At 43.5% G+C, this 65,088-nt stretch overlaps 2 long non-coding RNA genes across 2 annotated transcripts; one reads left to right on the forward strand and one right to left on the reverse strand.

Moving 5' to 3' along the window:
- Nucleotides 1-21,130: 21,130 nt before the first annotated feature.
- On the reverse strand, nucleotides 21,131-60,459 carry LOC118238314. The gene is made up of 3 exons (XR_004768258.1): nucleotides 60,053-60,459; nucleotides 43,935-44,029; nucleotides 21,131-28,323 (listed from the first exon to the last, which is right to left on the reverse strand). It is a non-coding gene; the product is annotated as an uncharacterized LOC118238314 (long non-coding RNA).
- On the forward strand, nucleotides 38,640-56,557 carry LOC103161629. Its single transcript, XR_003482871.2, has 3 exons — nucleotides 38,640-38,707; nucleotides 51,738-51,812; nucleotides 56,101-56,557. It is a non-coding gene; the product is annotated as an uncharacterized LOC103161629 (long non-coding RNA).
- Nucleotides 60,460-65,088: the final 4,629 nt, after the last annotated feature.

Here is a 65,088-nt window from a genome sequence, read left to right on the forward strand (position 1 = left end):
CTTGGTAGCCAGCACCTGAGGAATATTACCCAAGGTTGTTCTCTGGCCTCCACACACATGCACACACGTGTGCATATGCACTCATGTATACACACCATTGTGAACACATAAACATGAACCCAAACACACAATCAGCAAAGAGTTCCAGCCACTGGAGAGAGACATATCTTACCTTCCTCCTTGAATGGTCATTCTGGCTGATCTGGGGGTGGGGGTTGGTGGAAGCAGAAAACATACAACAAGGTGGGGCTCAGGCAAAAGGCAAACCGTGGAGCCCCAGACTCCAGTAGCAGCACCGAAGAAAATGTATGGACAATGGTCAGCTTTTTAAAACTAGGGTTTGTTAATTGATTAAACGCCACTGAGCAGAAAGACCAGATGTTTCACCTAAGCCTATGGCTTCTTGTTGCTGGCCATGAAATTTGGAGAAATTCGGGGCTGGAATGTGACTCAGTTGGTACAGAACTTACTTAACAGGTACAAAGCCTTGGGTTGATTCCTAGTACCAAACAGACCTGGTGTGACGAAACATGCCTGTAATATCAGCACTTGAGAGGTAGCTGCAGAAGGATCAGAAGTCAAAGCCATCGTCAGCTACGCATGGTGTTCAGGGTCAGCCAGGGCTTTCTTCTCAAAAGAAGAAACAGCTGAGAGAAATTCCCAAAACTGAAATGATTCTAAGTGATAACGGATGAACTCCTATCTCCTCTAGGTAATCGGGAGCCAGGAGATGCTGGTAGACATCTTGGGTTTTGTTTTTCTGATGTTGGAAAGTGGGATGGCAGCACCTATAGAAATCAGATGGAGTTACTGAGCACAGTTCTTTGCTTGTATCAGCCCATAGTGAGTACTCCTCTGGAAGGAGCAAATGTCCTCGAGATCAGATGCGGTTTTCTTTTTGACCTAATGCACTATAAAACATAAGATTTTCAATTGTCTCACTAACCATTTTTCTAATACATTTCAATAAGTTGCACTTACTGAGAAAAAAATACATAAATTCTTTCAGAAGATCTATTTTCCTTCCTACCTTCAGTTTTCCCTTTCTTTCTTCTGTCTCTTCCATCCTTCAATTCCTTCTTGTTTTCTCCTTTCTCTTTTTCTCTCTTTTTCTTTCTTTCCTTCATTTTGTTTAGACAAGGTTTCATGTAACCCAAGCTGGCCTCAAACGTATAATGTGACCAAAGATGGTCTTGAACTCTTGGTCCTGCTGCCTCCAAGTGTTGCGATTACAGGCAAGCACTACCTCTTCTTGCAGTCATGGAAACTGCTCCTCCTCCTTTTTCTCTTCCTCCTCTTCTTTTTCTTCTTCTTTACCTTATCTCCAGCTTCCATAATTAATCTCAGTGGATTTTATTATTACATTTCTACAGAAAGTCTTAAAATGTTTCAAAGTATTGCCTCATTACCTCACAGTATGCCAGATGACATGAGCTAAGGGGCAAGAGTGAACCTATAAGTACCTGCCATGGATGAGTTAGCATTCTGGGTCTTCCAAAGATATTCGCAAAGCTAGTCCCTCAGCAGAAAGAAAATGACTGCCCTGTTTGTGTAATCCCAGCAGAACTCTGGGGTCAGGGTTAAAAATTCCCATGTACTTGGTGCTTAGGAAATGAAGCCAAAACAAACTGTCAGGGCAGAAGCTGATTGGCAGCAGGGGAGTGTCCAGGTTCTCATCCAGTGACAGATGACTTCCACATTGGGACGATGAGAATGAACATTTAAGGTAAAACTCTCTTTCCTGAGTTTAGACAATGTTCAAGCTTCTATATAAAGCTTCCATTTGGTGAATCTCCTGGCTTGTTTACTGGAAGACCCAAATCATACATAATCTTTGTAATTTCTGGTCTAGCACAGTTGTCACAGAATCACACTTAATGCCTTAGGGAGAAAAAATGAGTTTTCCCTCAAGGCAAGCAATGTGGAAGCTTGTTTCACCTCTGCTTGAATATTAATTTCTTATTCCATTTCCCTAAACAAAAGCAAAGACTATCTATAAGACTTCTAGGGAAATAGGAAATGAAATATGGGTTGACACTCACCAACTTGCAGGTACATGCTTGCATTATTTCTGAGCACACCTAACAAAGAGATGGACAATATCCAACTGCTGATAACCAAAGAGCTTGCTGTTCTAAGAGAAGGTGGCAGTATAATGTGTTTCTCGGGCTAACTATCTCCTCTCGAAGTGACTGTCATTTCGATTCCTGCCTAGCAAAGGGATTTTTATGGAAGGTTAATGCCTCCTATAACATTTATCCTGGATGGCGGGGCTCTTCACATAATTTTCTGGGCTTTATTTCTGCAGTGTTATACAACGGTGTCTTCCCTTTAATAACTTGCCTGTATAGAGCCAGTGCATATCAAGATGGTTGTTAGTCCTCAGTTCAAGCCCTGGCTTAGTGGAATTCCCAATCTCCAGGGAAAGGAGGCTGGGCTGAAGCCATGAAGGCAGGCCCAACACAAGCTTGGGTACCCCTACCTGGGACTGGGCTGGGGAAGGTTACCCAGGGCACAGGGTTCTGCTAAATGGAAGCTGCCTAGGGAGTAAAGGCAGTGGCCTAAACCAAGCATGATGTCGACTGCTTTTTTTGAAGGATCTTCAGGGGAAGAAGAAGTCTTTTCAAATTCTTCTCCATTTGCATTTGAACTAATTTGCCTCTCTAGAATTTTCCTAATTTTCTGTCACCATTTTGACATTTACCATGGCATTTGAATGCAACATTTTCTTCCAAGCTAGTTACCTAGCCACCTTTCATCCAATTGTTAGCAAACATGCTGATGGCTATGACAGACTGTATTTTCCAAAAATGGCTCCAGGCAGTATTTCTAGTCCCACACACCCTTCTGGAGCCTTTCTGCTTCCCATCAAGGGACTGAGTCCAGGGCTCAGAAGGTAGCTCAGCTGGTAAAGTGCCACATACAAGCACAAAGACCTGAGTTTGGATCCCCAGCAACCATGGGAAAAGCCTGGCCTCACAGAGCACTCCTATAATCTAGTGCTGGGGAGGTGAAGCTGAGTAGCTCCGGGGATTTGCAGGGCCAACCAGTCTAACTGAATTGGTTATCTCCAGGTTTGTCTAGGGCCAACCAGTCTAGCTGAGCTGGCGAGCTCCAAGTTTGGTGAGAGATCTTGGCTCAGAAAACAAAGTAAGACTGAAGATATTGCTCAGCAGCTAAGAGTACTTGCTGTGTTTCCAGAGGACCTGGGTTTGGTTCTAAGCACCATGTCAGGTGGCTTACAACCAACCCGTAGTTCCAGCTCCAGGGGATTCATTGCCCTCTTCTGGCATTCATCAGCACTTGAATATGCACACTTATGCATGCATGCATGCACATACACATACAAGCAAATTTTTATTGTAATTAATAAATAAATATGGCAGTCTCTTAGAAAATTAGGAATTGACCTACCTCAAGACCCAGCCATACCACTACTGGGCACATACCCAAAGGATGGTCTATCATACTACAAGAACACTTGCTCACCTATGTTCACAAAAGCTCTGTTCAGAGTAGTCAGAAACTGGAAACAACCTACATGGCCCTCAACTGAAGAATGGATAAAGTGTGTACATTTACACAATGGAGTATTCCTCAGTTGTTAAAAACAATGACATCAGGAAATTTGCTGGCAAATGGATGGAACTGGAAAAAATCATCCTGAGTGAGGTAACCCAGACCCAGAAAGACAAATGTGGTATATTTACTCATTTAGAAGAGGATATTAACAGTAATGTAAAAGATAACCAGGCTACAATCCACAGACCTAGAGAAACTAAGTAACAAGGAGGGGGACTTAAGGGGGATACATGAATCTCACTGTGAAGGGGAAATAGAATAGACATCAAAGATGGATAGGAAGAGAATTCTGATGGACAGGAAGCGAGATCTGGGTAGGGATGGAACAGAAGGGATCATGTGGGGAGAGGAGGGAGTGAGAGAGTACTGGGAGGGACAACTGGAATGGAGGAGCATCTCCAGTTCAATGGAAACTGAGGAATCTATGAGGGTGGTGACCCTAGCTAAGACTCCTTGCAATGGGAGATACTGAGCCTAAGCAGGCTATCTCCTGCAACCAGGCAAGACTTCTGGTGGAGGGATTGGATACCAACCCAGCCACAAAACCTTGGACTTGCAATTTTTCCTACCCTACCAGATATGCTGGGGTAAAGGTGAGGCAGAAATTGTGGCAGTGTCCAACCAATGACTGGCCCAGCTTGAAACCCATACCATGAGAGGGAGCTCACCCCTGAGAGCTAGGACCCAGAGGCAGAATAGCCCAGAGACCTAGGATAGAACCAAACACAACTAGCAAATAAATAAGCAAATAAATAGTTGATAAAATGATTCCTAATGACATTCTGTTGTACTCATAGATTGTTGCCTAGCCCAACTGTTATCAGAGAGGCTTCACCCAGCAACTAATGGAAAGTAGATGCAAATACCCAGAGCCAAACATTAGGCAAAGCTCAGGGAATCCTGTGGAAAAAGGGAGCCATTGGGGACAAGGGAGCCACAAGAAAACACACAGAACCAACTAATATGGGCTCATAGGGGCTCACAGAGACTGGATCAGCAACCAGGGAGCCTACTTGGGAATGACCTAGGCACTCTGAATATACTACAGCTGTGTAACTTGGTCTTCTTGTGGGACTCCTAACAGTGGGAGCAGAGGCTGTCTCTGACTCTATTGCCTGCCTTTGGGGCCCCTTTTCTCCTACTGGATTGCCTCTTCCAGCCTCAGTGGAAGAGGAGGTGCTTAGTCTCGCTGCAACTTGATATGCCATGGCTGGTTGATATTCATGGGAGGCTTGCCCTTTTCTGAAGAGAAATGGAGGAGAAGGAAAAATGGATGGGGGGGTGGGTGCTTGGAGGAGAGGAGTGAGGGGTAACACTGATCAGGATGCAAAAACAAAAATAGACAAACAAAAGCCAAAAATAAATTGGTAACTAACAATAGATCTGTGGCCTCCACACATATGTGTATGTGCACCTATGCACATGATACCTATACAAACAAGACCAAGTCTATTTTACCTCCCCTTTGTGCTGGCACCTTTTTGAATATGATGTATACAATAAGTGGTGCATTATTGTGGGGGGGCAAAAAAACATAAGCAACTGACTCTTGCCTAGTGTTAGCCTATAGAAGCCAGCCCCCAGGCTGAAAGAGCTGAAGTCATTCCATATGGATAGACTATACCCAGAGGCCACATGAAGGGTTCTAGGGTATCCAAACAACAGCCAACCTCAAACAGAAGTGGTACCATTTGAAACATCAGATCCCTCGACTTCTCAACCTCTGAGTCTTCCAGCTGAGGACCTGGGTGACACAACACAAATGAACAGCCTCACTCTTTGCTGAGCATCACAGGGCATCCCTTTATGTCATTCTTAGAGCAGTCAGTATTACTACAGCAACAGCACAGTGGTATGTATTAGCATCTCCTGCTAAAGTAGCTCTTGCTCACTAGCCAAGCGTCCTCAGGTACACTCCAGCTGGTCCATAGAGTCAGTCCCCAGCTGCCTGCTGTTCAGCAGCAGCATCGGCATGATAGAAAGGAGGGGGGTGTGACATCTCCAGACCCAGGCTAAGTTAAGGCATTTTCAACCTTGGCTAAGTTAAGGAAACCTTCTGAGCTTTGCTATTCCATCAATAAAACAAAGAAACATGGCATGGGAAGTTGTTATACAAAGTAGAGTTTTGATCACCCTATCTGTCACTATTGGGAATCCTTTACATGGTGTGTGTCCTTCAGGAAGTCTCACCCAGCCCAGAACGTCTCCCTCTCTGCGCTCATAGTCATTCCTTTACACTCTACCTAACATTACAGCCAAGAGCACTATTATTACTTCTGTAACAGGACACGTTAGCTGGGCCATTGCCTAAGGCTCAGACACTGCTGGCCATTGTTAAGAGCCATCCACTCCCCATCTAGCCTGGTGCTCTTGGGTTACAGGTTCCCACACATCTCCCACAAATTCACATAGGAGTGGTTACAGCCTTGTTGGAAAAAAATATCTGAAACTCTGAGCCTCACATCTCAAATCGCCTACATATTGATGTTCAAAGGTTTAAAATGTTGTTTTTTTTTTTTTCTTTCTTTCAAGGACCGGGACAACTGCAGTTAAAACAGCAAACACTGGAGTACATTGAAACCTGGCCTAAATGAGCCAACTTTTGTGTAGCAAATTCTGAGCCTTATAGTCCCATCCATGCTGAAGCCTGAAGATTGCTGTCCAGAAAACCAGTTACAGAAAGTATCAAGACCTATATCCCCCAGAGAGTTAACCAGGAGGAGTTCAGAGAGTTTTGTTCTGTGATTATGGTAACCTATAAAGTATCTATGCCACCTAAAATGTGGCAACTTCACCTTGAGAAGCACTGGAGCTATAAAACACGCAGCAGATTTCAAAGATTCCTGTGAATAATTGGCTAACAAGTTTAGCCCAGAAAGTTTATTATCAGATATTTTCTGGAAAATCACCAAGGCTTGGGACCTGCTCTTTTCAACATATGGTAGTGGAGGCAACCAAGCTGCAGATGGGCTGCCTAAAACTCCAAAGCTGAAGAGCTTCTTAACTCAAGGAAGCATCCTCATATCTCTTCTCCTTCTCTGGAAGGATGCAGAAGAGGAAGATAAAACAAAGCCTGTGACTCAGGGACATAAGATTTCTGAAGAATACTAGGGAAAGGGTACAAGAACACAACAGAGTCAACCAGCACACTAGGCTTCCAAACACAGTGATTAAAGTTTTTGAAGTCACAAACAAGGGCTAAAGAAATGATTCAGTGGTTAAGAGCATTTGCTGAACTTGCTGTTCTTCTGGATGACCTGAGTTTGGTTCCTAGCATTCAGGTCTCATAGCTCACAATTACTTGTAACTCCAGCTTCAGGGGATTTGATACCCGCTTCTATCTCTGCAGTCACATGCACATACATGGTATACACACACACACACACACACACACACACACACACACACACACACACACACGCACGCACGCACGCACGCACATATCTAAAATTGAAATGGCCATATATTAACTTTGTTGTTTATCCAGGCACTTATTTCTCCTTTGTACTTATTCATCTCAGATAATAATGATGATGATAAATTAATTACTATTTAGTGGTTCTTCAAAGTACATGTTGATCATCATGACTTCCCAAAGACAAAGTACTATCATCCCAGACTTACAGATAGCAAAGTTGAGGCTGAAAGACACCATCTTAACCAAGTGCTAACAAATCTGACAGACCTGAATTCAGAGCAATCCGTTCCAAATCTCATAGTCTTTGACTGTCAAAAGCTGAAGGATTGTGTGGGGAAAAGGCTCAGGGTAGAATGCTTGTTGCTCAAGCATAAGGACCTTATTTTTGATCCCCAGTACAGACAAATGACTGGTCCTCATTGGCTAGCCAGCCTAGTTAAGTCAGTGAGCTCTAAGTTCCGTGAGAGTCTGGAGAAGTGGCTCAGAAACACACTGCTCTTGCAAAGGACCTGAGTTTGATTCTTAGCTTTCACGTTGGGCAGCTTACATCACCTGTGACCCCAGCTACATGGGATCCTCTGCCTTCTGGGGGAACTGCATTCACATGCATGTGTGGAGGCCCGCACTAATGCAAAAGAAAATCTTTTTTTTTAAAGTAGAAAGCAACTGAAGAAGATACCAGCACTGACCTGTGCCCGCCACATACATGTAAATGCATATGCACATGCACCCACATGCACTTACACTTACACACGCACACACCGCATACATATCACCTAAAGAACTCTAACCAACAGAATAAATGTATGTTACAAGGTATCTGTGATTAAATCTTCACTTTACATACATATATATAAAGATTATAGGATACAAAAATAGATGATACCATAGATACAAAAGTTTTTTACTTTCTGACTCAGTCAATTCTTCCATAATCATGACACCCACACTAAAAAATAACGTAATAATATTCTCTTTGTGTTCGAAGCTAAAGCAGACTCCTCACCAGCTTCCATGACCTTTGCCCATAGGGTCTTCTCAAATTGAAACAGTGTCTGAATTTTTCAAAAGTTCCATAGCAAAAGTAGTTTTGTCTTCCATGGTTTGGTCTTTATTGTGAAAGCAACAGAGATCACTTTTAAAGTGGGCATGAGAAAATCAGATTTGCATTTTAGAAGGATCCTGATGGGGTACTCTCACACACTCTGGTGCGAGTGTAAATTGATTCAATCATTTTGGAAAGCAATTTGGCAAAATGTACTAAGAGTGCTAAAATGTTTGACACACTAGTATCACTTTTGTGACTACTACAATGGAGTAATCCTAAACCAGGAGAAAAAATAGCTTCATATAAAAGCATTCACTTTAGCCTTATTCATAATAATAGATAAATGGTCATGACCTCACTACCCAACAAAAGAGAAATGGTTATGCAAGCTTTGGCACATCTACCAGGTGACATATAACCAGCCATCTAAATTATATTCACGACAAATCACCAATAATGTAAAAATGATGATTTACAGATATGCAAGATTAACAGCACTTTTTGTGCTAGGTTATAAACATGTCCACAAATTCATCTTCTGTCCATAGCCATACTTTTACAACATAATGCACAATATCCCTTCAGAGGTAGAGTTCATTCTGCCACCTCTTGAATGGAGGCTGGGCCTACGACTGTCATTAGTCAATGTAACATTAGCCAATGAGATACAAGAAGGGACTTGAAAAGCATTTGTCCTCTCATCATGCTGAAAGCTTTCCATCATCATGTAGAGAAGCCCAGAGATAGCCTGCTGAGTGATGAGAGATATAAGACCCAGACTGTCCTGCTGACCAAGATGTCCCCTGCAAAAAGCCACCTCCCCAAGTGGCAGCAAAGCCCAGATGCACAAGGTCAGCCAAGATTAACAAAAGAACTGCCAATCTGAGTCTGCCTAAATCACTGTTATGGAGAAACTATGAGTCAAATACGTAGGTATGGTTTGTGGTTGCTTAGTTTAAGGGCCATCTGTTATATATCAAAAACTCACTGCTACAATTCTGATAAATTTTTAATCTAGGTATTTATATGTGGTGGCAGTGGGAAAATCAGAGTACTGTGTTTGCTTTGGTGTATATCAAACTTTCTGTAATAAAAATAGATAAATACACATATGTATTTGGGCTAAAGAAAAATAGATATTAAGCAAAATATTTGAATATAAAATAGACATAAATACAGCTTGATCACAGCTATAAATAAGCTATTTTTCACAAAAATGCTATAAACATATACCACTGGCTGCCGGTAGATGCTGACACCATGTATCCTTTCAGCTTGTACAATTTCCCAAAATACCTATAATAAGCCTACTTTATTATGAAAATAAATATTTACAATTTAATTAACTTTCATCTCATAGTATTCCCAACCCCAATAAAATTTCTTTCTATAGAATATATGCAGAATTCATTTGGAGATATAGTAAGAAATAATAGCCAAAGAAAGAAATTCAAAACTAAACCTAAAATGCCCCAAGGAGAATGATGTGGGAGTTCCTTCTGTAAGTTTGAATATATGTTTCTCTTATTGGTTGGTGAAAAATGCTGATTGGCCAGTAGCCAGGCCAGAAGTATAGGTGGGGCTAGCAGACTTGGAGAATTCTGTGAAGAGAAAGGCAGAGAGGAGTGGCCAGAGGGACACATGTAGCTATCAGGAAGATAGGACATCAGGCATTCTGTGGTAAGCCAAACCCACATGGAGATACACAGATTAATAGGAATGGGTTAATAATTAAGAGAGAGATAGTCAATAAGAAGCCTGAGTCATAGGCCAGTTTATAATTAATATCAGCCTCTGTATGTTTATTTGGGACCGAATGGCATCCAGGGAAGAGATAGAGTGGGAAGATAATGAGAGAGAACCCATAGTCTTCTATGGTAGAACCCAAAAAATCCAACCTAAAATTGCACTCCACTTAGAAATTCAGTTTGATTCTTCAATCCTGTTTAGATATGACCAGTCATAGGAAGAGTAGACAGAAATGATATGACCTTAGCCTAGAACTTGAGTACCTAGTGGCCACAATGTATGATGGTTCAGGTGATACCAACCCTTCTGGACCATAATTCAGAAACTAGTTACTGCTAGGTTCTACCCTAAAGATGCAAAACCCTTGCCAGCCATCATTTCAGGAGGCCTGAGTCAGGAGTATACCTGAGACGCTGACCTCCAGAGATAAGTGAAAACAATTCACCTTATCCTGCTATCTATTGTTACAACAAATGCTTGAAACTAGGTAATTTATAAGAATAGAAGTCCATTTAGCTCTCAGTTCTGGGAGCTGAGAAGGACAAAAGCATGTCACTGGCATCTACTCAGCATGCAGAAAGGCCTTCTGGTACACTACAGCATGTCCAAGAACATCACAGCATGTCTAAGGACATCACAGCAGGCCACTCCCACAATAACCCATAATCCCTGAGCCCTCATGATCCAAACACCTCCCAAAGGTCCCACTGCTCAGTACTGCTGCACTGGGGAGCTGGTTTCCAACACGTGGAATTCAGGAAACACACTTACAATACAGTTTTTCTACATGTTAGGCTCTAAGACAGAGTCCCTGTGCTCCTCCCCAGATCTTCTTTCTCGTTCATCTTTACTCGGGCATACTTAAGTTCCCAGAAACTTGTGCCTTTCCCACCACAAAAGATCAGTGGATGTCCTTTCAATACCAGATATTCTAGTCTACTTCCCCTCCAACTAGTGAACTTGCATTTCAGGTTTCAATCTCTGTCCTAGATACTCTTTGACTGCCATGACATAAGCAACTTGTAGAAGACAGAGTTATTGGGGGCTTGCTTACAGTTCCAGAGACTCATTGTCCATGACCATCATGGAAGGGAGCATAGCAGCAAGCAGGCAGTCATAGCACTGGAGCAGTAGCTGAGGGCTTACATTCTTTTCCTCAGAGTAGGAAACAGAGAAAGCTAACTGGGAATAGCATGAACTATTGAAACCTCAAATTCCACCCTCACTCCACTGACATGCCTTCTCCAACAAGGCCACACATCCTAATCCTTCCCAAGCAATTCCAGCCTCTGAGAAAAGAGCATTCAAATAAATGAGTCATTCTCATTCAAACCACCACAGCCTCTTTTACTGCTTCCCAGGCCAAGCAAATCCTCCACAAACAGATACTCAGGGCACTTGGCACACTGAAATGGTTATTTGATTCACATCTGCCTAGCCAGCATTATTTGAATGTTTGTAAGGTACCAGGCACTATAGGAAAGGAAATCTTTGATGTGAATATTGAAAGGTTTCCATACCCCGATATTAATCTTTCCACCAATGCAGCAAATCAAACCAAGCCAAATTAAGAATTAAAAGTCAAGGTTTAATTAGTAAAACACTCCCACATGGTCTTCTGGCCCCCAGAGAGGAGACAGGGGGAAGAAACCAGAAAACCATGTGCCCTCTCTTTAGGAGGTCATTTAAACGCCCTGTAGGCATGGTCTGGAGTATCTCTGGGGGAGGAGCCTTCTTCTGGCGGGGGGGGGGGAGTCTTTCTGAGACTGGGCTGGTTCTTTTGTGGGGGGAGCAAGGCAGAGCTCCAACCAAACACACATTATTAATTTTCTTTCACAGTCCCTTAAGGTAATGAGGTTCCATGGGAAACTGATGAGCATCAATTCTCTCACCAGTAAGAGATAAAGTTATGAAATAACCCCAGGCAACATGGAGCTGGCCTGAAACTCCATGTCTCTGGTTTTGCTTTGTGTGGCTTGAAGCCTAGGATAAGCACCTATGCTTCATAGAGACTTCAGTAGGGTTGACTCAAGTGACTACTTGTGGCCTTGAACTACTGAGATACATGATGCTACCATATGGATCAGTAATGTCTCTTATGTGTTAAGAGAGTTGGTCCTTAGCTCCCAATACTGTGAAGAAGTGGTAGAGTACTTAAGATACAGTGCTAGGCCATTTGAGGTGAGCCCCATGAGTTGTCCATCTCTCCCTCCTTCTTTTGACTCCCAGCCATGAGTTTGAACTACACTGATTCACTCCACACTCCCACCATTATGCACTATTTCACCACAAACCCCAAAGCAATCAAGGCAACCCACCTTGGAATGAACTTCTCAAACTCTGATTCACAGTAAACCATTCTTCTTTTTACATTCACTTATCAGAGGCATTTGTGACAGCAATGGAGATTTGACTAGCCATATGGCATCTGGATTTGGAGACAATCTTACAAACATATTCACTAAACCCAACAGAGAAAGACTGGGAGACCCAGAGCAGGAGTGGGATTTTCTCAAGATTACACAGAATCTGCACTAGAGCTGGATCCCCAGCACAGCCTGGTCTCTGCTTCATTTCATGAAAACTCAAGGGACCACCACACTGTAAAACATAAATGAATAACAAAATTTCATCATACTTTCTGCATTTAGTAAGTGCTTAAACTAATAAAAAAAAATAAAAATAAACCCAAGAAGGGTGGATAATACTATCAACTTGGCAAGATTTAGAATCCCCCAGGGGACAAGCCTATGGGCATGCCTGTAAAAATAACTCTTTCTGCCAGCCACTGGAGCCCCACCACCACGCTAGGGCCCCCAAACAACACATGGAGTCTTATGTTAGTTACAATGCTTCTGGCCAATGACTAGGATTTCTCATTTGCTAGCTCTGTCCTAAGTATCAACCATAACCATTAATCTATATATTTTATAAAGACTTATCGAGGACACCAGCGGAATGTGTCCTCTCTTCACAGGATCACATAGCAACTCTATCTCTTTCCTACATTTCCCAGAATTCTCCTTCTCTCCTAGTCCCACTTAACTTGCTCTCCTATTAGCCAATAGTGCTTTATTTGTCAACCAATAAGACAAACATATACACAGAAGGATTTCCCCCATCACATGCCTGTGAGACATTATCTCAATCAAGTTAAATGAAGTAGAAGGCCCATCTTAGTTGTGGATGATACCATTCTTTGAACTGCAGTTCTGGACTGAGTGAAAAGGAGAAAGTGGACAGAGTACCAGTATCCATAGCTCTCTGCTTCCAGAGCAAACACAATGCAACCAGCAGCCTCAAGTACTTCCCTGCCATGACCTTTCAACCCTGTCCAATAAATAAATAAATAAATAAATAAGACCTTCCTCCTTTAAGTTGTGTTTGTCAGGGTGTTTTATCACAGCAGCAGAAAACGTAACCAATGCAATGGATAAGAAAAGCTAGCTGTATATTTAGTTATTTGTATTTAGAAAATACACACACACAAGGATTGCTACTAATATAATAAAATGTGTTGAGAAGAGCATTGGGGAAAGGAAATGAATCTACATGCTCTCATTAGACTGGCTTAACAAAGCACATTTTTCACTTAAAAAGCAAGAAAACTGTAGAATAGAAGAGAGGCAAGAAAAGTGCCTCAAATATTAGAAGGGCTATCCCATAAGATGGACAATGTGAGTCCCAGGTATTATGACATAGGAACTGCTTTTCCTAGAGAGGTTTTTTGTTTGTTTGTTTTTTGTTTTTTTGTTTTTCGAGACAGTGTTTCTCTGTGTAGCATTGGAGCCTATCCTGGCACTCGCTCTGGAGACCAGGCTGACCTCGAACTCACAGAGATCCGCCTGCCTCTGCCTCCTGAGTGCTGGGATTAAAGGTGTGCGCCACCAACGCCCAGCTCCTGGAGAGTTTTAACTAGCCACTTGGACCCACAAGGTGACAAACACAGGGTGGAAGCGTATCCACCTTCTACTCAGTGTCTATCTCTTTGACTTTGGGTCAGACCCCTGCTTGACTCTGGAGTGTCTAACTGTATGACCTACCTCATCCTCTTTCAAAGTGGAAGGCACAGGGACAAGTCATTGTCCTAAACCTGCTGTCACCTTAGATTCCAGAAACAGCAAGTCCACCCAGGCAGGACACACATCTCCTCCTCCAGAAATAGGCAGTCATCTGGGATGATGAATTTACACCCTAGAACAAAAGTAGTCATCTTGTATGTACTAGATCTACCCACTCAATGACTTCTTCAGAACACTAGGGTTGAGACAAGGACCAGCCAGCCCACACCATGACAGGGACTTCTTTCTTAACCATGCTGGACTATTGCCCCCAGTCCAAATTTCTTCTCTCCTAAAACCTACAACTCACATCAGCAACTTACAGATGAACTCAGAGTCATTGGCTTCCCTTATTTGTTCCTCTTCCCAAAGTGTTGATGACATCTCCTGTCTCTACTTTCCACTATTACAAATCTCTTTAAGCAGGGTGTTGGAAGATGGGGCCAAACCCAGCCTGCTGGAGCTGCTAGAGTCTGGGCTTTTGCCTAAAATTATGCTCTCCGTGTCTCCAAAATCCAGAAGAGTTATAATAAGGTCTACCAATGGCGATACAGGTTGGACAGGAAGGCAAGGGGATTATGAACACAGGCACTAGGGGCCCAGAGGTTTAAATCTTTTTCTACAGTATGTAGTTTCAGTTTCCAGCTGTATAAAGTTGGAGGATTGTTGTGCACATTCAATTATAACTTGAACCTCAAAGACTGATGGCCATGTCTAGAGTGTGGCAAGATCTCTGTTGTCCTTGTAAGGAAGTGAGTTCTTTAGCCTCAGAGGTATCCAAGCAGCAGTTGGTGTTCAGTGAGCTGAAAAGCTGTACTGAGAAACAGGTTGGGGCATTAGAAACTGGAGTGGATTAGGTGACCCCTGAGTTTCCTTGCACACATGGCTTTCAAAGCCTTTGTTTCCTTAAACCCCAGGTTAATGTGCAGTCCCCTACTGGACAGGGCTCCAGCTTGGAGCTTTGTTTTTCTACTTTTGTAGTTGCTGGAGAGCAGGATCTGAGGAGTCTTCTTTTGCTTGGTGGCTGCATTCCTGGAATTCCCAAGATTCCAGTCCCTTTGCCTCCTCCAATTGTGAACATTAGGTTCTTGTGGAGAGGACAAAAAGGTTGCTTTCCAAACAGCATTTGCTCCCAGGCTCTCATCTGAATAATTCAACTCAACTTCAGTGAGCACACCAAGCTGTGGGTTGACCTCAATCCCATTGACAGAACCACTGCTGATGAAGGCTAACAAGAGGTCATTGTTTGAGCTGGAGAATAGCATCCTCCCTTCTGGATCAGGAGAGCCAGGTATGGGAGCAGAGAGTGAATCCAATGTGTGTCCGGCTCACTGGAGCTGAGCCAGTGGCCCCCAAGCACCCTTCCAAATTCCCTTCTTCCTAGGGCCCAGTTCTTGGGGAGGAGAAGAGGAGGACACATTTATTGGAGTTGCTTCAGATTCTTTGCTGCCACTGCTTTTCTAACCACAATATAAAGTAACTCCCACAACACAGGCAAGATAAGCTCTTTAAAGAAAATACAAAAGCGTTAGCTTGGCAATTCACCCAAACCTCATCATGAACCATAGACATTTTTGAAGTTTAACAAAGAAAAGCGCATCATTAGAGAATACTGCTCCATCACCATTCTTATGCAAATCCTTCCAGATACTTGGGTGGAAAATTCCATCTAACACGCAGCAAGAAATAAATGTTTCAGGGTGGAAATTTCAGCTATACCGAGTGCATTTGTCACTAGTATAATCCAAACGACTCTATGTGCACTGACTACAGAATTAGTATCGATCCATTCACCATGTAAACATCAAGTACTTTCTATTATTACTTGAAATAGCATGCTATCACAATTTCTATTTCCTCCTTCTATCTTAAATAGAAGTATTGCACATTAGCCCCTTCCTTCATGTACTTTTCTGCACAGCCATCTAACTACAGTGTTCAGTGTGGTGCTGAGTTTCCTGCAGACATCTGCGGTATTAGCATTAAAGCACTTTCCTTTCAAGTCATCTCTGATGGAAGACAATGCAACTTGCATTTACCCAGAAACCTGTTACCAGGGCTTCTCCTAGAAACAGTCACATTCTCTCTCATCCTCTCTCTCTCTCTCTCTCTCTCTCTCATACATACACACACACACACACATACACACACACACACACACACACACACACACACACACACACACAGGAAGGGGGGGAGATCATCCTTTGTTTGCCTCTCAGTTCTCATGCTGAGACCATCATCATCATCAGCATGTCTCCCAGCCCTCTGGAGCCCTCACAGGTCAGGACCACCAGATCTTCTCGGGTGCTCTGAGATAGTGGGGGATGGGGATATTTGCCCAGCCTGAGAATGATATTTTAACTTCAGGATGGCTTGCTATAGGAGTTCAGGATCTGACTCCGGGTTGCACTGCTCACGTGTCTGAGTGCACGAAGAAAAATTACCTTGCAAAATCACTTCTGCTGCTTCAAAGACTATAAAAAGCATGGCAAGAGGTGAATTTTCTCTTCCCATTCCTGCATTCCACAGCATAACAGGATGGGGAGATTTGGGCTGGGTTCCAGACCCTGGAGGGTCAATTTATCGCAAATAGCTGGAAGGTGCATATGGCACAATTCATGTTCTCTGGTGCTGGTGGCATTCTCTGGGCACCAGGAACATCACACTCCAGAGGAGAGAGCTTCTTGTTACCCTTGCCATGCCACTAACAGCATGCACTGCATGTCACAACTAGATTCCCAATGTCTTCCAAAGCCCTGTGGTCGCTCTAGACAGAATACATTCAGTTGCATTTCTGTCAGTGGGAATCTGTACCTTGCCACTTTAACCTGCCACAGAGACAACTTTCAGGAGGTATATAATACCCGTCAGCATATTTTACCACCCTTGTTCTCTTCAGAAAAAAATAAAAATTGCAGAAACTACAAATTTTCATCTGAGAAAACATAAGCCATGATGTCATTGAATAGAAGGAGAAAGATCTGGACGCAGCCAGGCACCATGTAATCAGCCTTGGGGCCAAGTTCCTTTCAGCCCATCTAAAAAAACAATTAATTTACATCCCTGTTAATACATGGCAGCTTTGTCACCAAACTAGATGGATGCAAAATTCAAACAGATGAAATTCTAAAATTGGATAGTGTGTGTTAAATATTCAAAGAAAAGAGAGTGGGGAGGATAGAAAAGAGCTGTACACCTAGTTCTCTTTCTAATGTATCTCCAGTTTGCTTCCTTGACAACTATTCAGTCTCTTGAATGCTCAACTGTGTTGACAATGACAAGATTCTGTTCTTCCCACTACCGCCCCTTCAACAAGTAGAAGCAGACTGAGGTAGAACATGTGCACACAGTCCTCTAATGTGCTAACACTTGAAAAGTACTACATAATACTGTATTGGATTGCTTCACCTATAATCATTAAATGTTTTACGGGGAAAATATAGTTAATTAGTTCAAATAAAAGCAGTATCCTCTCTTCCTGTTGGTTAACTGTACATTTCCCACCTGCTGACACCTGTCTCCCTTTAGTCAGGTTTTGACCACCACTCGTCAGCAAGAGGCCCTCTCTTGCTCAAGGTGAAATCTTGGGAGACAGCCAATGGCTGGATGTATCTCATTCCCTTTGAGTGACTGGCTTAGATGAGAGACTGAAATGGGAGTTTCAGTTCTAACAAATGAAATATAAGTGAATCAACTCAAGAGGCTCTGAGAGATTTCCTCACTCTTAGAGAATCCACAAATAGTAAAATCTATCATTCGACATTGCATATGAACTTGACCTGAGAACCACTGTCAACATTTTATGTAAGAATATAGAATCTTGGTCCCAGTTGACTGAGTCTGAAGCAACTTCACCATTGACTTACTGAAAGCATGCTGATATTTTCCTTGTATTCAAGGTTCTCAAGTCCAACAAAAACCACATAATCATTGAGCAAGTTATTGGCTCCAATTGATGAATATGACTCAATCCTCCTCCTTGTTCAAATGAACTTCTTGGCTAAAAATGAGACCATTCATATATTTGAGTGGACATGGGTAAAGGTTGTTCAAAAAAGAAGGGGTAATAACAAATCTTAGCCCTTAGCATATTCATGGGAAACAGAAAATGACCCAATGGTAGCTAATGGCAAGCTGAATCTACCTGCTGCACACCCATGAGCCTCCAGCTACTGTTGAAAGTAACCTATGGTGTGCCTGGATTGTAACTGAAACTACTGAGCTTCATGACAGGCTTCATATTAAGGGAAGGAAGGAGTTACAAGACAAACAAAAACATGCCAAAACCCTCAGAGATTCACAACCTCTAGAAAAGAAAGACTGAGCTCTACAACAACAGCTCCCAATATGGTCAGGCACAGAGACACTTGATTTCTTCTGAAGAAATCATGCAAAAGCCTGATGGACTACTCTTCAGACTGAAGAAAGGTAGGAGGAGCCCTACAAGGCCCCTGAGTCCTAGCCACCTATTCACTAGGATTCCCTGAAGTGGCTGTTAAGATGATGGTGGTAACTAAGATTGAAGAGCCAGGCAGTGTTCTGCATAACACAAAGACATAAGTCCTAACAGTTTAAACAACAAAGCAAGATGCTTTCACTGGTAGGAAAACATGCAAATCAATAGTGAAATGTGCTGTCAAGGTTGGGAAACAGCATCAAGGCCAATGATAGACTTGTTCTGCAGTACTCTAAAAGTCATGGCTAAGACAAACAGAAGACTACCTAAATATAGATCCAACTATCTACAGGAAAACAATAGAGAAATGTGTTCTCAATGGAAATCGATGTGTTCTCCACATTCTTCCCTCTCAAACAGGTAAGACTGTATCATAAGCAGCATTGAAAGAAGGAGGACATCATAGAAGGACATTTCAAGATACACATAAGGACTATTCATACAAATTAGAATTTAGAAATCAATTTAAAATGTTTTAAAAGGATAAGTTTCTCAATATAAAAACTAAAGAAGGGGGACTGGAGAGATGGTTCAACAGTTAAGAGTATTGCCTGCTTTGGGGAAGACCTGGGTTTGGTTTTCAGCTCATCCCAGCTCATAACCATCTGTAATTCCAGCCCAAGGGGATCCAACATCCTCTTCTAGCCTCCTCAGGGACCAGGCATGCATGTGGTTCACATATATGCAGGCAAAACACTCACAAACTTAAAAAATTATTTAAATATTTTCATACAGTATATTTTGGTCATGTTTTCCTGTTCCCCCAACTCCTCCTATATCCTCCCTATATCCCTATTCACCCAACTTTATGATCTCTCTCTCTCTCTTTAAAAAAATCAAAAGAAGCCAGGCTGTGGTGGCACATGACTTTAATCCCAGCACTTGGGAGACAGATACAGGCAGATCTCTGTGAGTTCCAGACCAGTCTGGTCTACAAGAGCTCGTTCCAGTATAGCCTCCAAAGCCACAGAGAAACTCTGTCTCAAAAACAAAAAACAAAAACAAAAAATCTAAAGAAGCAGAAGACCAATAAGTCAAAAAATAACAAAAGGTTAAAACAAAACAAAACAAAAAACAAAAACCAGAGTCTGTCTTGTGTTAGCCCACTACTCCTGGGCATGGGACCTTAGCTGGAATACAGCTAGTGACACTCCACTGGAAAACTGTGGGTTTTTTTTCCCTCTACCAGCAAGTATCAATTGCAATTGCTTAGGGTTGGAATCCTGTGTCCATGTTCCCTTCTCAGTGCTGATACCCTTTTGACTTGAACGTGTGCAGGGCTTGCTTATGTGTGTTGCCTCAGTCTCTATGAGCTCATATGTGCACCAGTCCTACTGTTTCCTTGGAGTCATCCACCACTGCTAACTCTTAAAATCTTTCTGCCTCCTCTTCAGTATAGTCCCCTGAGCCTTCAAAGGAGGGTTTGATAAAGACATCCCATTTAGAATTGGGTGTTCCAATGTATCTCTCTCCCTTCACATTGTCAAGTTGTGAGTATCTGTATTCATTTTCATAGCAATATGTCATAAGGAGTCCTTTTATTTCTATGTTCCCTTAGCAGAATAGTAGTAGCAGGTTTTCTCTTAGGTCCATGACTTATCTAGTCTCAGGTTTGAAGCCAAATGAACAGTGTCAGATATAGGTGCCTTCTCATGGAGTCTATCTTAAATCAAAAAATAAAAAGTGGTTGGTTACTGTCAGAACATGGTCAAAAGAATGTAGTGATGCATGGTGAATAATGTGTTGGGCTTGGGAACTAGGAGAGAAACTCCAGGAAAAAAGGCAGAGGGACTTTTACCTCAGGTGCATTTTATTCCCTATATTATTCTTGAATGTGATTGTGTGCCTCCTGTGTTAAACATTTACACTCAATTTATAAAACTTATTTATTCTTGTTAGAAATCAGAACATAGCTATAGAACTCCATCTTGTCAGTTTACCCTGAATCTGGACATGGCCTTCTACCTTGCCTACATGCTCTCCCAAATACAATCTACAGTACATGCCAGGCAACTGGGTTTAAATTGGTCTGTCCTGAGAAAATTCTGAGAAAGGAATGTTCTGTTAATATTTAGTATGTGCTTACTGGCATTTATTTACATGTTTTTCTGAGCATGCTTTTCTGAACTCAAGCCACCTTCCTTGGACCATTGCTCACTTTGTTTCATCATGTAAAAGTACACTCAATCTAAAATAAGGTTGTCTACAGCATTAGACTGTAATCTACCCCCATTCTTTCAAGTCCTCAGATCCCAGGTCTCACAGGCACAGATCTGCACAGGTCCATGAAAGTTGGTCACTTACACCCATAACATTTGTGCCAATTGCACCAGTATAACTTGCAAGCAGGTCAGAACTGTAGGTCATGGGATTTGTAGGTGGGTGATAATTATGATTATCTTTCTCTTCCAGTACTATGCAGAGTGCCTCTCTAGCACTACAAACATCAGTTAGTAGCAGTGGAGTTTCTAGTTAGGCACCATCTTGACTGTTTTGTTCTTGATGACAGAAGTAATTGTTTTCAACTTATACAATCAGATTGAGGAGAGCAACCAATAGCCTGGACAATAGCCTGTGATGTTGAGGGGTGGTGTCCATGTGACCCTTTTGGCCAATGACTCAGCAAGATGTAATCCATTCCTGAAACTGGAGGTGTTGCTTGGTGATTCTATTTAGACTACTTTTGTATATGTAAATATTTTAGGAAGCTAAGCTTCTATGGTAGTAGGCTTTCGTATTGTTTTCAAATGCCCTTTAGTGTTAGTTGCCCCTCCCCATATCCCATCATGGACCCATCTGTCATATCCCTCCCATATGAAATTCTCCTATTCTAGGTAAAATTTCACCTTTTACCTCTCTATGACACTTTATTCTATTTCCCCTTCTTTTGAAGATCTTCTCTCCTCTGGTACCTTACTAGGTCGGTACCTAACCTCTGTGCTTGTTTGGATTACAGCATACAAACAGAAAACTTTAAAGCTAACACCCACATATAAGAGAAAAACTACAAAGAATACATAAAGCCATATCCAACATTATAGAATAAGGAAAGTACAAATTAAAACAAAATATAATACTTATGTTTTGTTTATAACGCAGGCTAACAGGAAGAAAACAATGACTATTTGTTTATGTAGAGTTGATAGGGATGTAAGAAAAGACAGTTCTCCACCAAAGCAAATGGGAGTTCAAACTAATACAGTGATTTGGAGGGAAATTAGTAATATCTATTGAATTTTAAAAATATATGTAGCCACTTCCAAGAATCTGTGCACAGAAACCATTACACAATTTCCCAAAGGTATATAGCTACAAAAATGCTTGCTACACCCTTTGCATTAGCAACAAAAAGAAGATCATTTTATTCATCCATCAATAGAGCCATGAGAAAGTCAGGTATGTGGTTAATCTTGATTACCAATTGACAAGATCTAGAATTACCTAGAAGATAACATTCTGGGCATAACCACAGATTATCAAGAATAAGTTAGCCTCTGAGAATGTCTGTGGTGGATTAGGTTAATTGAAATGGGATGACACACCCTGAATCTAGGAGAGGCCGTCCCCTGGGCTGGGGTCCACAAGCATGAGAAAAATAAAGCAAGGTGAGCACCAGCATTCATCACTCCATGCTTCCTGATTGCAGATGCAACATGACCAGCCAGCTCAAGCTCCTGCTACCATGACTTCCGCACAGTGATAGTCTATATCCTGGAACTTTGAGCCCAGATAAATCCATTTCTTTTTTTTTTCCATTCATTTATTTAGCTCATAAATAAAGTCATGCACAATTATGATACATAATACAGTATATAAACCCATTTCTTTAATCAAGGTTTTTGTTTGCTTGTTTTTATCACAGCAAGAGGAAATATAAATGATGCAGTAGGAGTCACATCTCTGTCCTGATAGGGCTGAAACACAAGGGATCAGAGACAGGCAAGGAGCAAGGGCAGTCCAGTAATGTAAGTAGTGTAAGAGAAAGAAAACAGGCATAAAACAGAGTGGTGATTGTAGGAGGAGGAAGCAGGAAGGAAGGGAGTCTATTTATATGTGAAGCTATGGGGAAGGCTTCCCTGGAGGGTAACACCGGGCTAAGATTAGAAAGGTGTTCTCTAAGCCAGGCCAGCAAACTCAAGGTCTCTATACACAATAGGAAGGACGAGGATGTGGCATGCAGTGTGGTTACAGGATACTGTATAGGAGGAAGAAGGAAAAAGATGAGATTAGAAAGGAAGCTGGGGCCCAGTCGTTTAAGCTTTGACTTTTAGATTTCAGATGAAAAGTTGAGATTTTATTCCTGAAGGCAAATTGGAAGCCATTGGAGTATCAAGGAGGGAGGGGCATGATGTGCTTTACTATATTTGAAAGATTTCACAGGACGCTGGATGGGGGAAAAACTGTAAAATATAACAGGGGGTGGGGATAAAGAGCATGTAGAAGGTCCTGGCAGGATGTGCTGGGTTTTGACCAGGCTGAAGACTACACAGAGCACCCAGATATGAGGTGTGCCCTGAAAGTAGAGCCTGCAGAACCTGATAGGGCAGTAACTTGTGTTGCCTGAGTGCAAAGAAAGAATCAGGATGTCCCCAAGCTTGGGGCAGCTTGGGGCTTGGAAGATTCTGAGAGATGGGAGCACCAATTTACCAAGATAGGAAGCCTGGGAAAGGATCCAGTATAGTAGAGAGCACCAACAGTCCTGTGTGGGATTATTAAATTTGAGCATCCTAAAAGACAAGCAAAAGCAGTAATTAAGAAATATACTTGCCAATGTACAGAAAGAAGTCTGAGAGGTTACCTGCCTATCGGTGTAGAGAACTAGTAAGTGGGTCTGGGGGCTTTGGGAGGTGACATGGAGGGGAGAGGACCATTTTGCCATGAGTGTGTGTATGTGCGTGTGTGTGTGTGTGTGTGTGTGTGTCTGTGTGTCTGTGTGTCTGTGTCTGTGTTTGAAATTTTTACAGTGAATCCTGTATTAGATTTAAATTTAAACAAATAAATGTAAGTAAGAGAAGACTGACTAGGTGATGGTTTTCTGATTTTCATAGACATTTTTCTTCAAACAAAAACCTTTTCCAGAAGTGCTTCTTCTCACTTCATAGACACAACAGAGGCTCAGCTGTCTCCTCCTCCCGGGGTCCACCCTTGGCCTCCTCTTCTTCCCTGAGTCCCTCTACTAGGTTCCAGCTCCATTATGGGCCACACTCAGACTTAACTTATCCATTTACATATTTCCTTCTCTCCCTACTAGAATATACCACCAAGGAAACAGAAATCTTGCATGGCCATCTTGAAATAGTGGCAGAATTTAGAATCACAGATTTCAATAAATAAATATTCTCAATTAAAAATGAATTTCAGGAGCAAGGAAAATGACTCAATGGCTAAATGTTTGCTGTGTAAGAATGAGGATTGAAACTCACACCTCCAGAATCCATGTAAATGCCAAGTGGGCTTGATGAGCCACTTACAATTGGAGGCCCAGAAAGAGGACACAGCAGAGCAAGACTGATAGGCATATCAATGAGCTCTGGGTTTGATTGAGAGACCCTGCCTCACTATAAAGAAGGTAAAAGAGAGATCAATGATGATTCCTAACATCATCAAACTTGGACCTCCTAGTACACATATACACCCTTGTGCATAAACATACATACGTATATATGCCTACACACAGTCAAGCAAGCAAACACATACACACACACCACACAAGGCACAAATGATAAATAGCAAAGAAAAATGGCATCCAATTTGTTTTCAAAGAAAAAAAAAAAAAACAGTGAACCTTATCAATTGAATAGAGGCCATGTCCAGAATCTCATCCAACAACCTTCTTTCTTTCCTTTATTTTATTGATTTGTTGTAGGTCTTTTGAGACAGGGTCTTGTGCACTCTAACTGGCCTCACTATGTAGCTGAAGATGACCTCGAACTTCTGATTTTCCTCATCAGTATGGAAGTGTACCACCACACCCGGTTTACACCTTGCTGGAGATCAAACCCAGGGCTCCATGCATCCTAAAAAATTACTTCACCAACTGAGTTACACCCCCAGCCTCTCACAGCTTCTTCAAATTTCCCTCCCTGCTGCTGCCACTATCTGTCCTGAGCTATATTCATAGGTCCCCAAAGTCTGGCAGGAAATTGACAGGAAAACCACTGGATTGCACAATGACTCTAGTTTTTCCGGTTCCATCTCCAAGGGTCTGCTTCCCTTCATTTTTAGAATTCCCACCTCCCTTAGAATCCTTTCAGCTTCAACCAGAACTTGGCTCTAAGCTCCATGCATTCCATTCCACACCCCCAACTATCCTTATATAGGCATTACTCCTCTAAGTGCTCACCAAATCACCATCAAGCACCCATCCTGACTCAGCCCTTGGATGAACACTAAAGATCCAGACACAGTCTGACAAGACCCTCTCTGCTCACAGGCACCCATGAGAAATAACCCAGGTAATAGACAATGCGAACACCAAGGGCTAAGGAAGCCTCTTAGTATTCTCACAGATCTCACAAACATGTCAGTGAGTCCAACTTTCCTTCTCAAGTCCAACAGTCCAAAGACACGATAATCATCATCTAATAAGAGTAGCTGTCCTTGGGCACTTGGTTGCTGTCTTTAGGAGACACGAACATTAGCTCTCTGCCTTCTGAGCAAGAGAAAAACCATGTTGCTATCTTGCCTGACCCTAGTGTCACTGTAAGCAAGGTAAACAGACATGCCTGGCACTTTCTTCAGTCCCTTCTGTAGTACAGATCTTTAGTCACATAGTCACATTCCTTCTTAGTTTAGCCTAGGCCCAGGCTTGCCTATGTGACTACTGACCAAGAGTGCAGCTGAGAGCCTGGCGCAGAGCCAGGAGCACCACGGGGGGGGGGGGTGCTCAGCAGCCCTACCCACAGTCCAGCCCTACACTGTCGGGCCCATTATATGTGTTAGAATAGTCTTCCTTAGTCCCTGTATGCCTCAGGACCAAAGCTTAAGAGAAGAGGCCAGATCAGTGGAAAGATTCTTAGAGAAGGCTGCATGAACAGAGCAGACCTTGTCCCCAGAGCCTAGCACATGGTGCTCAGGGGCCACCTGCTGGCAGCCAGGGGCATATGTGACTCTGGAGGAGGAGCTGCCTAAGTCCAGGGTTCCTGCACATACACACAAGCACAACAAACAGTTTACACACACACACACACACACACACACACACACATCCCACACATACAAACACATATGTGCATACACAGAAATATGCAATCTCATACATACATACACATGAAGCCCTTAGCTTAAGAATGCAAGTACATGGGCATAATAAATGCCATGTACTGATATGTGTGCATCCACTTATACCCACAATACACAGGTACACACATGTATATACATAGACCCTGGTCCCTGGTTGAGTTCCTTGCACCACATAGCCTCTTTTTTTGTAACTTACACCCTCCCAGATATGCCCAGGGGAGAGAGAAGCATCAGATCCCTATTCCACCAAACCCTGCTCTGCGGTGTCATGACTTGGAAACCAGCGACCCCTTCATGAGATCTCATTTCCACCTCATCTCCAGAGCAACCTACCTACACATAGCTTCTCCTCACCTGGAACCCATGATTTTTGACAATTGTATAATGGCATAGGTGTGGCTCAACAGTATAAGGACAGAGACAAAGGTCCCTGACTGACAGTAACTTCAATATGAAATGGAACAGCTCACCAGGTGCTACAATAAGGTGGCCATCTCTGGCAGCAGAGGTTCCCAGAACCAGAAAGGACAGGGGGATACTCCTGAGCTCTCTGGGCTTTCTCAGCTGGAGCTTAGAAAGGTAAGCCTACATTTCTAAGAGTGCACTCAAGGGATGGCAGCCTCAGAGGCCCAGACTCAAGGATAAGGAAAAAGCTACTGTTTAATGACTGCTATGTGCAGGTGTGGTCCATTCCATCCTTGCTTCAGAGTCCATCACCAGTCCCATTCCTCCGTCCTGTGTGTCACACAGATTTTCCACAGATGCACTACCAACTTTAAATTCCCATGAGCTTTTAACCAGGCAGATAGCATACGCTCCTATCTGGACCACTTGCCCCTCCTTTCCCCCATCAATCCACCCGGCATAATTCAGAAGGACCAACCTTAACCACAGAAAACTTAGCATCTTTCAGTGACTTCAGATGCTAAGGACTAAGACAAAAATCATAATTTCTGCTTTGAATGTGACTTTCCTTTTCATGATCACGGTTCACCTCTCGACCATCAGTGTCCCTGCTCTTTCCTGGCTGTATCCCATGCCGCAAGCAGCCCATACCTTTTCCAGTCTCAGGGGTTTTGAGTCTGCAATCTCCACTCCCCATACTCTCTTGTCCCCACCCTGAAAGTCCTCCTTCCACTCTCTACTCCATGTCACTCCCTCTACAATGCCTTTTTGTGCCTGACATTCTCTGTGTGCTGCTGTCTATCACACCGAATTGCTGTGTATGCTGTTTGGTGATTTGCCAGGGTTTATTCTTTCCCTTAATTTCAGAAAGGGCAGGGACTTTGTCCCTTGATCGTATTTTTACATTAAGTTTCCACAAATTGTACATGCTACATGCACTGATGATTATTTCAACCAAATCTTACTCCAAACAGCATCCTCCAATTCAACTCACCCACGTTCCAGAGCAAGGGTGTGCAGGTGGCAGCTCCAGGCCAGGAATTAAAACTAGCACATGACCATCTATGTTAGTCCCTGTCCTGAATTCAATTCATCTCATCATCGGATCAGTCCCAGGACTCGGCAGGCCTGACTGGACATTTGTTCCTACCTCAGCAGACTTGTGCCGTCATCTTTCTTGAGCACAATTTTAACTGTCTGATTGGCAAAGGCAGTGTTTATCTGAAGTCTCTGATTAGTGGATAAATGAAAAGAAATCAAGCAACTGAAGAGAAAGACATGTATATACTCATTTTGTTCGTGCATGGGGAACATTCTAATAATGGTCAAAAAGAATAAAGATGGAGAAAGTAGGAATATTAAACTTCCTTACATCTGTTTAGGTATCCAATATCCAAAGAACAGGCCATGGGATTTGGAGTTAGATAACATTGAGATAGGCAAGCTGCCTTTGCAGGAGCCACTGCATGACTTGGGGGAATAACATTAAAATGACTGAGACTGAGTAGTGATGGTGCATGCCTTTAATCTCAGCACTTGGGAGACAGAGGCAGGTAGATGTGAGTTCGAGGCCATCCTGGTCTATAGAATGAATTCCAGGACAGGCTCCAAAGCTACATAGAGAAACCCTGTCTGGAATAAAAACCAAAAAAAGAATTATTAACCTAAAAATGACTGAGATTTTCAAGACAATAGCTGCAGAACTTTAAGCCAAGAGCAGGGACATTTTACAGCATGTGGACTCAAGACACTGTACAGGCAGGCACAGGACCGCAAAGCCAACCCTGCTTTTCTACTATGGCAGGTGTGATGCTCAAAGCTGGGGAGGCCTTAATGACGCTTAGAAAGCATTTCCTAAAGACCTCACCAGGGCCCAACATTGAGAAGCTTGGAGAACAGAGATGGGAGAGCAGTCAGTGCATCACAAAAACAATAGCATGCTTGGGCATCTCTGCTCCACTAGAGGCCAGCTGGGTGGGCAGTTGTCCAGATGCAGGATCTGAGTAGCCATCAGCGAGATGTGGCCATGCAACACAGTCTGGAGAATCCTTGTATCCAAGAACCACTTTACCTTTAGTGATCAGAACCCAGGGACATTGTTTGGCATTTGGCTAGAGGTGGAGAAAATCTGGCTGAAGACAACTAACCCAGGTGCTATGAGACTTGACAATGCCGATAGAGCCAGGTGTTGCCTGAGTCCTCCACTATCCGTAGGCTGAGGATGTTCACAGAAAGAAAGGTTTCCGCAGGAAAGGGGGATGCTGACACTCTAGTTATCTTGCTGGGGCTCTTGTACCAAAACTGGTCTCAGCACTAAGCTGAGAAGCTGCCTCTGGTCTGCTTAGCTTGATTTCCTCATCTGTAAGATAAAAATAACGGTAAGTCACTGTGGGGACAAAATGACCTTGTGCAAATGACCTAACCTGCAATCCTATACCTATAATCATTTCTAACAGTTTTTGTGTAAGAGCCAGCAGCGAGTGGTGGATGATCCAGGTTAAGATACAGGAAACGGGGAGAGGATGTAGCTCATTCTCAACTGTTAAGTGGGTATTAATTATAATACCAACATTAATTATAATGCCATCACCTGGTCAGTTCCAGGACTCAGCAGACCTGACTGGCACTAGTTCCTGCCTTGGCAGACCAGTGCCATCATCTTTCTTGAGCAAAAATTTGACTGTGTGATTGGCAAAGGCAGCATTTATCTGCAGTCTCTGGTTAGTGGACAAATGAAATCAAGTACCTAAAGAAAAATATCTGCAGATAACTCACATTGTTTTGTGCATCGAGGTGGCAGCATTCTAATCATGGTTCCAGGGACCAAAAGAATAAGCAGTATCAGTTAGTGTTGTGGTGAGAATTAGAGGAAACAACACAAATAAAACCCATGGCGGGGAGATAGTTCAGTGAGTAAAAGCCTTGTCTCAGAGGCCTCACAAACTGAGTTCAGATCTCCAGAGGATAGCCGGGGACAGTAGCACAGTGTCTTCAGTCCTGATAGAAACAGGACAATTGCTGGAAGCTCACAGGCCAGAGATCCTAGAGTTCACAACTGTGGACAACAGGAGACACCAACACTGGAGGTCATCGGCTGACCTCCACGTGCACACACACAAAACCTGGGACCAGGCCAGAGAATGCATTCATCATAAGCTTTATGTTTCCACCAGTTGATACTATGGTCTTCCTTTTATCTATGCAGTGTCAATGGGGCACAATGAGGGCCTGTGGAGACAAGAAGTCAGAATGCTGAGTTAAAGATGCAACTATAATTGTTTCAGGACATGTCCTTGAACCTGCCACTTAACTTCCTTTCCTTCTCTGCAGAATGAAGATGATGATAAAGCCACCTCTCCAGGTATTAGTCAAGGTCACACAGGTGTTGAAAGGACATCATTGGCTATCAAGAAACTTGTGCGTGTGTGTGTGTGTGTGTGTGTGTGTGTGTGTGTGTGTGTGTGAGAGAGAGAGAGAGAGAGTAAGTGTGACTGTGAATATATGTGTAAGAGTGTGTGAGTATCAGAGTATATATGTGTGAGAGAGAGTGTGTGTATTCATGTGTGTGTGCATGTGTGTAAGAGAGAGACAGTGTGTGTGACAGTGTGAATACGTGTGCTAGTGTGAGAGTATGTATGTGTGAGAGTGTTATGAGAGAGTGTGAGTATATGTAAGTGTGTGTGAGAGAGGGTGTGTGTGTGTATGTGTTTACTAGAATAGTTTACAAATAAGAGCTGAGTAGTCCATCAATGGCATATATTAGAGAGGCTGAGAAGCCACACTGCTCAATTCACAAGGCTCGATGCATCAGCAGCTCCAATTGGGTAAGAAAATCCTAGAAAATTCCTTGACAGTTGGTGGTCTTCAGTCCATGTTGGAATCCAAACAAAGCTGGGGCCCAAAGTCAGCAGATGTGGAGGCAGCAGGCAAGATACCTTCTCTCTAGCCACAGAGAAGCTCACTGGTACCCTCTATCCACAGCACTGCTCACTCTGGGGAAAGGTCTGTTCCCCTCAATTAATCTTCCTGAGAAATACCCTTAACATACCTGCCCTGGGGTGTATTCCTTACTTGATTCCAGATCCAATCAAGTTGACAATCAAGACAAGCCATCAGAGAAAGCAAGCCACTATCCTAGGAAAGGGCACTAAAACCGAAAACGAAAGCCTAGGGGGAGGCTGGCATCTTATACTGCAGAAACTAAGCATCCAACTGGCTTAAGCGGCTGCCTGTGGCAGAAAGGCCAGAAGACTAGGGTCCAGGTACTGTCAGTAAGTCAGTCTCTGGCTAGTGACATCTTTGCTAGAGGATGGTACTTGACCACCGTGTCCTCTACTGGCTCTGGTGTGCTAGGGAGCCCTGCAGGTTCCTTCCTCCTCTTAAGGAGCGCAGCTATGTGATGACGGCCCCATCTCGACCTCACTTGATCTTAATTTCCTCCATAACATCCTGCTCCAATATTGCAACACTGCACACAGAGTCTTCAACAAATACAGACTTGGCGGAGGGTGGGAGCAATTCAGATCATAATACAGACCGTGTAAAGAATGCATTAAAATCCAGAGTGAAGAGATACAGCTTCACTCTAGCAAGGAAGGATGCTCTGAAAAGCAAGCCTGCTCTCTTAAATGGACCCTACAGGCTTCCCTTGCTGATAGACCAAGAGCATGAGGCCCTAAGAGAAAGGCTTGGTGGAGCACTTCCCATACTTTCTGTGGCCTTCTTCAGTAGTCCTTACATTCAGCTTGTGTCTGGCCACCATGTTCTCCTTCATTTAGTCACTGAAGTGGTTGGTCTCCCCACAGAACAGCAAGCCAAACTTCATTTTTGAGAAGTGAAGTTTTAAATTTGAAAAACCTCTAAAGTACCTGAGTCCCTTCAAACCAGGTGAAGGGGAGTGCTTTTAAATAAATATTTGCGTCAACACAGATTTTAAACAGCGGAGATGGATGGAGTTATTTTATTAAAGAATTATTAAAAAGCTGTTTATCCCCAACTGAACAGAAACACACAGATCAAATCCAAATGGCAGGAATGTGAACAGGGTTTGGGGTAATCTAGCCAGAGTGTCCGGGGTGACTGCTCTGGAGGCTGAAGAGCTTCGGCGTGTTAAATTAAGTCCTCTGGCACCTTTTAAAATCTAAAAAAATCAGCCACATGTTTCTCTAACGGGCTAGAGTTTGGGTGAAAATAAACAAAACTTTTAAAATCATCCTGGCTTTGAAACTAAATACCTGACCACAAACCATTTCTGCAATACCCACTGCCCTTGAATGGTTACAATTTATTCATTCAATAAATATTTATTCAGCTCTTACTAAGCACCAAGACAGAACATCAGATCCTGGTGATGTCATCAGAGATGAAAACAGACAATGCCTAGCCAAAAGACAGATCAACCATTGGCATTGGAACCTAACCAACTGACCTGGAGCTGGAAACCAGGAAGGTAGCTGAACACTCAAGGACACACTAGATTAAGAGCCTAGAATGGGGACCAGACATGGACTAGCCACACAGGCTGAGATCTATCAAGCTTTGATGAGACTCAGGAATTGTAGAGCCATTGTCTGACTTGGCTTGATGGATTTCCTGACACAGGACAGGGAGGCAGGAAGCGGGAGTATATCGGAGGCCACCTGGGAGTACCTCCACGTCTCCATGGAGTCACATTTCTCCTCCCACCACTGGGAGAGGTCCAGGGAGGTCACATGCCATCAGACCTACATGAGAAGCACCTTTACTCACTGGCCCCACAACTGGGACTAACACAATGCCACTGTGAGTCCACCCACCTGAGAGGGAAAGAGGTGCCGGATGCAGGATTATGCTTCCTGCCTCCACTGGGATGGATGTGAGGCAGGAATGAGAGAGAAACATCATGGAAACTGACAAAAGAGGCAAGTAGCCCAGTGAGAAGGTCTGACTGAAACCCACCTGGTGACAGTGGGGTGGACAGGGACTCTTTTGTGCAGGAGCATTTTAAAACTCCTGAACCAAACATACGCTACAGGGTCTCAGGATCCAGTGGGTTTGGAACGTTTCGTTCTGACCTTCAGCAACCCAGTCTCATACAAGAATCTCTCTGACTTGTCTTCCTAATGCTTGTTCTCTAGACTGTGGGAGAAAACCTAGAATAAGGAAGAGAAAAGCTTAAAAATGTGTGTGTCCGTGCCAGTATGTGTGCACATGCCTGTCTTCTCAGCTTTGGGTAATGAAGATAAAGGAAGATGATGTCTGAGCTCAAAAGACTAATGTGTGTTAAAGAACTTTATGTGACTTGCACTGTGTGTGTGTGTGTGTGTGTGTGTGTGTGTGTGTACATTAGCATTTGCTACCCATATGCCAATTTCCAAAGTAAAAGAGACCCAGAAGCTCTCTGCAGCAGCCCCGCCCCTTCTTTCCATGCTGTCTGAATGTCCCCTGTATATCCTTATGAGTTCTCACCCCAGGCACCTTCAGCTCCCCATTGAGGAATCCATAAGAACATCAATGCCTGGCATTCACTGAGCACACACTAAACAGCTGGCACTGTGTTAAACCCCCTGCCATGCATGGTCTGCTACATCCCCATTTTACAGATGAAGCCACTGTGGCCTGGAGAGATACACGAACACGCATTAAGTCACACGGCCACCTGGGAACAGAACCAAGATGCCTGATTCCAGGTGGAAAGATATAAGCCCTGTGTGCCGCCTCTACACTAGCTGCTTTTGAGCCTGTTTTGCATCGGGTGGCACCGGCCCTCACCCCAGCTGTTGAGACGGCTGCTCCTATGCTGGGTAATGGGACTCTTTAGCGAGTTGCCACATCTGCTGAGCCCAAAGTGGCCTCTGTGGAGTTCCTATGCATTCATGCTGTGTCTCCCGCTGGAGCTGCACAAAATAGGAAAGCACTTGACTGGATAAAACGCCTCGGGTGTCAGAACACAGCAACAGATTCCCCCTTTTTTCTTTGCTCCAGATCCAAGTACCTGGGCTCCACAGAAGCTCATACACTACAGAGCTGGAGGCGGGTGATTCCCAGGGCCAATCTTCCGACTTGGCTAACCCAGCAGTGCCAAAGTCGCCTGGGGTGTTGGGGAAATCCTAGCTCCTTTGGCAGAACATAAATCGGTAGATGTAAGCCCAGGAGTCCATGATTTTTACAAGTTACCATGGGATTCCACTGAGAAATAAAGAAACCTGTCGTTTTAAAGAAAGAAAATCCAAGCTCTAAGAGAGTCATTTCTATCTCATATTCACAGGGCTGTATTCCAGCTAGCTCCATTTGGACACTCCTTGCAGTGCTGATGGTTCTAAGTCAAGAAAAACTGTCTTGAGACAGTTGGTTATTAGGCAAAGGCAAGGACATGAATACATAATCCATATGACAAGAGATGCTATTAATCAGTAATGCACATGGGGAAATGTTTAATCCCAATATCTATTAAAAATGCAATCAAAACAAGGCAGAGCATTTTATAGCCATCAAATTTAAGACTAGCAATGCCCAACTTTGGGAGGTTATAATGCAATTGGTTCATTTGCACACTGCTTGTAACAATTTAAACTGATAGAACATTTTGCAAAAACAATTCAGCACCATAAATCAAGGGCACTGGACTATGTCTCAGGAAAGTGCCTGCTCTATGTCAAGTGCCATGCAGGTGATGGAGTTCCAAGGTACAAAATAAGACTTGCTTGCTGCCTTCAAAAGACACAAGGTACTTGAGAGAAGTCTCAACTAAGTAATAAAGGTAAGTGGTAATAATGCATACTATTTATATCATTGAGAAGGGCTTCTTAGCTCTGCCTGGAAGTTCACAAAAAGTGTTCCTGGAAAGGCTAACAATTGATCTAAATCTGGAAGGAAGGGCAATTCCACGTGTAGAGAACTTTGGGACAAGCACTGTAGGCAGAAGGAATGGCCTCCAGCAGATCCTTGCAAGCTTGCAGGCACTTACAGTATGCAGAATGCCAGAGGAACATTCAGGGCCATGGGCACCATAAAGGGAAGTGGCTCAGGACCACGGATGCTCACCTGTGTTCTCCTAAGAGTCTGGGTGTTGTCATATGAATTATAAAGAGTCAATGGTATCCTTTAGGTAAGGGAATTTCATGCCAAAGAGTAAGTGTGAGTCTTAGAAGTTCCTGGCTGTCATGTGGAAGAGAGCAAAGGGGCAAGAGTAGAAAGGTGACCATGGGATGTGGCCACAAGGGAGACAGTTATGTCCCCACCAGGAAGTGAAGACAGGGCGAGGTATAGAAGGATGAGAGACAAGGAAGGAATGTGCTCATACACACATCCTCATCTCCCTGGCACTAGAACTCAGTGGATCTTTGTGGAGTTTTAAGAAGGAAGTGGAGGTTGGGCTGTGGTGGTGCATGCCTTTAATCCCAGCACTTGGGAGGCAGAGGCAGGTGGATCTCGGTGAGTCTGAAGCAGCCTGATCTACAAATTGAGTTCCAGGACAGCCAGGACTGTTACACAGAGAAACGCTGTCTCAAAAAGGGGGGGCAGGAACGGAGATGAAAATCAACCCAGAGAAGAGCTGGAAGCTGCCCTAACCAGAGATCAGTGGTGCCCCAACTTATGTGAGGACAGCATCGAAAGAGGCCAGGGCTGCAGCAGCCTCCCACACAAGGGCTCAGGAAAGGGAAGAACAGCCCACCAGCATCACATGCCAAGGTTTAGCCAGCTACTGCAGAAGATAGCTGTGCCCTCGCAGTGAGGACTGGTGTCAGTGGTTGGCTTCTAAGAGCAGCAGATGCTGGATGGAGATCTGAGTGGAGGAAACTGTGGACATGTTTTTCTCCATCGCAGCATGGAAGTCCATGGAAGCAAGGAGGGAAGGAAGTAGAGGTGAGGCAGAAGGTTGCAACTCAGGCTTGACACAGGCCTCAGATAGCCTCCTGGCACGCATTGATGATGATTAGAGTCATCTCATATTGAAGAGACAGAGAACCAGATGTTTCGGGCCAGCGGAATCCAGCCTTGGGGGGATGACTACATTAGTTACTTTCCAGTTGCTGTGATTAAAACACCATACCCAGAGGCAATTTAAAGATGAGGAAGTTTGTTGGGGCTTATGATTCCAGAAAGATCAGAGTCCAGATGGTAGAGCAGAGGCACGCCAACAAGCAACAGACAATGGTGGCAGGGACAAGAAGCTGAGAGATCATATCTTGGCCCACAAGCATGAAGCAGAGAGAGAGAGAAAGAGAGAGGGAGAGAGAGAAATTGCATCCTATGTTCAATAAATGCATTTTCTGTAGAGTTGTCTACAAACAGCTCCCTGAGCCACTGAGGAACCCACACACTTCCTGCCTGAAGTTATTTGGGTGACCACTGTCATGTCCACCACACAAGTATTCCTTGGTCTAAATTAAGGGAGTCAGGGTCAAGACACCGAGAAAAAATGAGAAACAGAGCAAGAGTCTAGATACAAAATGCAGTATTTGATGTGAATTCTATGGGCACTTAGGAGCCAAGTCTTTCCTAGGGTCTGTTGGTACCAGAACAAGTGTACAAAGGTTCCTTCAGACCCACTGGAGTATGTCAAAGCCATGACAGAGACAGAGCCAGGCCAGTGCCTGGTTGCAGTTGCTGGCCATGTGGGGAACAAGCATTTGATTGTACCATATCCATCAGAGGCCTTGTGACAAGCGTCATATTCCTAGTCTAGGCAAGATGTAACAACATCCAACAAACAAAATCTGAGAACAGCCTACCTGTCCAACATTAGGAGGTAACTGGGTAAATCAGTAGCTTTCTGTGTAAGAGAATTCTTCTCTAGCCATTAAAGCAGGTCAAGAATTTTTTTTGGTGGGGGGGGCGCAGTTCTGAGACAGGGTTTCTCTATGTAACAGTCTTGGCTGTCCTGGTACACACTTTGTAAACCAGACTGGCTTTAAACTAAGAGATCACCTGCCTTTGACTCCTGAGTGCTGGGATTGAAGGCGTACACCACCACACCTGGCTTAAAACAGACAATTTGCAAATTAAATGAAACATCATTACATTCAGCAAAGAACAGCCGAGTGGTGGTAACACACGCCTTTAATCCCAGCACTTGGGAAGCAGAGGTGGGAAGATCTTTGTGAGCTCAATGCCAGCCTGATCTACAGAGAGAATTCCAGGACAGCCAGAGCTACACAGAGAAACCCTGTCTCGAAAAACTAAAATAAAATAAAATAGAAACAAAAATCATTTTTAAAAATTCATCAGAGAAGAGTACAATCAAAATGTCCACCTCATCAAGAAGCTCTGCATCAGGACATTGTCAGAATGCAGGAACAAACACCACGGACTTTGTGAGGCAGGGAGCTTGGGTGGTTTTAATTCCATTACCATAGTTCTTTCCAGCTTGGCCATCTCCCACCAGAGGAAGATGTGACAGGCTCCTGTTAGTGTGTGGCTGGCAGGCATTATGTCCCGTTTCACACTCACAGAGACATCTGTGTGCAGCCCACACTGCAGGCAGACCTCCAACCTGCCCAGAGATGGCTCAGGGGCAGCCATTAGCTATGTCTGTGAACAGAGGAGTTCGAGAGTTGGTGGTGAGGGAAGATTTCAAGGAGAGAGGCGAAGAAGGCTTCATGTTCCTCATGTCAACAGTTGGTAAGTGTGATGTTAAAGGGGACAGAGTTCAGGCTGGTATTTTACTAATGACTAATGAGCTGTAGTCAGTGGATTTGTGGCAGACACTTGATGATTCAGACAAGTTTTAGGAGTCAAAGACACTAACAGGAAGATTTTCTAACTGGTGATTAAAATACTGGAAACCAGGGACTCAGATGTATAGTTGGGTGATACAGTACTTTCCTAACATTTGGAATGGCATGAGTTCAGGGCCCAGCCAAGCGGGGACATGCTCAAGACTTAAATATGGTCCTCTAGATCCAAACAGTACCAGCTCCCATAGGATCTGGGCTTGCCTGCAGAGAAGGGACATTGGAAAGCCCCTATGAAAATGCCCCATTTTAAACCATCTCATTTACTCAGAACTAGCCTCTGGTTCCCTAGCTAGCTGAACTTCCCTATGTGCCTTGGACTTGTGATAGTCCTACCTCTGCCTCCTGAGTACTTGTATTGTAAGTATGAGCCACTAGGCCAATTTTATAGAGCACTTGGGATGGAACTCAGGTCCTTGTGCATGCTACACAAACACTAAACACTCTACTCTGAGCTATCTCCCAGCCCCCAGTGCGTTCTTGCTGCGGTCAACTAATTCTTATTTGTGCTATAAAAGCCCCAAAGTTTCCAAGACTTGTGTTACTCAAGAAACCACAGCTTCCTTCTTTTTCTGATGCTCAAAAGAATTGTGAAAGGCAAGGCAGTAGGAAAAAAAAATCCTAGAGTTAAGCAAATGCCAAGTGGCCCTTATTGTGTTTTGGTTTAGGGTTGTTTTTTTTTGTTTGTTTTTTTTGTTTTTTTTTTTTTTTTTTTTTTTTTTTTTTTTTTTTTTTTTTTTTTTTTTTTTTTTTTTTTTTTTTTTTTTTACCATCACAGCTGGTAACACTGGAACATGGGCTAGCAATAAATTTCCATTACAAATTGTCAAGTTGCCTTAGACCCCATTTAACGAAATCTTAATATGTCAAGTGTCTTTGATTCTTATTACAATTCCCAGAGCATTCCCTTTTACCTTTACTGAAGTCATTCACCAAACATTAGTGAACTGAGCTGTGTACCAGCAGCTAGGCTAGGACATCGAAGGTCCAGAGATAAACTAAGCCAGCAGCCGGGGAAGGGGCTGTTGAACATCACAAACTAAGAAACAAGGAAGGTACGGAGGGAGGGTTAGAAAGCATAAACCATGGGCTTCCAGTATCCTCCCGAGGGAGATACCATCTCACCTGGAGTAGGAAGGACAATTGAATTGTTCCTGGTGGCAGAGGTGGTACAGGAGCTGATATTGGAAGGCAGCCATAGAAATATAAGTCCCCCAGGAGTTGCAGTGTAGGAGAGAAGCCTGGGGAGGTAAGCCACATCCAGATGGCTAAAGACACTGCCTACCAAGATGAAGAGTTTGGATTTCAGCCTTTGCATTCTGGGGGGAGGTGGGGTTTAAAGCAAAAAGCTGACAGACCCTTTGCTTTATGTTTTAATCTTCCTGGGTAAGGATGGAGCAGAGGAGGATAGATGTGTGGCAGGAAGCAATGTAACCTGCCTCGTGCCATGTGTACATCGTTGCCACGGTCACCCACCTTCCATCTCACTGGAAGATAGTACACCAGGATGAGAGTGTGGTTTGGGGATGGAAGGGTCCCACAGCATAGCAGACCTTAGGCTGAAATGTCAAGTTCCAGGTAAGAATGACTGTTCATAAGTCACTTTTATCCCTGTTTCCTGGCTCACTCTCCTGTAAATAAGAGACACCTGACACTCACGGTGTAATGAAAAGTCTTCAGTTAAGATGGGAAACACTTGGAGTTCTATGAAAGTGTGAACCTAGTTGTCTCTCTGGCTTCCCTAGGAGATAGGGGTTGCCATTTCTACTACAGATAATTTTCAGAGGAGGCAAACCCAGATTTGGACTCTATTGTGGTAAGAAATCCACAGAAATATATTGGTAGACAAAACTACTTCTTTGAGAAGAAAATGTCTCCACATTGACCTGTGTCCTCCAATAACTGAGGGCTTGCAGAACCACACTTGGCCACGAGAGGGAGCTCATCGTTTAGCATAGAAGGGGAGTCCACCCAGACTGCTGAAGAAGAGATAGATCACGTGTAACAGAAGAAAAGAAAAACTGAAAGGTACAATTAGTTGTTGTCGTTGGTAGCAGTTGTGGTGGTAGGTGTGTGTGTGTGTGTGTGTGTGTGTGTGTGTGTGCTGTTTAATTGGTATTCTGACACAGGGCGTTGGTAGCAGTTGTGGTGGTAGGTGTGTGTGTGTGTGTGTGTGTGTGTGTGTGTGTGTGTGTGTGTGTTGTTTAATTGGTATTCTGACACAGGGCCTCACTGGGGAATCATGTCTGGCCTGGAACTGTCTGTTGACCAGCTTCGCTTTTCTGTGCAGAGGAGGTCGGCCTTGAACTTGTTATAATCCTCATGCCTCTGCCTCCTCAATGCTGGGACTGCAGCATGTGTCTCCGTACCCAGCTATCTACTCACGGTTGTCATCAATCCAATAGCAGAGTTCTACAGTTAGACAGCGCTCACTCCCAGTGCCACCATTCCCCAGTTCATGAACTAGACAGGCGGTTTCATGCCAGCCTGTGTTCTTCATCAGCAAAACGGGGAATACTTGGGCCTATCCTACATGGTAATGGTGATATAGAGCATTAAATTGGAAGTGTCCATGAATGCCTAACACAATATAGAAATGCCCTACACTTTAGAGCCTTCTTTTTTCTCACTTTGTTATAAATATGGATGACTGAGAAATGTGAAATAAGTGAAATTGAAAGACAAAGAAGAGAAAGCCGAGCAGAGGGAAGCACAGAGAGCCTGTGAGCCACTTGGTGATGGCCATGTGCATCCCTCATCCTCATATCTGCTGAGTAAAGGCATCCATGTACGCAGATGCATCTGCATAAGCCCCATGGCTAAGTGAGACCATCACAAACAGATGGCAAGCAGAGAACCACTATAAAATGCAGCAGGCATGTGGACCGCACACCGGGGCTCTCTCTCCTCCTGCTGGATCCATTCCCCTCGATTTTAGAGTCGTTACCCTGAGGCAGGGGTGGAAATGCTATTTCACTGATGTCTTCCCATCTTTTATTTCCAAAATCACCCTTTCACTTTGGCCTTGTGTTTCCAAAGAGCCACCTCCACCTGGCATTCTAGCAAGTGGCTCTGAGAAAGGATATGACCAGACTGTGACAATATAACTGGTAAAAGAGATTTGGGTCAAACACTCAGGTTCTCTTTATCAAATTCCAAACATCAGAGGGAATGATTTTCTTCTTCTCTGTAATAACTATTTCCTGAAGCCAACAGGGTCTGCTGGATCCTCTGATCTCTCTTAAGCAAAGTCCAAAGGTGAAGGGAATTTGCATTTATTAAGCACCACTGTATGCCAGGCACTGTGCCTAGCACTCCAGTGATTCTCACACAATGCTCACATCTCTGTAAGGGAAAGATGAGTATCTCTTCTTCCCTGAAGAGGCATTTGGGGCCCAGAGAGGCTGAGCAATATCTAAGGTCACACAGTCAAGTATATGGGACAGCATGGTCTGGAGTTCTTCCTTAGTGTCAAAGTTTGAGTTCTTCAGCAAATACACTAACTACAATAAAAACCTTGCTAAATGCTCTCTCTCTGAAGATGTCTTTCTCTGGCATGCCTCCTCTTTGGAGGTCTGCCACCCCAATTTCTGAATCTGCTCTGTGTTCTCCACAGTATAAACTGCTTTCATTTAATCCATCTCAAAGGCTCCTACTCAAGTCAACAAAAGATCAGAATCTCCTGGTTTACAAACAGCAACTTACCTGATGTCATTCTGTTGTCAACTGAGGGTTCTGGGCATAGAAAACCCACTTTCACACATAGAGATGTAAATGCAAGTTTCTGTCCACCCTGTCCTTCAGCCCTTCAGTCTCAAATAAACACACAGAGGTTTATAGTAATTATAAACTATTTGGTCTATTGCTCGTGCTTATTACTAACAAGCTCTTACAACTTAAATTAACCCATAATTCTTATCTATGTTTAGCCACATGGCTTGGTAAGGCATTCTCATCTTGTTTCCTCTGCACCTGGCCGATGATTGTATCTCTGCCTTCCTCTTCCCAGAATTCTCTCTGTCTGATAGCCCCACCTATACTTCCTGTCTGGCTACTGGCCAATCAGCATTTTATTAAACCAATATGTGTGGCAAATCTTTACAGTGAACCAGAGTATTATCCCACAATCTAATGGCCTTTAGGTTGAGCTGAAAGAGGGAAAGAGCTTCAGCCACCAATGGACAGAGTGTAAGAACCCAGCCTGAAACTGGAATGCCATCCTTAGGGTGCTGTGCTGTTCAGCTCTCATATCAATCATGATGTAACTGGTCTTCAGTTAACTACTTCATCAGCACTCCACTGCAGTGTCCCAACAGGTTCAGATCTCTGCAAAGGTCAGCCACCTGTCCCCATAGTCTTTAGTAGTTCCAACCCTGATAAAAGGCTAAGTGCAATCGCTTATAAAACTCAGGAGCCTCTTAACAGTGAGCCTTTGGGGAAAAAAATTACACTTCTAATATACAGTGACACCAAGCAGACATTCTCTTTCCCTAAATGAAGACTAAGTCATAGCAAAGAATGATTGGGCCAAAGCATGAGGGAGACCTAGCAGGGCAATCACCAGATCCCACAGTTCCATGTCAGGTATCCAGGGCTTGTCGTAGAATTACTGAGACTCAAGAGGGCTTGAGTAGCCACAATTCTCAGTTCTGCTGCCTGCAACACACACAGACTCTCTCTTAAGGCGTCTCTACTCCATGCCTGTAGCATGGTCCCATGATCCTGGCATCTCTAACATCATAGAATCTACATTTCAACTTAGGGTTCACCTTCACATCTTCACACAATGGCCTCTCGTAGACTTTTTGCTTCTTACTGCCTAGTCTCAGTGATTCTCTGGAATCTTGAAACAGAACTCCACAACCTCCTCAATTTTATATTCTTCTTGCCTGCAAAACTGTGGACAACACTTACAGCTTCAGATGCCAGCTCCAAAAGGGGCCTGGCCCCTTTAAACCACAATGGTCTAACAAAGAATGGTAGTATTCAGTTCATTTTGTCCTCTTTGTTCAGGCCAGACCCTGCCCTTGGAATGATGCCACCTAAGTTAAGGTTTTCCACGTTAATTAATCTAATTTAGATAATCTCTCGTGGGCATGCCAAAATGATAACCTAATCTAGATACTTTTTTTTTTTTTTTTTGGTTTTTCAAAACAGGTTTGGTTTCTCTGTGGCTTTGGAGACTGTCCTGGAACTAGTTCTTGTAGACCAGGCTGGTCTCGAACTCACAGAGATCCTCCTGCCTCTGCTTCAGCCTCCCAAATGCTGGGATTAAAGGCATGGGCCACCACCACCCGTCCCTAATCTACATACTTACAGGTGATTGTCTGCTAGTTGTTTCTGTGTCCTGTCAAGTGAATAATCAATATTAATCATTACAGTGAATTCAAGGCAAGTCTGGACTACATAGTAAGACTCTGGAGAAAACCCATGGCTTTTCTTTTCTCTGCCAGGCTAGCCTCACAGTTTAACTCACATTAACCACTTATTCTGTAGGGGCCTAACACAGCGCTGTGGCTACTAACACTATTGCATTTAGCAGAAAACAAGGACTCCTTTGCAGCAAAGCCTGATCTCGTGACCTGATGATGGCTGATGGGAAATAAGAGACAGTGACTTACTATTTCTGGATTATGCTCTCTGCTTATTCTTTCTTGGGGGTAAGAGAATGCACAAATTGGGACAAGTCAACTTTGACCCAGAATGACCAGGACAGTGTCCTGGGGAATGCAGAATACTGAAAGTTTATGGAGTTATCCCTAAGTTTCCATGTGAGTTTCCCTGCAGATAAGGGTTTCAGTGGGATTGGGGGTGGGGGACGCACAGGATACACTGGGGGCACCTAAAGAAGTGAAACAGACAAGGGAAAGAAACCAGTGACGTGTGCTCCCCATCACAACGGGCATACCAGAAGAGTGTAGAAAGTGACTCAGAGATATCTTGCAAGGTGCCAGGAAAGCTGGAGGCCTTGTATGCCAGTGCTTATCAGTTTAGTTAAGGAAAATTAGAGAAAGAGACACTCATTCCCTAGCTGATTAAGTCCACCTCATACCCAAGAAATACTGCTCCAGAAGAGGCCTCAGACAGGCACAGATATTAAAATGAATCTTCATATCCAGACCTGCTCTGCCCACCACCTCTCCATCCTTCACACAACTTGGACTTTTAGGAAAGAAATGCACCTCCTATTTCATTAATCACTATCGGTCTCCATCACTGCATATACCTGCCTGCTTTCTAGGATGGTTCATGACTACCTGCATCCAAAGCCATCTCTATCGATTATCAGCACCCAGGGACAGAGCTTTCTATGCACCAGTGTCATATATGGAAAATGGATATACTTAAAATGTTTCATTCCAGGCCTGACGTGGTTTTGTTTGGTTTGGTTTGGGGACAGGATCTTGCTGTGTAACCTACGATTGCCTTGAAATCACTACATAGCCCAGGCTGTCTTCAAACTCACAATTATTTTGCTTCATCTTCCAAGAGTTGAGATTGCACACATGCACCAGCACCTTTGCCCCACGGGGCTGTTTTTAAGGGGAACTAGAATGATACATGCAAAGCACCTGACCTAGAATGAGAGCACTGCTATTCTTTCTCCTGTAGGGGCGCCCTTTTCCAAAGCTGCTCTGGAGAATTGCATCATTTCCAGGACCTGGCCTTCCAAAAGCAAAACATAATTGGAGGCCTCAGAACCGTGCCCAACAACGAGTATCTTTAACACAGGCTCAGTTTGCAGAGACGCTGTACCTGGTATATTGAATTTAGGAACTACAGTTCAGTCAAAGTTCAAGCCCAGGACACAGCAGCTAGCACAGGAAGATAATGAGCAGAACCGAGATCGACTAGGGGAAGCCCCAAGGAGGAGCTACCAGCCCTGATAGGGCTTTTCTCAGATGTTCTCGGGGTCTGGGCATAGCCAGGGAGCCAGTGCTTGTTTGAAATAAACAGCAGGTGGTCCTGGCTTTTGCTTGGCTCTGCTACCTGATCTGCTCAGCTGGTGTTAGAACAGAAAGCACGCCCTTGCCCCAAGCATGCACTTTAAACCTCTGTATACTGCTTGGCTTTTCCTTAGGGCAGCAGGAAAGCAGGAGGCCTCTTTTCCATGGACCAGGTCAATGGGAATGATGGATCATTAACAATGTGACGCAGTGCCCAGGGTAAATATTTGTTGGTTCGTGATAGATAACAAGGACTGGGCCATGAAGCTTCCTTGAAAGTAAACATGGAAGGATGCCGTCCTACTTACTCTTCCTCTCTGTGTGAAAGAGGCTGCTGAGACTCGTTCTTCATTCGGTGTCTCTGGGCACTTGGGCAGGCCAGGCTCTGTGCCGGCTCAGGGTGCTAGAGAAGGAGGCAAATTCTCAGTACCTTGACAGAGTCATGTCTAGCCAGAGGAGCAAGCAAGCAACAAAGGACATTTGGTAACATTTAATCACTAACAACAATGTGCAGCTACTACCCTACTCTCAGAAGTTAGCCCAATAGCAGCAGCACTTGTAAAATCAACTTTATTCTTGATTTTTCTGTAAAACAGTGGCACAGAGTTTCCATATTGCCCTTGCCAGCTTCCCTTGTCACTGTCATCTTACATTGGAATAGCACATTTGTTCAAATGGATGCATCAAGTTCGATGTACTTTAACATCTTTCTCTGCGCCAAGATCCCTTTCAAGGAAGCACATCACTCCTGGTTGTGACAGTTCCACGGACTCCCCCAGTGGATGACCTTGACAGTGCTGAAGAGTGCTGGTCAGGTTCTGCACAGGGTACCCCTCGACTGGAATCTGCCTCAAGTCTTCCTCAAAGTTGTACTGGGGTTGGAGCGCTATTTCCTTCACATCGTTTGAAGGGCATGTAGTGCTGGCTTGATTGGCCATGGGTGATGGTGACCTTGTTCACCTCGCTGATGTCATACTTGCAATTGGCTTTACTATACGCTCACTCTTTTCCTATCCAACTCCTCACCACCTTTGCCGGAAGTCACAAAGGATAGCTCATACCTAAAGAGTAAAGCGACGTCCATCCCTGACCAGGACAGTGTATCGACGTTAATTGTCTGCAATTCTTCTCCACTTCTTTATTGGATTGGATTGTACATTATCATAGACCAAAAGCTTTTACTTTGTATTCCAGGCTAACACTATTTTATTCTGTTTGACTAATTATCACAGTTTGGGCAATTGGATTTGCTTATGTCTCTTTGATATATCCTATTGATTTAGTTGTTTGTTTAATTCATTTATTTTATATGCATGTATCTATGTGTGCATGCATGTGTATGAGTATGTAGGGGTCACAGCATGTTTATGGAAGTCCAAGGACAACTTGTGGGAGTTAGTTTTCTCTTCACCGTGTGGGTCTGGGAGATGAACTCAGGTTGTCATCTGCTTCACTGAGCCATCCTCCCAGCCCTATTGTTTGTTTTTTAATACTTCACTATTTCCCTACTTCCTGGCCCCGTGAGACACCATGAGCTCATCTTCCACCATCCTTTTCTGGCTTTGCTCCTAGAATAAGCTCCTTCTCCCAGAAGCCCTAGTTAGCTGGAAAGAGCTTTCAGAATCCAAGGCCTAAGTGCTGGGTTCAGGGCCTAGGTTTTATTTAACTCCTTGTTTGAAAAATAATTTGAAAAGCTGCAATGTAGCACAAAGAAAATCCATTTATCCTTTATTCAGGCTCATCTGTTGTTGGTATTTAGAGCCATTTGCTGTATCGTGTACTCTTTATATATATAATTTTTATAAATCATCTGAGGCATTAGGGCCCTTTACCTCTAAATGCTTCTATGTGTGTTTGCTAAGAGGAGAAAGGGTGCTCTCCTGTATAACCACAATAACTGGTTTCTGCCAGTCTAGCATAGATCTAATTCTTTATTCCAATATACTATCTGTTTTTCAATTTTACTGATGGATTCAAACATCCTTTATAGGATTTTCTTGTCTCCCATTCAAAATGCAACCTAAGCTTATGCTTAGCACTTAGCTACCATGCCCCCTTAGTCTTGGCTCACCCAGGAGAGGTGCTCAGCCTTGCTTTGCCTTTTATGATAGTTTTTGAAGAGTACCATCTACTTTCTTTGATACAAAGTTTTTCTCTTGGGATGTTCTGCCTACCCATAGTTAAGTGCCTTTTGAGGGTGTAGTCTTCAGAGCTGTTCTCACATCTGATACCAACTCCAGACTCGGGTTCTCTAAACTTTTGGAAGGTTTAATGATTCTCAAGAAAGACTCACTGAGCTCACCAGAAGCTATCAGACTCCGTTACAATTTATTGTAAGAAACACACACACTAAAATTAGCTACTGCATATATGTGAGGTTGCAGACTTGACATTTCTGTGGACCTTTTCCCTTGGAGTCAGCTTGCATTGCTCCTGGAACTTGGTGTGTTCCAGTGTTGAGTGAAGGACCCTTACTCAAGGCTCAGGGTCCAGCTTGCTTTGGTCTCCATTACTTGGGCATCATTGATTGATTGGCCCTATAGCTGAAATCCACCTCCAGGTCAAGTGATAGCATGTGATCCAAACTCCCACCCTATTCACAGGGCTGGCATTGTTAGTTCCCACACTGAACAAAGACACTTCTATCAGATATGACACAGATTTGCTCCCAGAAGCTGAGGGTACAAGGCCAAGTTCTTCATATTGACATTTTCTCATGAATGCATCCAGGTTGTGATTTTCTAACTGTGATATGATACTAGCAATACCGTGTTTGCAAACATATCACATCAAAAGTGCACACTGCCCATCTGTCCCTCACTGGTGATGCTAATTATCAACACAGTCAAGAGACAGACTATTCAGACTCAAAGTGTCTAGAATTATCATTCTAATAACCATCCATTAAAAGACTACTAAAGTTTTAAAACCAAGAAAAGAAAATATCCCATTCTAAACAAAAATCCTCCCAGATTTACCACCTATCAGTATGAACTACTTAAATCCGAACTACTTAAAACTGTGATGTTTGCAAAATGTCATTGTCCCATCTCCACTACTTCCAACAACTTTACCAGTCCACACTTGTCACTGCTCATAGAGGAAGAGAGACTACAGTTTCAATGACCATCTCCAAATGATACTGATGCAGGAGCTCTCCTTGACCTGCTCTGAGAAGCATTCTGATGAGCCAATCTTTCATGAAAACACAAAAACGAGTGTAGATGTCATCTCAGAGCAGGGAGAAACATCCACTTTGGGGCCAAGCACTCCATGGGCAAAGGAAGAACTCTTGCAGTAGACTTGAATGCCCCCAGATTACTCGGGGAAAGGCAAAGTCTGAGCTAGGAGGGAGAGGTATGCGTTAGATTTCTCCTGCATATTTCCCTCTTTTCTTTCTAACAGCTTCCAGTCCTCTCCAGCATCTTCCCCTCATGCTTCTCAGATGTTCCCTCCCAACAGCAATCACACTTGCACACTTGATGGATGTACAGACTCTCATAGAGTCTTTTGAGACGGACTGTTGTGCTAGCTAGTTTTATGTCAACTTGACAAAACTAGGATCATTTTGGAAGAAGGAACCTCAGTTGAGAAAATGCCTTCCTCAGATTGGCCCGTGGGCAAGCCTGTGGTCATTTTCTTGATTGGTGATTGATGTACAGGCCCAGCTTACTGTGGGTAGAGCCATCTCAGGGCTGGTGGTGTTTGGTTCTATAATAAAGCAGACTAAGCAAGCCATGGGAGTAAGCCAGTAAGCAGCACCCTTCCATTGCTTCTGCTCCAGGTCGTGCCTCTAGGTACCTTGAGTTCCTATCCTGATTTCCTTTAGTGAAGGAGTGTGTGATCTGAGAGTTGTAAAATGATATAAATTCTTTCCTCCCCATTTTTTTATGGTCATGGTACTTTACTAGAGCAATAAAAACTCTAAGCTTTAAATTAAATTCTGGACAACACATTAAATTCTGGACAACACTGACCCCTAGTATAGTGTTTGATCCGGTCTCTAATTCTCCATCCACACCTCAGGTTATACTTGCATCCCAACTCGAACCTGAGCCAGACTAAACCATAGACCTGCACCAAAGGTCTAGCCCTCCTGTTATCCTCTAGAAGTCATTTGAACAATCTAGTCCTTTCCCTGGATTGCCCTTGACTACACACCCTAACACTTACAGTGTTCAATGCCAAGTCAGCCTTCTAGACTCAGCTGGAACTGTGTCCTCCAGCCCTTGGTTCTACGGACAATATTAGAAAGTTTAATGTGTGCTTCCAAGGCATCTTCAAACCCCATCTTCCCAAACTCAACCACTACACAATAACTACCCCTTCTCTTATTTTTCTCTTCATTTAAGAGAGCAAGCAAATTGAGGAGAGTGATTGTGTCTTGTTTCTTACTGTATGCTCAGCATTGAACAAGTTACCTACACCCTAATAGACACCAGGAAAGTTTATGAATACATAACTGATAGATGCTTGGTTGAATAATTAACATTTATTCAGTATCTATATGACTAGAACTGTTCCATGTGAGACACACATACGGATAATGCAGATACAGTTATTACAGCCATTTTGCTGGTGAGAACAATAAAGCATGAAATTCGGCAACTGAACCAAGATCATATGGCTAGTAAGTTCTGCACCTGAAATTGGAACACAAGCAGGTGACTCTAGGGCCTGCAAAGTCCCACACAGTGTGTTTCTACACAAAACTGTAGTGAGAATAATGTGATACCACACCTGGTTCAAGGGATGTCAGGGAAGAAAGATTTGTTTGCCTCCCATTTAGGGGTTTGTAATCCATCCTGGTGGGGAAGGAAGGCATGGTGGGAGGAGGATTGTGCAGCTGTGGCAACAGGAACTTGCTCACATCTGGGAAGAAAAAGAAAGAAGAAAGAGAGAGACAGAGGGTGGGGGGAAGGAAGTGGAGGGGGAGGGGAGAGAGGAAGAGAGGGAGGGAGGGAGGGAGGGAGGGAGGAAGGAAGGAAGGAAGAAAGGAAGGAAGGAAAGAAGGAAGAAAGGAAGGAAGGAAAGACAGAGGGAGAGAGGTGGCTGCTGGTGTACAGCTGGTTTTCTCCCTTTTCCTTTTTTATTCAGCCTGGTAACCCAGTCCATGGGATAGCGCTGCCCTCATTCACAGTGGGTCTTGCCCTACTCTGTTTATGCTCCCTGTAAACTCCCACAGCCATGTATTTAAAGGTGTGTTTCACTAATGCCCCTTGAGTCTAGATGTTTCTTAGTCCAGTCATGTTGAATAACCACATAGACAACAAGCTGGCATTTCTCTCAGCTACTACTGTGGGTGGGTAAAACTGACCCCACAGCCCAATACTCAAACCCAAAGGACAAAACCTAAGTACCATCACCCACCTGGGGATGGGAGGGCCTGTAACATTAGCCAGCTCACTGGGAAATGGACAGCTAGGTGAGTGTTCAATTTGCAAGCCCCGAAAGGGGAAGGAGAAAGTTCAAGTGAGCTTTTAAGGACAACCACAGCCTTTGTGACACGCACACACACAAAGCTAACAAAGAGGTACTTCTCGGAAGATAAAATGGTCAAGGAAGTTCGTCATAGACAGTTTTGTAAAAGTTGCTCATTGGGAGCCATTCATTCACATAGTGAGTAAATGGATTGAGTTCCCACTGCTCTCAGCCATGTGCTGTACACCAGGCCATGTGCTGCTAATGACACTGAGATTAAAGAAACAGGTGTGAGCCTGCCCTCAAAGGACCTAGAGTCAGATGAAAGTCCATGAAAGACAACCCATAGCGTGTCTCCGCCATCACTAAAGAGAAGTGTCTCTATGCTTGCTCACAAGCATGACCTTTTCCTGTGGAAGCCATGCAGTCCCATCTCCTCCATTGCACACACTGACTCTGCTGTCCTCACAGGCTGAGTCACTCTTCCAACTAATAAAGATCCCTGTATGTCTGCCATATGAAGAAACTGGGACACAAACACAAGCAATTCAGTCTCCGCCTTCCCAACTTCTTGCCGAGGTTAAGATATTTAACAGAAATTTCCTGTTCTGTTGCCAGGGCTTATTGGGCACACAGTAGGTATAAGCAGGAAATATTTGTTAAGTGAATTAAGATTTCAAAAAGGATGGGCAGCTGCTCATTCATTCATGTATTTAAAATTATTTGTATCTGTTTTACAACCGCCAGTAGTAGCCTGAAGAGATTCCTCAGGGCACAAAACAAAAGTCTCCCTGGACTTGTCACCCTGGTTGGTTTTGTCACTGTTGTTTTGTTTTGTTTTGTTTTGTTTTGTTCATTCTATTGGAAGAAAATAGAAAACAAGCAAATATCTAAATATGTGATTTATTATCAAATAGTATTAGGTACTAAACAAACACTGACCAGAATGAGACATCAGAATGTCAAGTGTGGAAACTGTAGACACAAGCCATGCCAACAACCCAGAAACCTGGTACCTTGCAAACTTTGTTCTCCTAATACCTCAGTGTGTGCGAATGAGGAGCTTATGGGGTTGGTTCCTTATGTCTCCTATCTTCCTCATACATACATACATACATACATACATACATACATACATACATACATACTAGGCATTGAACATAGTGCTCAGGCTTCCAGGCTCAGCTCACAAGTCATTTCTTCCAGCCTCCTCTGGCTCACCACCCCAGTTAGAAGCCTGCCACACGTGTCTACACAATGCTGCTTGAGGCTAATGCTTTTAGATGTAGCCGCCTCTGTAACAAGGCGTGTTAGTAATAAAGGTGTCCTCATAATGCTGTGCTGAGAGTTCAAAGAGAAAATATATGCAAAACAATAAATGGTAGTTATTACATATACATGTATGTATTTGGTGCTAGGGATTCAACCCAAGCCTTCAGGGTTATCCTACTACACTGTAAATATTATCACTATGAACACTACTATGGAAAGTTAGCAGAATGTCTAAGAAGAAAATGTGCAATGATAGATGGACACTCAAACTGTGACCAGAAATAAAAAGAAAGACAGAATTAAACTTTATTAAGTACTAACCATGCGATTGACACTTAGACCTCTGTAATGGTTTGTTTCATCCACCCATGTCTGAAGAGTGAATTGACACTCTTGTATTCCTTTTTTAGAGACTGGGCTTTGGAAAAGATCAGTGTCTTATTCAAAGCCATGTGACTCCTAAGTAGTATTTTTTTAACCTCACTACAAAAGCCTATTTCCTTCTGATTTAACTACAAGAGTCCCTGCGTGTCACCAATTTGCAATAGGAAAGTTAATTGTTAATTTCAAATTTAAAAAAAAAAACAGTCCACTCAAAGTCAGCTTATTAAATTCTAGGGAACTTCATTCTAGTGATAAGGATGATTTTGTTAAAGATTTCAGAGAAGTCACAGTACTTCGTGGCAATATCCCAGGTGTTAACTCCCCCAAGTCCCTGAACTCCCACAGCCTTTATTTGCAAATCCACAAAATGGTGGTAACAATCCCCCACAAAAATGCTGTGAATTTAAATGAGATCATATAGGGAGACACCCACTACAATGCCTGCTTTTAGCCTGGATCTTCAAATCAGCCCTGCTGAAATGGTTTGAAAACCCCTCAATGTCAGCAGCAATTGAAATGGTAATCTAGCTTCTAATAGCCACTTCTTCTGTAGATACAAGGAATTGTTTCTTTGAGCAAAGCCTTCTGGGGAATGAGAGAAAAAAGCAAGGGAGTTCATCTTCCTTTTTTGTTTTCCTAAGTAAAGAATAAACAGGAAGACTCTAGGGACTGAATTAACTTCATAACCCAATATCCTAAATTTGTTATTCTGACCTACAGTAAAAAGTGTCTTAACTTTTACAGTGTGCAAATACACACACACAAGCAAGCACACACACACATTTGTGTGTGTACATATACACACATACCTACATACACACACACACATCCCTACATCCACACACCACATACACATACATACACGTACACACAGACATGCACACGTTGAATACATCCAGAAACACATATGCATGCTTGTATATTGCCACACCCTCACACAGATGTGTTCTATAGACTAAACTTGCTCACTTTTAAATCAACTGCTATGTGGAAAGAAGAGAGAATCCTAATACAGCTATCAATTTTTTTCCCAGAAACACAAAGTCAGTGTTTTTCCAAGTTGCCTGATAAGAATCTCCTGGGGATTGAGTCATCTTCTGTAGACAAGGGTAAGAAACCAACGCTTCCACATGCTTTCTGGGTTATTCTTATGCTCAAGAAAACTCAAATCACTCTTCAAACCCAACTTGCAAATGTAAAGACACCTCCCCATGAAGCTACTAATTTTGGTCTCAAGTGATTTGACTGACACAACTAGCCAATCACTAGACAATTCCTTTACCTGAAGAACATACTGCTATAATTAAATTAATTTTTCTTAGCTTTTTTTGAAATGGGATCTCATTCTGTAGCCCAGGCTTTCTGGAACTCAGCATGTAGTCCAAGTTAGCTTCAAACTCATGGCAATCTTCCTGCCTCAGCCTCCCTGATTCTGGGATTACAGGTGTGAGACAGCCACAATACCCAGATCTACAATAGTTAATTTTTAAAAATCAGAGGTTATTGCTACCTCTTGAATGTGTCTGTCCTCCTGAGCAGTAGTGACACTATTTGAATGGCATTAGGAAAACCCCACTTTGACTAGACTAGGAAAGAGGAATTGATGCAATGTGTCCCTTTGGCCAGGTGATTTATGTCAGGCCCTACATGACCAGCGATGCCTGGGCCTGTTCTATATTTTGGTGCCTTCTGTTAAGGGGCACTACCAAGGGCAGAGAGAGGGAGCTTCGAGATCAGAGGAGTAGATTACAAATGGAGACAAACCTGAATATCAGTGCTCAGCAGAGCCAATGAACCCTTTTCTAATGCCGTGCCCTTTGTATACATCCCTCTCAATCTTAACAGCTCTTCCAAGTCAGTCATTCCCACTTTACAGACAAGAAGACTAAGGCTCCATCTAGTAAATGATCAAGGGCACTTGGGGTTAGTATCACTTAACTCTTTGACAATTCCATATATGCCCGTGATACACCCTGGTCACACTTGACCCTTCATCTTCCCTGTTTTAAACATTTGCTCATTCATTCATTCATTAATTCATTCATTATGTATAGGTATGCTAATGACACAGTGCACATGTGAAAGTCAGAGAACAGCGTGTAGGAATTGGTTCTCTCACTTCCACCATGAGGCAATAACACTCAGGTCTAGGCTTGGCCTCAGAAGCCCTTACCCAGTACTAAGCTCTTTTACTGGTCCTCTCTACACTTTTACCCTCCTCCGACTCCCACCAATCCCCATTTCCCCTATCCTACTTTCATGTCTTCTTGTTTTGATTTTGTTCTGTGAGCCACTGGGTTTAACCAGGGTCGATGCTGTGAGCATGAATGTGAAGCTATCCACCACAGCTTAAGTAACTCATCTGTGGCTGCATCACTAAAGACAATGACTTCTTCACTTCAAGCAGCTCTCCAACATCATTAGTTCTGGTGTATGGAGTGGGGGCCTGTGAGTCCCCCCCATCTATGACTCAGTTCTCATGTGTTCAGTCTTGTACAGATGCCACACAGGCAACAGCAGCTACTGTGGGTTCACCAATGGCAGCATTGATGTGCCCCTTAGACACATTGTCGGCTCTCTCACTCTTTCTGCCCTCTAAAGTATTCCTTGAGACATGGAAAGGGTGATATGGATGAACACTGGGGATTTTTCAGATTCTATATATCTGGCTCTTTCTAACACATCAATCTGCAGCCACTCAAGGGAAAGAATTTCTGGGATGGAGCAAACTGGAACAGAGTGAGGAAGGCAACTGTGATGGATTAAATGGCATAAAATGTAAGCCAAAGTGAGGATGGGGACTTGAGGACAACACCAGTGAAAGGCTATAGAGAGCCCATAAAGGAACATGATAATGACAGCCCATCTAAACCTCAAGCATGTTGTTAAGGGAAGGGCGTGTTAATGCAAGCCCAATGCTGAAAAGACTACTCACTGTATCCATAACCAGGAGCCAGCCCCACAAGCTGCCAAATGGCAGCAGCTTGCAGGGTCGCCAATGTGTCAGCCTGACAAGCAGGTCCCTGTGGATATGAAAACAACAAATCATAGAGTATGCCTGGACTGTGAGGCTAGAAGGGGCTGTGCTCTCCTTCACATTCCAGTCTGGGCCTAGCTGTCACTCTAATATAGACTATCTATGTTCTCTTGGTCCTCTGGCGGGTCTCCCTGCCCTCAGCATTCTGCATTGTCTACAAAGTATCATTTCAAATTACAACTACTACAATTCTCCAGTGAAAACCCTCTGCTGTCTTTGCTGCTGAGAAGCAGGAAGCACTGTAGTAGATATCTCCAGGGCTAGAGTCAGGTAGCTAGGTTCAAATCCCAGGGCCCCTTCCCCACTAGCTGTGTGTTCTTAAAGAACTTACTTGCCCCCTCTGAGCCTCCTCTGTAATGAGACTTATAACAGCACCTGGGTCACAGCCTCCAGCCAAGCACTTAGCCCAGTTCCTGCAAGTAGAATGTAAGCTGTGACACCTGCTATCACTGGCATCTAAAAAGCCAGCCCATAGGGAAAGAAAGGATTTGGCAATTCATCCTTTGCTGGGGACTACATCAGCATATAGTGGACTCCTGACCTCCAGCTGCTAGCTATTCATTAATTTTGGAGGTATCAGAAAGTACTGTCAGTGCTGGGGGAATCTGGATTCGGAACAAACTCCCAGGTGATGCACATCAGGCAATTTTGGAGATAACTTACTACCACATCTGGGATCTTGGTGGCACCTAAGAGCTAGTTAGCCACTAGGGGCTAGGTGACATCTAGGGGCTATGGCATTCCAAGGCTAGTTGGCATCTGAGGGCTAGGTGGCATCTAAGAGCTAGGTAACATCTAGGGTTAGGTGGCATTTGGGGCCTAGGTAGCATCTAGGGCTGGATGTCATCTAAGGCTAACGTGGCATCTAAAAGCTAGTAGCATCTTGGCTAGGTGGTATCTAGAGCTAGGTGGCATCTAAGGCTAGGTGGTATCTATGGCTAGGTAGCATTTAGGGGCTAGGTGGCATCTAGAGGCTAGTGGCAGATCATAGCTTATCTGTAATAGAGGGAGGAAGTTTTTTTCCCAAGTACTGGAGACTTGGGTTCATTCTGTCTGTCTCTAGGTTAGGGGACTTCCCACAGAGGAAAGCTATAAACTGATCTGGGTAGCAAGAAACACATGAAGAGTGGCCCAGACAGGGACAGACCAAGGGGCAGAGTGGGCCCTGAGGTCTGATTAATGTCTAGGCTCCATGTTCTTGAGAAACTTCTGTAATATCAAATTCTTCTCTAGCCATAAGAAAGGCCAAAAGCAGAATAAAATTCTGTTTCCATGCACAAAATAACCTGTGAATGGAGGTGGGGACAGTCAGGAGTAAGAACCAAGCTACACGTTATTTTGAAAATGTATTTGATCCTCAATAGCAGAAGAGGAGGTTCTGGCCCTTTATACAGATGGGGTGGCTGGGACTCTTCAAGGCCCAGTCCTAACAGCTAATCAGTATGAGATTGAAGGTTTAAGACCACGTGCACCTGGCTCCTAACCTATGCTTTTATAAATTGACCACTTTCTCCAAGGGCAGAGGTCACCAGCCACACTCTGACAGCCAATATTTGTGATTCCTAATAACCTAACCATCTACTCAAACCCAGGCCCTGTCCCAGCTATGGGGACAGAGAAAGTGAGGTGGACAAAGGACATCAGCACAGGATCACTGCTCTGTAGGGATGACTGACCATAGTAAAAATGCTATTCTCTCAGTGATGCAATCCTCTCCAGTGTCCCAGACCCATACCGGTCTGCAAAGTTCTTCATACTGGTGTCAAGAGTCTGGATTCTTCTACCACGTGGTACCATCATACTACAGGCCCGATTGCTCAGACACACAGCAAAAGACAACTGGAAATAGCATAGACCTGGGTACAGCAGACATCCTTTCTAACCAAAGCATGCTGGCACAGGCCTGTGCTTCCAGCTTTCAGGGAGTTGAGGCAGGAGGATTTCTGTCAGTTCAAAGCCAGCCTAGGCTACAAAGTGAATTCAAAGCTAGCCTAAGACACATAGTGACATTGTGTCGACAGACAGACAGACAGACAGACAGACAGACAGACAGATAGACAGACAGAGCATGCACATGAATGTAGGTACCCAGACAGACTCTGGTAGCAAAGGGATCTGTGAACAGAGGTCTCATCCTCATGGACTTAGTAGCCTGCCCTGAGACTGCTCTGCATGGCCATCCAGGAATTCCTCAGAAGTGACAGGCCCAATAGCCACCAGGGACAAAGAGCGGTAGGCAAACTGTCATTCGGTATCAAGTGATGTCCAACCTCCCCAAAAGGACTTTGCCCCTCCCCACACTTTGTCCCTAGTATCCCAGCAGTGGCTAATTCTAGACGTTTCCTTGTTGTCACTTTCAGCACTCTGACTGTCTCCTCAACGACATTAGCTGAAGACAGACATTAATCTTCAAGGAGAAGAGCAGCCTCGTGGGAAGGCTCCTGACTGATTCACAGCCAGGACTAATAGCGACAGCCAAGTGACCCAGTATTTGACAGAAGGCTCTAGCCTCTCGCCTAGTAAATTACTGAATGCCTCTTTTTCCTACCCTCACCCTTCTTCCCTCGTCTGGATCCCCAACGCCTGAGCCTGACAAGTGTCACACAGTCCTGTGCCCCAGACCTTCCAACAGGATTCTTATGGTCACTTGCTAGCAGCTTGTTCCCACACCTTAACACCCCCTAAAAACAAAAAAAAAAAAACAAAAAAACAAAAAAACCCACTACTTCTAAAAAGGAACCCAAAACCCTGTTACTTTCTTTCTTGGTTTTTGGTTGTTGTTGTTGTTGTTGTTGTTGTTGTTGTTGAGGCAGGGTCTCTCTACATAGCCCTGGGTGTCCTGGAACTCATTATGTAGATTGGGCTGGCCTTGAACTCACAGATGTCCGCCTACTTCTGCCCCTCAGGAACTGCGCCACCCTGCCTTTAAAATATGTATTTTCTTATAAAAGTTCTACCTTCATCCTGAAGATTATTGTCTTCAGGAAAGGTTAGAGGCACCAATAAGAGGCACGTGACAATGCCAGATACGTTCTTGATGTTTCTTAGTTTGCAAACACAATTCTTATAGCATTGAATTCCAGTGTCTTGGGGCCTTGTTAGCAGCTACTTAATAGTCACCTCATGCTAGGCTTACAATCACCTTGGGTCTAAGTGGAACCTGGACTCAAAAGTTAGGGGCTTTACCAGGAAATGATGAAGTCAAGATCAAACCCTGGCTCCCTCTGTGGCTTCTGTCCTTGTCCTGTCCTTGTTCAGCATTCTTCATGGGGCTACAGGGGTATGAGGCCAGCACAGGAGGAGGCAAAATGTACTGACTCAGGACATCCAGAAATTTCTCTGCCCATGCCTTCCAGCCACCTAGCACACCTTCCTTGCAGGTGCAGGGGAAGGACGAAGGTACCACTGGGAAGGCTGACTGAGCAGCTGGGTGGGAAAAAGTGGCAAGGGGCAGGCTATGACATTGAGCAAGCTCACTGGCGGCTACCCAGGAAGGCCAGGACTCTCTAAGGAAGCAGGTGGCTTGGATATCATTAAAGTTTCAAGGAAGCAAGGAAGCAAGCTCATAGCCATCAACTACAGCACCATTGCTCGTGGCTGTAGCTCCTCCCAAGCAGCCCTTCCCTAGTTCTTTGATCCTCAGCCCGGCCTAGGCACCAGCTCCTCCAGACAGCTCCTGTCTGCTGATCCACTGAAGCAATTGGCATTAAGGTCCTTGTATTAGTTGTGTCTCTTAGGACATAGTGTGAGCCCCATAAAGGCACACAGGAGGCCAGGCTAGGATCCCTCGCTCAGCGAAAGTTCTCTCCAGCTTTTCTCAGTATCCCTTCCTCCCTTCCTCTCTCCCTCCCTCTTTTCCTTTTCTCTCTTCTGTCTCTTCATTTCTGGTCTTCTTTCTCTTCCTTTCTGTTCTTTTCACTTGCTCTTTCCCTTTCTCTCTGTTTTCTTCCTTTCTCTTTTGCTTTTTCTTCCTCTCATTATCTCTTTTTGTGCTTTCTCTTTCTCTTTCTCTCCCTTCCTCTTTCCCTTTCTGTTCCTTTCTTTCTCTTTCTCTCACTTCCTCTTTCCTTTTCTTTTTCCCTTCCTGTTTCTCTTTCTCCCATGTTCTTTCTCTTCCTTCCTCTTTCTCTTTTTCTTTCTCTCTACCTTCTCCCCCCCACCCCATCCCTTACACTCACATACACACCTCACAGAATCAAATCCTCTTCCAAGAAGGTTCTTTTATGTAATGACACTATCACCACTCACAGTGTTCCTCAAAGTGTGCTAACTCTTGAATGCATGTTCCAACTACAGGTGCACTTGCACACACATACACACACAGACACACAGACACAGACACACACACACACACACACACACACACACACACACACTTGCATGTTCAATACACATATGTGCGTGCATTCCCTGTCATCACAGGCTGAGGCTAAGGCACAGAGCAAATGCAGCACTCATGCACCCATCATTCTAAGCAGCTCTTGTCTCTGTCCTATCATTATCACATAGTTATGGTCTACCCTAGGCAATAGGTGCCACATGATTCTACCTTTCCATTTGATTTGTACTTTTTTTTTCTGGTTTCTGTATAAGTCCTAAAACTCAAAATATGCCAGGAGACTCCCAAGATCCTGGCAAATAGGACTGTGGCTGCACTAGCAGCAGGTGCATGGGTTTAGTGAGAAATGCCAGCACCTTAGTTGTTCGACCTGTCAGTTCAGGTTTCCATAAGCTTCCTCTTACCAGTGAGCTCCTTGCTTTCTGAGGTGGACCCTCCCAGAAGCACCATCCTCTTGAGGACTCAGCTACACAGAAACTTACTGTGGGTTAGATGGACTTTAGGCATGGCTACGCCAAAGCCATCATGGAAAGACCCCCCATGTAGGAGGATTGACTGCAGACTGGAGAGATTCCTGCAGCAGATCCGGAGAGATTTCCCGAAAGCAGACACTGAGAGGGTACCAGTGGTAGCCAGTAGAGAATGTATCATCCATGTTGGGACCTATTCTGTGTCATAGAGTTCACAGCTTGAAGGGCCCTGAGACTCTCACTGAGCAGCTGGACATCTGCCATGGCATCTCTGGCCCAGTTACACTAGCAGCTGTCGGCACAGCCCCCCTTCCACTCCTCCCTGCCATTTAGAGGTAGCAGGTGAACCAGGAGAAGGAAGACACAGAGGGCTGACTGAGAACAACAGGCTGTATGCTCTTCCCAAGGCAGGAAGCTGAGTCTGAGTCCATGCATGCCACCCCATCCCCCAAGCTGGGAATTAAAAGGCAAACTTAAAATTGGATAAGAGATTGAAAGTTTAATTTAAATCAAATGTTTAAAACTCCCCAAATGGATCTGTTTTGATCCTTGACAAGCTAATATTTCCACAAGAGATATTATGTAGGAATTGAAACTCGATTCCCAGAACAACTACCTTGAAGAGTCACAAGGGGTGAGCCCTTGACTATCAGGGTGGGGAGCGTGGCAGCAGACAGGCAGCTATGGGATTGAAGCAGTAGCTGAGAGCTTATATCTGATCCCTCTGTAACTGTAAGCCTTCAATTAAATTCTTTATTTTATAAGTTGACTTGGCCATGGTGCCTCTTCATGACAATAGAAAAGTCACTAAGACACAAGTTCGGGAAAGTACCCATACACAGGGTACAATACAAAGGCAGGACACTGGTACAATAACCAATTAAGTACAAGGCAAAACCAGTGGAGATGGAGATGACAGAGCAGTAAACTGAGAGACTCTGTCCCATGAGTGTGCTTTCCAGGAAATGTGCCCCTCCTCTCTCTCCGTAATTCCCAGGTCCAAATACCTCTGTTTTCATAGCATTTTATGCCTCCTTCAAATGTAGTCTCCACCCTGTACTTACATAATCATCCCTTTATTTTGCCATCTCTTTTTCCAGGTCCAGAGGGGAACCTTTCTGAGAACAGGAATGCAGTGTTTCTTGAGTGAGTTAAGGAAGGCTGGGATGGATAAAGACCTGCGTGGGTTGGGTGGACTAGTTCCTGGCCACTGCATAGACCCAACATTTGGCTAACAACAAATAGCAAGTGGGTTAGTGGATGCAGAGAAGACATCAGGGAGTGACCGCTCCCTAGTGAAGCCTGTATATGGGCCAAAGGTTTATTCCTTCCCAAGGAGAAAAGAGCTGGAGTTTACTCAATCATGGTCAGCCCAAGAAAGAGAGAGATCCCACAGGAGAATAATGCCATGGAGCCCCAGGGCGAATTGCAAATGAAGGTAAAGGTTAGAAAAACCAGAGATCAGCTGATGTTGGGGCCTTTCTACAGCATTTCCTGACTGACCTGGAGTTTTCCATCAGAGGGTCGAGCCTGATGCAATTATGAGTCCCAAGTCAGATAATGCAGGGGTGCCCGTTGATCCCTGATGCACCGTGTTGAGAGCAGAGACAAGCACACTCACAGGATGCACGATGCAGTGCCTACTGAAACAGTTTGTCCTGAATCACAGCCACAAAAGAATAACATCATTTGAGAACACATGCTCAGAATACCTTCTCAATACACTTCTTCCAATTGAAATGCAGCCTTTCCATCAACAAGAGTGTGTCAGTGTCAGTGAGGTGCAATTGGTTCTAACCATGAGAGGAACAAATCTAAACGCCTATTTCCAGGCACATCCATATTTCCATAGACAATAAAGTGGGATAGACAGGGAGAGTGGTCAGGTGCCACACCCAGTATAATTGCAGATCTCAGAGCCCCATGCCAAGATTCTGCCAAACCGTATGGCACCCAAAAGATGGGAATTAGCTGAGGGAGGGGGGGAAGCATATGGCGAGGGTGGGAGGGGTTTGGGGAGGAACTGCACAAGAGACAGACTTGCTTTTCCAGAGGAGGTCTGCTTCACCATCAGACGTTGAGGCAGAAGCATGCTGTTTGGAAGAAAAAAGAGAATATCCTTCGAATTGCCTTTTCACACAAGTAATTGCTTACTAAAAGGGTGAGCCACATCCAAGCCAGACCCTACATACATATAAAGTTCAGACACAAGGTAGGTATGTTCAGGAAAGGGAACCCAGGGGTCTGAACCTTCTTGGGTGCTGTCAAAGGCATCTGGCTGACGTAAGTTGATTGCTTGCTTTAAGACCTATACTACATGTTTTGCAAGTATAATTCTTTTTATTATTTCTTTTAGGGGTAAAAAAAATGTATACACATAAAATTAAAAGTTAACATATTTTTAGTGGTTTTTGCCAACTGTCATTTGGGGGAGGGGTGTCACATTTGGTTCTTTAAATTATGTATTTTTAAAATGGTCATAAGTAATTTGAACAAGAAAAAGGAAGGAAGGAGGAAGAAAAAAGAAAGCTAATGTGGAAAATCAAAAGCTATCACCATTGGGTAAATAAATAAAAGCCAGTCTAGGACCTTCAGAAGTGAATGAAGACGGAGATCAGAGGGAACTGGGCTACACATTGAAGATTCAAGCAACAGCCTGTCTTTCCATATTTAACACAAGAGTAGGCCATAAATCTAACAATAGTCAGAACCTGGGTTCCCATAGGCCTTCCTTGATTCAATAAGATATGACATTGAGCAAGCCTCCTTCTCTCAATTGGAGTTTTGGGGAACTTTCTGCCACTAAGCTAATTCTAAGAATTATGTATTTTTTTAAAGTCCTCCTCACAATCATGAAGCCAAAGGTATTATTACCCCAAATTAAAAATGAGGATACTGTGAGTGAGAAATGTTTTCTAGCTTTCTCATGGCTACATGATGTCCTGGGACTTGATGGAGTGATGAGAACAGTAGTGAAGAGGGCCAGGTCAGGAAAGCAACTGATGAATAATGGAAGCCAGGGAAACACAAAGGCTGGGGTGTGTGACCTGCCCTCACTTAACCCCATCTTTACCTCAGGTGGGACTGCTTCTCTGAACACCCCCGAAGAGGTTAAAAGGCTTCGGGTGCTGGAAAAAATGAGGCTCTGGGTCCAAAGGCAGTGAGTAAGATGGTGATGGTAATGGTGAGTCATGATGAAGGTAGAACTCCAACAATGGCTATGACTGATGATGGAGGAAGTGGCTGGCGAAAGGCATGACAATAACATGATGATGATGATGGTGGTGACGGTAGTGATAAGGACCGATGCGAGGATAGTTGATAAGTATGAGGAAGATGGTAATAACATGTGATGATGGTGATTGGTGGTGATGACGGTGGTGACGATGGTGAGCATGACAGTAGTGATGGTCATAATGACTAACAATGAACATGTCGAACATGAAAATGATAAATCAATTCCACCTGTTGAACTCTAGTTCTGTAGCAGACATTGTTGGAAGACCTTACTCCAATTCTCACCTTGTGAGGTTGCCATTGTTATTTTCCTCCTTTGCACAGATAAAGAAACTGAAAATGAGTGTCTCGGAGGTAGCATAAAACTAGTCCAGAAGAAAAATTAAAATTCCTGGAATAGGAATGCTGAACCCAAACCTGGACCTAAAGGAAGCCAGACTATGCTCTCAACTGGTATGCTGATTGCCTTCTTATATAAATTTAGCCATAATCCCAGAGTCCGGTGGCAGCTAGTATCCTGCAGATCCTCTAAGAAGAAATTTAACCACAATAACTCCTAAGGCACCGTGCAGGCATGAAACGTTATGAGCACACTTTGTCACTTTCACAGAAAATACATCCAAAGGATGTTTGCCTTTTAAATTTTGTTACTCTTTTCTTTTTTATGTCCCCAAACTGGTGAATTTTTATGATTTTTCTGTTACTTCAATACTTAGTAATGTATTCGGATGGAGGAAAACAGAAACTTTTATTTCACTTTACTCTGTGTTTTACTCCATTCTGCTACCTCTTGAATGCATCTCGAATTCATTTTGATGCATAGCAGCAGTGAAATTTTAGATCTCCCTGACCTAGCCAGCATTATTTCTGACAGAAAGCCTCCTTGTTGCATCTCCCTGCAGTTCCTGCCATGAGACAGGTTGAAGGTTTGCTGGTACTTTCCCTCTGCACAGTCCCTGATGATCCCTGACATTCAACTCGAGATTTTTTGGCTTTACAATGGCATGCATGTGGTATCCATTCAGGAGAAACTGCACTTTGAATTTTGATTTTTCTCCTGGACTAGTTTTATGCAGTAAGATCCACCATCAAGATCCTGGACAGTGGCACCAAGCCACAAATCCTAGTCTAACATAACATGCTAACAGTGAGGAACTGACACTACAGTGTGTACTACCCACTGTTGCTAAACTATCATGTCAGCAGGCTGAGGGCATTAAACACAGTTTGGGCTTAGGATGCTTTCAGTTTCAGCTTGCAGTGGGTGTACAGGGACATAGCTCATCATAAGTCATAGAGCATCTGTATTTGAATTCCTTCCAATACATCTATTCAGGAATTTCAACCTTCCTAAACTGTCCACGGGTAATTCTACTTTAAACTTTTTAGCAAATAAGGCTTAACCAGAACAAGGAGTAGCTAGCATATCAGATGTCCTTATGTTCAAGTTTCTATGAAAAAGGTAAGAAAAGTCTAGTTGACACCACATAAGCAATTTGGGTATGGCATTAATGAAGACCAGGCCATATATAGGCACCTGAGTGCCTATTTCTGGTTCCATAAGGACAGGAAACGCGCTTTCGTGAAAACTGGATCCCCCACATGACAAAGCAGTAAAATTACCATATAGGATAGATAGAGTACTATAAGGAAGAGGAAAGCAGGAAGTCCTTCTTGAATTAATTTCATAAAATAAATTTTTCACCAAAATCAGGACAAATTTTGAAACAATCATTAAACTCATTGTCAGAAGGATCCAGAGATATATTGCATCTGTTCAACTAAATTAAATATTCATGAAGATGTAACGAAGGGCTATCAGAAACCAAACAGTGGGCCTGAGGATACAGATCAGCAAGAGAATGCAGGAACCGGGCTTTAGGTTCAATCCTCAAACACTGAAAAAAAAAAAAAAAAAAAAAAAAAAAAAAAAAAAAAAACAGGTAGATTCTACAGAAAATCAATTTGCCAAAATGAAAGGTGAGTGAAGAACTACAACTTCTACGAAGAAAGGCAAACATATTTTCTCACTGTAAGAAAAGATGAGAAACATGGGAAATGTCCTAAAGAAATTGAGTCTAAGTATTATTTACAAAGTATCCTATTTTTTCTTTAATGACTTTATTCAGAGTTCACATGCCACATATTTTACCCATTAAAATACACAGTGCAATGCTGAGTATGCAACCATTATCATAGACAATTTTAGAATATTTTCATCAGCCCAGAAAAACCCTAATTTCTAAGCTTCTCACCACCAGTAGCTCTAGACAATAATGATTATGTTTTATATCTCTGTGGTTTTACCAATTCTAGACAAATCATATAAACGGCATCACACAACATAGGGATATGTGTGGGATTAAACCCAGGGCCTTGTACAAGCTAAGCAAGCATTTTACCAATAGACAGTCTAATATTCTGAGATATGTGTGTGAGAGAGTGTGTGTGTATGTCATGCATTAATACTTCATTCCTTCTATGACCAAGTTATAGCTTATTTTATAAATATACATTTTACCTATTTTTTTATTAGTTGATAGGCAATTGACTTGTTTCTAGCTTCGGGACCTTCAGAATAATGTTGCTGTGAAAATAACTGATGTAAAGGCTTTCTTGTGGTTTTCTTCCCCCCCCCCATTTTGCGGGAGGGGATTGGGTGTTTCCATGTTTTTGCCTGTTTTCCTACGTGTGAACTGCTGTGTCATGAAGGGACTCCAAGGCTGTTTCACAGCAGCCTTGACTTCCCTGATGACTCATGATGCTCAGCATTTCTTCATATGCTGACTGACCATTTGTATGTTTCCTGCAGAGAAATAATCTAATTATATCTTCTATTGATTTTAAATTTTGTTTTCTATTACTTTATTAGATATGTGGCTTCCAAATACTTCTTTCCACTCTATATTTGATTTTTACTTCATTGATAGGATCCTTTGAAAACTTTTGAAGCAAAAAAACTTCATGTAGATATAGATAAACTTATCAAAATGGAACTATAGACACACCCTATCCCCACTGTGATGCCTGCCTTTCTGGTACTGGAAGAAATTTTTGCCAAATACAATATCATGAAAATGCTCAAGTGTAACCATAACTCTTTCCGCCAGCCGCCTGTGTTCCACTGCCACATTCGGGCCCCCAAATAACATACAGAGATTAATATTAGTTACAATGCTGCTGGCCAATGACTAGGATTTCCTATTTGCTAGCTCAGTCTATCAACCAGTAGTTATCAACCATAACTACTAATCTATATATTTTTATAAGGACTTATCTTACCGAGGACACTGGCCTTAGCG

Source organism: Cricetulus griseus, chromosome 2, assembly GCF_003668045.3.
Source record: "Cricetulus griseus strain 17A/GY chromosome 2, alternate assembly CriGri-PICRH-1.0, whole genome shotgun sequence".
Classification (NCBI taxonomy): Eukaryota; Metazoa; Chordata; class Mammalia; order Rodentia; family Cricetidae; genus Cricetulus; species Cricetulus griseus.